Consider the following 72,089-nt stretch of genomic DNA (forward strand, 5'->3'; position numbering starts at 1 on the left):
TTGGTGCAACCCACACCCTTGGCCTGCAGGTCGAAGAGGCTGATCTTGAGGAAATTGCTGGGCACCAGTTCAAGTTCTATCACTGTTGTACTTGGCTCAGTTTCAAAGTCCATCCTTCAGTCATTTTGGTAATTCTTACAGTAATACCCTTGATATGGCACATAGACACTATAGATACAATGACATACATTGGCAGGTTATTTAGCAGTTAAATATCATACAGCTTAATTCACTGGCTATTCTCTCCCAAAATCAAATTTCCCTGAGGTACACATCGAACTTCCCCATCCTTCTGCATCACCCACCAGGTGTACCCAGGTCCCTGAGCAAAAACAACCCCTTGGATGTGTTTGTCTCTGCTTGAGTGGGGACTAACCCAGACTGTCTTTCTTAACATACTCCTCATGTGCACTACAGGGACTTTATCCCCTTCTATAGTATGTGGAAGTCTTGGTTGGGCGGGGCCAGCCCAATTGGCAGATCCTCTAGTATTAACTAACCAGGTGGCTTTTGTTAAATGTGTATCCCAATGTTTGAAAGTTCCACCCCCCATTGCTCTCAATGTAGTTTTCAGCACTCCATTGTATCGTTCGATTTTTCCGGAGGCTGGTGCGTGATAAGGGATGTGATATACCCACTCAATGCCATGTTCTTTGGCCCAGGTGTCTATGAGGTTGTTTCGGAAGTGAGTCCCGTTGTCCGACTCGATTCTTTCTGGGGTGCCGTGTCGCCATAAAACTTTCTCTTCAAGGCCCAGGATAGTGTTCTGGGCAGTGGCGTGGGACACAGGATACATTTCCAGCCATCCAGTGGTTGCTTCCACTATTGTAAGCACATGGCAGTTGCCTTGGAGGGTTCGTGGGAGTGTGATATAGTCAATCTGCCAGGCCTCCCACTGTTTATATTTCAGCCATCGCCCTCCATGCGACAGGGGTTTTAGCCGCTTGGCTTGCTTAATTGCAGCACATGTTTCACATTCATGGATAACCTGTGCGATAGTGTCCATGGTCAAGTCCACCCCTCGATCAAGAGCCCATCTATATGTTGCATCTCCTCCCTGATGGCCCGATGTATCATGGGCCCACTGAGCCATAACTAGCTCACCCCTACATTGCCAGTCCAGGTCCACCTGAGACACTTCAGTCTTGGCGGCCTGATCTGCCTGCTGGTTGTTTTGATGTTCTTCAGTGGCCCGACTCTTCGGTACATGAGCATCTACGTGACGTCCTTTTACCCCTAGCTTCTCTATCCGAACAGCAATATCTTGCCACAGTGCGGCCGCCCAGATGGGTTTACCTCTGCGCTGCCAGTTGCTCTTCTTCCATTGCTGTAGCCACCCCCATAGGGCATTTGCCACCATCCATGAGTCAGTATAGATAGAGCACTGGCCACTTCTCTCTTTCAGCAATGTCTAACGCTAGCTGGATGGCTTTCACTTCTGCAAACTGACTCAATTCACCTTCTCCTTCAGCAGTTTCTGCGACTAGTCGTGTAGTACTCCATACAGCAGCCTTCCACCTCCGATGTTTTCCCACAATGCGACAGGACCCATCAGTGAACAGGGCATATTGCCTCTCATTTTCTGGCAGTTTATTATACAGCGGGGCCTCTTCAGCACGTGTCACCTCCTCCTCTGGCGACATTCCAAAATCTTTGCCTTCTGGCCAGACTGTGATCACTTCCACAATTCCTGGGCGACTGGGGTTTCCTGTGTGAGCTCGTTGTGTGATCAGTGTGGCCCACTTACTCCACGTGGCATCAGTTGCATGATGTGTAGAGGAGACTTTCCCTTTGAACATCCAGCCCAGCACTGGCAGTCGGGGTGCTAAGAGGAGCTCTGTTTCAGTACCAACCACTTCTGAGGTGGCTCGAACTCCTTCATATGCTGCCAATATCTCTTTTTCAGTTGGAGTATAGCGAGCCTCGGATCCTCTGTATCCCCGACTCCAAAACCCCAGGGGTCGGTCTCGGGTCTCCCCAGGTGCTTTCTGCCAGAGGTTCCAGGTAGAGCCATTCTCCCCAGCTGCAGTATAGAGCACATTTTTAACATCTTGTCCTGCCCGGACTGGCCCAAGAGCTACTGCATGAACAATCTCCTGCTTAATTTGTTCAAAGGCTTGTCGTTGCTCAGGCCCCCATTTAAAATCATTCTTCTTCCGGGTAACTTGGTAGAGAGGACTTACAATTTGACTGTAATTCGGAATATGCATTCTCCAAAAGCCCACAACACCTAAGAAAGCCTGTGTTTCCTTTTTATTAGTTGGTGGGGACATAGCTGCTATTTCGTTGATCACATCCACAGGGATCTGATGACGCCTGTCTTGCCATTTTACTCCTAAGAACTGGATCTCCTGTGCAGGTCCCTTGACCTTACTTTCTTTTATGGCAAAACCAGCCTTCAAAAGGATTTGGATTATTTTCTTCCCTTTCTCAAAAACTTCTTCTGCCGTGTTGCCCCATATGATGATGTCATCAATGTATTGCAGGTGCTCTGGAGCTTCACCTTTTTCCAGTGCAGCCTGGATCAGTCCATGGCAAACAGTGGGGCTGTGTTTCCACCCCTGGGGCAGTCGATTCCAGGTGTACTGGACGCCCCTCCAAGTGAAAGCAAACTGTGGCCTGCACTCCACTGCCAAAGGAATGGAGAAAAATGCATTAGCAATGCCAATTGTGGCATACCACTTAGCTGCCTTTGATTCCAGTTCATATTGAAACTCTAACATATCTGGCACAGCAGTGCTCAGCAGCGGCGTGACTTCATTCAGCCCACGATAATCTACTGTTAGTCTCCATTCCCCATTAGATTTCCACACGGGCCATATGGGACTATTAAAGGGTGAGTGAGTCTTGCTGATCACTCCTTGGCTCTCCAATTGGCAAATCAGCTTATGGATGGGGATCAGGGAGTCTCAGCTGGTGCGATATTGCCACCGGTGCACCGTCGTGGTAGCAATTGGCACCTGTTGTTCTTCAACCTTCAGCAACCCCACAACCGAAGGGTCTTGAGAGAGACCAGGCAGGGTAGACAGCTGTTCAATCTCCTCCGTCTCCAATGCAGCTATACCAAAAGCCCAACGGTACCCTTTTGGGCCCTTGAAATACCCCCTCCTGAGATAATCTATACCAAGGATGCACGGGGCCTCTGGGCCAGTTGCAATAGGGTGTTTATGCCACTCACTCCCGGTTAGACTCATTTCAGCTTCCAATACGGTTAGCTCTTGGGATCCCCCTGTCACACCAGAGATACAGATGGGTTCTGCCCCTTTATAACTTGATGGCATTAGGGTGCCTTGTGCACCAGTGTCTACTAGAGCCTTATATTCCTGTGGGTCTGATGTGCCAGGCCATCGAATCCACACTGTCCAGTAGACTCGGTTGTCCCTCTCCTCCACCTGGCTGGAGGCAGGGCCCCTCTAATCCTGGTTAGAATATCCGTTACTCACTTCTCGCACACGTGAATCAGAAGTCCCTTGAAGAGGATCAGAAATGCGATCAGCCCATCTACTGCGTCTGGGGGACTGCTCACGGGAAACTGGAGCAGCAGCTTTCCAAGAAGAATCCTCTTTTCTGGTTGCTTTTTCTTGCAACTCCTGTACCCGTGCATCCAGGACTGAGGTAGGTTTTTCCACCCCACTTCCTCATGTCCTCTTCATGGTCACACAGGTAAAACCACAGGTTAGCCCGTCGTGTGTACTTTCTCTCTCCTCTCTCTTGGGCAGAGGAGTGCTTACTCCCAGTAGCTGCGATGCGGGCCTGTACAGGTGGGGAGGAGGACATATCCACTTTGAATTGCTGGAACTCTCGGGACAATTCCTCTACAGCCGAGACACAGGCCCATAGGGAGGAAGAGAGACTTCCTTCGTATTGCCGGAGTTGGACAGCCAATTCATCCACCGTTTGTCCATAGCCTTCTTTCCAGGACATTACTGCCAATGAGTTGGCATAGGCTGGTGGTGCACTTCGTAGAAACTTCTGCCACATGGGTTGTGTGCATTGGACTTCATCTGGATCTGTGGGTGACTGCGCATTTTCTGGATCATTATAAATCACCTCCAGCACGGCTAATTCCCTCAGGTACTGGATAACTCTCTCCATGGTGGTCCACTTGCCTTGGTGACATGTAACTTCATCCTTGAAGGGGTATCTTTCCTTTACACCTAACAGAAGTTGCCTCCAGAGGCTGAGGACTTGTGTTTTTCTCCAAATCGCCTTGTCGATGCCCCCTTCCCTAGACAGATCCCAACTGCTTGGCTTCCTTACCCTCTAATTCCACACTAGCCCCATTATCCCTGCATCGGAGCAGCCAGGTAACAATGTGCTCACCTGGGTGGCGGCTAAAATCTTTTCGCATGTCATGCAACTCACTCAGGGATAGAGATCGGGTAATTATTTCAGGTTCTGCCTCTTCCTCCTGTTCTCGCGATGACCCTGGTTCATCTTCATCTCTCACTAAGCAAACTGACTTCTTTGTGTGTTTCTTTTTCTGTACAGGGGCAACTGATACTGGCACAGGTTGGTTCTCTGGTTTAGCTGCAGTATCTGTCACCGGGGTTGGGGTAGCCATACTGCCTGTTGCCAGGGTAGGGGTAGCCACACTGCCTGGTGCCGGGGTAGGGGTAGCCATGGTGCCTGTTGTCAGGGCTGGGGTAGTCACGGTGCCTGTTGTCCTGTTTTCCATCTTTTCCCCCTTTTCCCCCTGAGGGTGCTGCCTAATATCAAGCAGTGTTTGGTAGATACTGGCCAGGGCCCAGCACAGTGCAGCGAGTTGTACGTCTTTGGAATAGCCACAGCATTTTTCTTTCAAATATTCTACCACTTCATGAGGGTTCTGTAGTTGTTCGGGAGTGAACTTCCAAGCCACTGGAGGTGAGAAGTTCTCTAGATACCTGCCCATATCCTCCCACATGCCGTGCCACCCATGAATATCCAGCTTTGGGGCAGATCTCTGGGTGGTACTTTTAAAGAGCCTTTTTGTAGCCCTAAACAAGACCTGAAACATATTCAGGAGGCATAGCACTAACAGCACACTGGCTTGCGCATCCCAAGGATATTCAAAATTCTCAAAAGCTGTTGTAATTAGTCGGAAGGAGAGAAGGGAGGCGAACAGACGGGGGGAAGTATCCCCCCCAACTTCCCCATGGATTGAGTGTAATTACCAATAAAATCCGATAGAAGGTGCCCGAAGTATAGAAATGATATCACTACCTCATACAGATACCAGCTTAACCTCATGACCAGTGATGTAATCATTTCACAAGTCGACATCGCCCAGTACAGCAAAATGATAATCCCAGTCACTCTCCCAGAGGTGAGAAACATAACTACAGGCAATACATAGAGCATATAAGAACTTACAAAATGCCACCATGTAAACAAATGAATCAACATTGTGACTAACATCTATTTATCTAAGATAAGATATGCGTATGACAAATTTGTTTCAACACCCTCTGGCCAGATCTGTTGTTATCTCAACCCTTCGTGCCCCACGTTGGGCGCCAAAAAAGACTGTTGTGGTTTCAGCCCAGCCGGTAACAAAGGACTACACAGCCGCTTGCTCACTCCTCCCGCCCCCCTCCGGTGGGATAGGGAGGGAGGGGAGAAAAGAAAAAAACCTGGAACCTCGAGGGTTGAGATAAGGGCAGTTTACTGGGACAACACAAAAAAAGGTTACAACAACAACAACGGTACTAATGAAAGAATATACAAAAAAAGTGATGCACAGTGCAACTGCTCACCACCCGGAACCCGACGCTCCACCACCGAAAGTCGAGAGCCCTCCCCCCGGCCCGCTCCCCATTTATATACTGAGCATGATGTCACATGGTATGGAATAGCTCCTTGGCTAGTTCAGGTCGGCTGCCCCGGCTATGCCCCCCCACCTCCCAGGTTACTGTAGAAATTAACTCTATCCCAGCTGAACCCAGGACAGCCTCAGACACTTTCCCTCCCTGACCTCCGCCGGTAACCTTGTCATCCTCTGACAAGGGCATCGTCTCTGCAGTAATGGAGCATGCCATTTGGGATTTTTGGCAGAACCACCACATGGAGTCTATCCTCTGCTCTCATGTCAGTCAAGCCTGTCAATGCCTTGTCTTTATACCTCCAAAGCCTCGATGACCTCTGTGACACTGTCACAGCATCCTTATATCTCTTCAACATTTACTGTCACCTGTAGACTCCAAAGGTAGTCCTTCAATGACTGATTGATTTGCCCTGGAACTAGATACTGCTCTTTTGTCAGATGTGGTAAGCTTTTCATCCCTTTGTGCTTTTACTGTCCATCTTTCTCTTGTTTATTGTCTGGATTTCTAGATTTTTCTCTTAACGGGTTCATATTCACACAAAAAGGTGTATCTTATTCAACAAAACCGTAAGGATTTCAGTCCACAAACTAGTAAGCTCTACCAGGTTAGGTCAGTGCTACACCTGCCCTAGTACTCTGTTTCCAACAGTAGCGGAAGGGGAAGCTGTTTAGGCAGAGCATGTGACCCTGCCCACTTTCTACAGTCCATTATCCTTTCATTGCCCAGGACCCATAACTGTTCAATTGGGAAAGAAGAAATACATGCTTGCCAAGCCTTTCTGTGTCTGTTTATAGACCTGTTGCCTGTGAATTTGCCTAATCCCTTTTGGATCAGCTGCTACTCCCTGCCTTCACAGCTTCCTGGGAAAACAGCTTCCAGAAGATTGATACCACTGTGCAAAGTAGCATTTTCCCTTTATTTGTTTCAAACTGATCTCCTGGTGGTTTCATCGGGCTCCACCCCTACTTCTCAAATTGCACTGAGTGGTGGAGTTTGACGGTTACCATCCACAGCCCTTTCCCCCTTCCTTGAGAAGGAGAACAAGAATACCTGAATGTGGCATTTATTTGGCCTGTCTTGCCTGCTCCATAGTTAAAATTAATTGTATGTTAGTTCCTCTTAGAGAACAGCCCTAATGGTGCATTCAACTCCTGCGTCCTGATCATTGATAAAAATATTGAACAGAACCAGCCCTAGAATTGAAAGATGATTGAAGATGCTTCTCCCATTGATGTAGATGAGAAGCATTGGGAAGAGAAATTATGGGCTGTCAACTCATGAGATTTTAATGGACAGACCCATGTGACCAGCTTACACAGCACCCTTCACTCTTATGCAGTCAAACTTAAAGCTAACAGATAATGCTCTTCTAAAATATTGCCAGGTGTTAACAAAATCCTGAAGGACTTTCCACAGGCAGCGGAAAGAAGTTGACCAGAGCTCGCCACAGAAGTCTGCCGCTTCTGGAAACCACGAGACTGGGTCTACGTTAAGGTATACCGGTGAAAACAGGCCCTTCAGCTGCACTGCAAGGCACCTGATCAGGTCCTGGTAATTACCAACGCTGCAGTCATGCACAAGGGCTGCTCAACTGGATCCACGCTTCCCAGTGGAAAAAGGTCATACCACCTTCAGACACAGCGCAGAACCTATCACCTATCACAGCAGAGCTAGGGGATCTGGATGAACTTCCTTTGATCAAATGTCAACAAAAGCATAAGCTACAGCCCAGCAAATAGACTTCGATGACCCCATTATTATCATCTGACTTAGAGGCTGCTCTGGTAAGTCACTTTGATGACCCTGTAATTATCATCTGAACGTGTTGACTGTTTTCAGGAATTGTAGCTTAGTTTGCTCTGGGATTTTGCACTTGGGTTTATATTATCGTTGGCCATATACCAATCCCTAAGAGCTGTTCTATATAAGACCTTAAGGAATGAAGGATTTTGAGGGGTTGACTTTCTGTTGTAGCCAGTTGGTACATGAAAGAGTAGAACAAGGTGTAACGCAAGAAGAGGCCGGAACAACAATGCCAAATATGTTCGAGGATAAGGAAGAAGAAAAGGAAGAGTGTGTGGATTAATGACTGTAAATGATTATATAAAAGCTAGAGGCCCACCAGTGCAACAGCTGGCCAGGAGTACAGAAGTATGGCAAACTTGGTAAGCGGAGAGGGACCCGGCACTGTGGGCGAGTGCCAGCGGGAGCGGATGGGGCTGGAGGAAAATGTCCCTTCAGGCTTCTCCCTTGCCATCGGCGGGCACGACCCAGCAGGCTGGGAGACTGGCCCAGTGCTGGCCACTCACCACCCCGGTCCTCCCTGAAAATCCCGGCATTGCACAGGGAAAGGCAGCCAGCTGGGGCAGGCGTCACCCAGCCACGGGCAGTCCACGCCAGCTGGTCCCAACACGCTCCCCCTCGCAGGAGACCTCTGCAAGGCGTCAGGAGCGGGGGCGAGACACACAGTCACGGGCGCATGTTGCAGGTGACCAAGCGAGAGCAACACGGAAATGTAGAAGATGAAAACAAGAAACGCTATTTTGTTTTTTCTCCTAATGCCGTGTGCCTGTGGGGGCAGATGGCCTGCTGTGACATCACCGAGTGGTGAAGGCTGAAGTTACCGAGCAGTGGACTGTGACGTCAGCGAGCGATGGACTGTGACCTCGCGTCCCTCGCTGCTTATCTTCGGGCGCCGGCAGAGCCTGGGCCAGTCTGGCTCGTGCCTGGACTCCTGCCGAGCGTGCCTGCAAGGTCTGGAGGGTCGAGCGAGGCTTCTCCTGGTGCTGGGTGGTGGCTGCCCGTCCCGGAGCCATCCCCTGTGCTTCCCCGGCCCTGCCAGGTTCAGGCGGCCGGGCACCGCGGGGCAAGCTCGCAGCAGCGGAGGTGAGCTGTGCGGGGAAGCGTCCCCCCGGGGTGGCCGTGGGGCGGGCGATGGGGCTCGGGGAGCCGGGAGGGTGTCCTTCTCGAGGGGCCTGGGCATTCCTTCCTCCCCTCCATTCCCCTCCCCGGGACAGCGAGCGACCATGGCCTCTCTCCCTTTTGCAGCGCGCAACACCCTTTGGCAGTGCCGGTGCCAGCAAGGGGGAGCAGCTCCTCATCCTCAGCTCTCCCCAGCCTGCTGCGGAGCGCAAACATGGCCACGGAGATGGAGTGGAGCTGCCCCATCTGCTGCGATGCTCGAAATGACGTCTCTTACGCGATGCCCTGTCGCCACCAGTTCTGCCTGGGCTGCATCCTGCGTTGGACAGAGGTGAAACCAGAGTGCCCACTCTGCAGAAGACCAGTAGAGAATGTCAGGTTTTCTGTGCTGGGAGAAGACGACTATCTACACTGTGACATCCGGCACCGCGAAGAGTGGCCAGATGCCAGCAGCCAGGCAGGCAGCGCTCCCGGCCCCCTGCCCGAAAACAGCCCCCACCACCCTGCGGCGTCCCCTCCATCGTCTCCGCAGTGGATACCGTCCCCAGCTGAGCCGTGGGCTGCAGAGCCGGAGGACGTGGGTGGCCTCCTGCCTGTGGTCTGGGCGTGTCTTTTCCAAAGACGACAGCATCTCCTCGATCCCGTGCTGCCCTGGCTGCGCCAGGAGCTGGAGGCAATATATGGGGGCCAGTGGTGGGAGGCAAAGACTGCAGAGAGCAGCATCCTGCACGCCCTGTGCGTCCACGGTCCGGATGAAGAGGTCATGCTCCAGATGCTGGAGCCTCTCCTTGGGCACTATACAACATTAGTGGTCTATGGCATCATGGGTATCATTGAGTGTCAGTGCAGCGAGGAGGCCTGGAGGCTGCTGTGCCCCCATGCTGCTGGGGAGGAAGGCAACAGCCCTGCGGCCAGCTCCGGCTCCTCCAGCTCCGGCTCCTCCAGCTCCAGCTCCTCCAGCCCCAGCTGCACCGGCTCCCAGGAGGGGACTCCCACCCCTCACCCGAGCTCCTCCAGCAGCCCGTCAGGGGCAGAGCAGGAGCAGCCCCAGGAGCAGCCGGGGCAGGAGGCGGCGGCAGGTCCCTCTGCCCAGGGCTGCAGCCGCAGCCCCTCCGCTCCCGGCCGGGGCAGGGACCGCTCGCCCGGGGGGCCCCGGCGCCCCGCAAAGAGGAGGGCCCCCAGCCCCCAGGACTCTCCCCGGCCCTGCAAGAGGCCGCCTCGCCGGCGGCACTAGCAGGGCCCCAGCAAGAGTTTCTTCACAGAAAAGGAAATAAATGCCTATTTCCCTGGCACTCGGGGTCTCTGGGTGCTGCTTTCTGCCCCTTCTCCTGCTGCCTCTTCCCTTCCCCCCCCCGCGCCCCACCGTGGGTGGCACCAGCCTGCTGGCGGGCACGGCCATGTGCCCCCGGAGCCCCGGGGCCACGAAACCCCAGCAAATCCTGCTGCAGCTGCAGCGCAGCAGATGCCGAGGGCAGAGCGGGCGGGAGGGGAAGCTGGTTTCGTCGCAGGCCTGACGGGGACCGGACTGGGCGTCAGCCCTGGTCTCTGTTGGCAGCCCCCGGTGTCCCCGCCCGGTCCCAGTGCTGTGAGGGGCATCCCGAGCTCTGCGCGGCTGGAAGGAGCATCCTCGGAGCCCTGGACCGCGCTGCGGGCTGTCGGTGTGGGGACAGCCAGGAGGGGTCCCCCCACCCCGGGTGTGCCTGAGGGGCCGGGCAGGGGCTTCCTCTCCCAGCGGGGCGCAGCCTGGCTGGAGCACTCCCACCGCGGGCAGGAGGGCTGTGCAGACGCGGGGGGGGGGGGGGCTGACAGAGCTCTTCTCCGGGGGCAGCTTGCCAGCATGAAGCCAGAATTCTTGTGGGGAAGAAGATCCTTGTGTCTCGTTTTGCAAGCTGAGCTTCCTATCCCCTTTCGAATCCATTCAGTCCGGCCCCTTGTCAACCTCTCTTTCCCGTGATGGGAATTCATCCGCCCTTTCAAAGCAGCTTTGCTTGAGAGAGAAGAGGTCTGGCTTGCGGCGCGTTGTTGCGCTGCAGTCCTTAGGAAATCACTTGCTGCGGTCCTTACCCACCTTCCTGTCAGACAATTGCAGGTGAAAGACCAAAACTTTGGCAGCTGTGAAGGTGGCCCGACGAGAAGGCAGTTAGGGGCAAAATAATGGAAATTATTACTGTGTTGGCAGGCCTGGTACCAGGTGGGCGAAACAAGGACCCTAAAACATCTGACAATAGCTCAGCTGGCAATCAGGGAGGGCAAAGTGCAATAAAGGAAGAGGTAGAAACATCAAAGGAAGGAAAGGACTACCTACAGACGCTGAAAGTAGCACAGAAAAGAGTAAACGGATAAAACAATGAAAAAATAAGTGTAGGCTGATATTTAAAACAAAAAAATCTCCCGAGCTTGCGTTCCGTTATTGTCAATAAAAGGAGTTGGGATGAGCTATGACCTTGCCACCTCCAGCGCTCCTCTCGGCACCCCACAGAGTGTGACAAAGCAGGACCCTCTCCAAGGTGGGTAGAGGTTTGTCCTGCTGGCAGTGGCTGTGCCTGTGCCCGGGGGTTCGTGTACGTGCGTGCAGAGCTCAGTTTCGGTCGTCTTTGGAAGCAGTGAAGAAGCCAGGTGTGGAAGGGAGTGACCGGCCAAGGAACAGGCTGAATAATCCCCTGAGTTCCCCCGTTTCGAAGGCTTCTCGTGTTCAACAGCCGCTGACAGCACCGCTTCTTCAGCGCTCCCATCTGGCGTGCTGGTGTCTTGGAGGAGCAAGCGTCGGAGCCATGTTCCCGGCCGCAGACGGCCTGTGGGTTTGTGACGGTGTAATTGTGGAGAGCTGTCACAAGAGGGTGCAGAGAGCTGGTCTTCCTACTGCTGGCTTCAGCAGCTGCCTGTTACAGGGCACTAGCAATGACAGCAGCGTGCTCCTTTGTCTGATGGCTTCTCTGCCCGAAAACAGCGTTCTGAACACTGCTTTATAACACGGATTCCTTCCTCCTCGGGCTGTGCCTTGGCAGTCAGAGGAGCCCAGCTACTTTCACAGGAGGCGTGAGAACACAGACCCGTAGGCAGAATGTGCCTGTCCGTAGACCTGGTCCCAGCACGGGCGGTGCAGAGCAGCAGTTCCCGGGGTGAGCGGGTGTTTACCCCCTGCGACATGCTTTGTCAGCTTTCTGCCTGTGTCTCTGAGACACTTTGGTTTAGGAGAGGGGCGACCTGAAACCAAGAGGCAGGGATTGGTTCTGACAGAGGAAAGACTTTCTTAACGTCACCCTCTAGTTACACATGAACCCATCCTCGCCCTCCCGCGGGGCCCTGAACTGCGTGGGAAACAACTTCTTGCTGTGTTTTCGGGAATGCAGGAACGACTGGTCTCAGCATAGGCGAGACCTGAGAGTCAGAGCTTCTTCCATAGCTCTCTTGATTCTGCGTTGCCAGCTGAGGACCGGATGGATGCTCCGGCTTCAACGTCCCTGTTTTGCACCCCAAAATTACAGACCAAACAGGGGATCTCGAAACACCCTGCTGCTGAGGACACTCCTTCAGTTTCCCCCATCTTGGCCACAACCAGCGTCTCCCCTCTAGAGCAGCACTCACAACAGGGGCACAAACTCAGAAAGCACTGGCATCACCAGGCGGCGGCATCAATCATCCCCCATTTCCAGGCTGCAGGGCGGCGGCACTGTGTCCGTACTCTAAGTCCTTGCCAAGACTCCTCCAGCTCACGGCGGGTGCCTTTGCCAAACCATCGCTGCCTCAGTGGCCATCAGCTGCATAGCGGAAAAAACAAGAATGGGAACCACCGTGCTGCATCCCGCAGCTCTGGTTTCCCAGAAAAACATCAAAGCTTGCTGGAAAAACAGCGAGCGAAGACTCTTCCAGGATAAAATGCAAAATTATGCATTTCATAAGCACCGTATTTCGGGTAAGAGGGGAGTGGGAGAAGCAGAAAAGTTCCGGCAACAGCAAAATATTCCAAAGAATATTAGCTGTGAACACTATTTAATTCTACAAAGTCAGAATTAATTTTTTTTGTCAGTATGAAATGAGGAGTGAGAACATGTTCACCAAAAAGACTGTGGTGGGTTAACCCTGGCCAGGTGCCCACCAAAGCCGTTCTATCGCTCCCCCCCCCCGCCTCAGCTGGACAGGGGAGAGAAAATGTAACTAAGGGCTCGTGGGTCGAGATAAGGACAGGGAGAGATCACTCAACCAATTACCGCCACGGGCAGAACAGACTCAACCTGGGGAAAATTAACTTCATTTATTGCCAGTCATCAACCAGAGCAGGGCAAGGAGGAATAAAACCGAATCTCAAAACACCTTCCCCCACCCCTCCCTCCTTCCCAGGCACAGCTTCACTCCCAGATTCTCTACCTACACCCGCCCAGCGGCGCAGGGGGATGGGGAATGGGGGTTACGGTCAGTTCATCACACGTTGTCTCTGCCACTTCATCTTCTTCAGGGGCAGGACTCCTCACACTCTTCCCCTGCTCCAGCACGGGGTCCCTCCCACGGGAGACAGTTCACGAATTTCTCTGGCGTGGGTCCTTCCCATGGGCTGCAGTTCTTCACAGACTGCTGCGGCGTGGGTCCCTTCCATGGGCTGCAGGCCCTCAGGCACAGACTGCTCCAGCGTGGGTCCCCCGCGGGGTCACGAGTCCTGCCAGCAAACCTGCTCCAGCGTGGGCTCCTCTCTCCACGGGTCCGCAGGTCCTGCCAGGAGCCTGCTCCAGCGTGGGCTTCCCACGGGGTCACAGCCTCCCTCTGGCATCCCCCTGCTCCGGCGTGGGGTCCTCCCCGGGCTGCAGGTGGATATCTGCTCCACTGTGGACCTCCGTGGGCTGCAGGGGGACAGCCTGCCTCACCATGGTCTTCCCCACGGGCTGCAGGGGAATCTCTGCTTGGGTGCCTGGAGCACCTCCTCCCCCTCCTTCTTCACTGACCTGGGGGTCTGCAGGGTTGTTTCTCTCACATGTTCTCACTCCTCTCTCCGGCTGCCGTTTCTGTGCCCCCTGCAACTTTTTTCCCCTTCTTAAATGTGTTATCACAGAGGCGCTACCACTATCGCTGATGGGCTCGGCCTTGGCCAGCGGCGGGTCCGTCTTAGAGCCGGCTGGCCTTGGCTCTGTCGGACATAGGGGAAGCTTCTAGCAGCTTCTCACAGAAGCCACCCCTGTAACCCCCCTGCTACCAAAACCTTGCCACACCAACCCAATACACTCATCCATCTAAAATGGATCTTTTCATAAGATTTGTCTTATAGACAGTGGTGATGCTAGGGCAGTACGCTCCAGCTAGGCCCACACTAACATTTCAGAAGATCAGGATCTCGGGAAACGGTTTCCGCACGCCCGTGCCTTTCTCTCGGTTGCACAGCAGAGGGAAGCACGAGGCCCACGGCGCAATGAACATGCCCTTCCCTCGTCCTTCGGAAACAACAGAAAAGAGATCCGTTTATTAAGGACAGAACATTCTTCCACCGTACCACGTAGAGCCCATGAAAAGGGGCGGCAAAATCACTATGTGAGGCAGAACATCTGTGTCCTTAAGGTATGGCAAATTTGAATCACTGGCAGTTAGTAAGGTTCTTGGGGTTTGGTTTGGTTTTTTGGTTTTTTTTTTGTCCCTGTAGCACTGTGTCTTAGGTGAGAGTTTAACTGCATGTCGCATGACTGATCTGACGCTGAGAGAGAATAGCCGGGAAAGGAGTTTTGGTCTGCAGTAATTTCTTCCTTCACTCCCATGCTGTTAGGATTTCCTCACGTCTCACTGCTGAGGAAACCGGTAATTACAAGCTTGCCCGAATTCATCTGTACAAAGCCACTGAATGCAGTCTTTTATACATAGGAAACTAGTAGATAAACTCCGCTATCTGCAGATGTCGCTAACGTGACAGTAATCCTTGGAGTATTCCAAGAGGAATAATTCCCACAGGAGTAATCCTCGGGCAGTTTTCCATTCCTCATACTGGAAGAAAAGTTTATGCTTGGAGTATTGTCACAGTGCAAAAACTATATAAAAGTTCAGGAAGATGATTTCTTGTACCAAAATGGAAGCTCCTTCTTCTTAGCATGATATATTAGTCACGACATCAGCTGAGACATGTACAGTGAGGTAATACTTATTTCAAAGAACAAAGTTGAAACTAGTAAGACCAGTCAGGAGAAAAATAGAACAAACATGATGGGAGTAGGACAAAAATGAGCCAGCAGTGTGCCTGTTACATTTTAAAAGAAATCAAATCTGATTACAGCTAAAATCTTAGGAATATAAAGTTATAATGTGTGACTATAGTAGATAAAGAACTTAAAGAATGTGCAGTACTGTACTTTTAGCTGATTATCGTTGGCTTATATTTTCTTTTAAGAAGCCAAGAAGATTTGCTTCTTGGAAACTCCCTACCTTTCCCATCTTGATAACTGAAAGACCAATCATTGAAAAGGTTGGATTTCAAAAGAGAACATAGTATACATTTTAATGCAAACTAATATAGATAGTGATGAGAATCATACTGCGCAGAATCAGCTAAAAGAGGTCAAGAAGCGGACAAGTGAGGAAGACTATGGAAGACCACCAGAGGGCTTCTGAAGACCACCAGAGACCTTTGCTGCGCCTGCGTGAAGAGACATATACATATGCTAATGATTTACTGGAAAGTTGATGATTATGTATAACATTTCCCAGAAATTTAATGAATATGTATAACAGGTGTGTATTTAACTGTATTGTTAGACAAGACAGGTGCACACGATAGGTGGACCGATCCCCCGTGTGCCCAGGAGTGCCTGCTTCTTAACTTCTCATTGCTGTTAGAGGAGTTTTTATTCCGGATTTCGGCAACAGTTTGGGTGACCCAGATGGGACCTTGCGAGTGAGACTGGACGAGATCGAGTGGTGATCGAACTCCAGCCGGCACTGAGGGATTCTCGGGGAGGAACCATCACTCTTGACTCACAAAGTTCCTCGCAACGTTCCCTGGAGAAAGGGTAAGACACTTCTTCTCTGGAATCTGTTCGGATAGCCTGCCCGTAAGGCGCAGCGAAAGCTTCGCAGGGTTGGGGCTCAGAGGGTACCCATCTGTGTAGAAGCCTAGGCGTCTGCCCGTAAGTCATAAGCGAAAACTATTGCTGGGTTGGACATCTGTGTATCTGGGACAAGTCTGCCCGTAAGTCAGAAGCGAAAGCTATTGCTGGGTTGGACATCTGTGTATCTGGGACAATTGTCATTTGCATTTGTTTGGTATTTGGTATTTGATATTCGATATTTGATATTTGATATTTGGTATTTGATATTTGGTTATTAATATTTGGAACTTCGATAATTGATATTTGATGCATTTGATATTTGATATATAAGTATAATGGCATTAGCCAAATTATTTAAGAGTAAGAGTATGGGAAGTATAACCACTGATGAAAAGATACCGAAAACATCACCATTGGGATGTTTATTGGCACATTGGAGTGAATTACATGATGATTTACATAAAAGTCAAATGATTGAATATTGTAATCATTGGTGACCTTTGTATGTTTTGGAAGATCAGGAAAAGTGACCAACAAATAGAACTTTAAGTTATAATACTATATTACAGTTAATGTTATTTTGTAGGAGAGAGGGTAAATAGAGTGAAGTACCATATGTGGATCTGTTCTTTTATTTGAGGCAGAGAACGGATTGGCAAAAAGAATGCAAGTTAATTAGTCGAGACAATTTGGTCGAGACAATTTACTTCAGAGAACAAGAAAGCTAAGAGTTGTTGTTCAGCTTGTGATATTAGAAGGAGGTGCATTAGATGTACGGTACCAAAACTGGATGAAATGGAACTAGAATTAGAAATAGCCCCACCAAGGGAGGAGCAGGATCTCTCTCCCTCACATCCACGGGAAAGGAGTATTGAGTCAGAGAGAATAATAAAACTGGATAGTACTAGAATGAGGGAAGAAGCTGATGAGACACCAGAAGTAGTAGTTCATACCCCAGTGTCTTGGAGAACTCGTCAGCAATCTCAATTGTTGGCTCCCTTGAGACAGGGAGTGGGACAGCATGGGCCAGTATATGTCAAGGTGCCGTTTTCTATTATGGATTTGATGGCATGGAAACAGGCAACAGGGGTTTATAGAGAAGATCCAGAGAGAGTAGGAAGAGTTGTAGAAACAATTATTAGAACTCAGGATCCCAATTGGAATGATTTACAAGTAATATTGGATAATTTATTGGATAGTACTGAAAAACAAATGGTATTAAAAACTGGAAAAGCACAAGCAGAAGCAGCACACATGAATGACACTATTTCTGGAACTTTGGAACAGAATTTTCCTTCGGGAGATCCCCAATGGGATCCGAATGACCCTGTACACAGGAGAAGGTTAACTCGATATCAAAAATGGGTATTGTATGGAGTAAAGCATGCAATGCCGAAAGCTTTGAATTGGTCTAAATTATATGAGATAAAGCAAGACAAAAATGAATCTCCCTCTGTGTTTTTGGAAAGATTGAAGGAAACCGCTAGAAAATATACTGATTTGAAATTGGAAACAGAAGCAGAACAACAACAATTGGCTTTGATTTTTATGGGACAGTCAGCACCTGATATAAGACGGAAACTCCAAAAATTGGAGAGAGAGGATTCAAGAAATTTAAATAAAATGTTAGAAGCAGCATGGAAAGTCTATAATAATCGAGAGAAAGAAGAAGAGCAAAGAAAAGAAAAGAAAGAAAAGATCAGAGACAGTAGGTTAATAGCTGTCTTAACAGGGAATGCAACAAGAGGAAGAGGACGAGCTCGGGGAAGAGGAAGTTTTAGAAACTTTGGTAACCGGGAACCTAATGCACCCCTTGGAATGAATCAGTGTGCATATTGTAAGGAAGATGGACATTGGAAAAAGGATTGCCCCAAAAAGCAAATAAATCAGCAAGAGGCTACAAAAATGATGACTTTAAATGAATGAAGGGGACCGGAGGGGAACCCAGCTGAACCTCTGGTTACAATTAAGCTGGGAAATGATAAAGTTAAATTTTTAGTTGATACGGGAGCAATATATTCTGTTTTGAATACTTATAAAAGGAAATTGGGAAATAAAACAGCGAACATAATTGGAGCGACTGGGAAACAGGAAAATAGACCATTCTTTCAACCCCTTGATTTAAAATTTGGAAATAAAACAATTACACATGAATTTTTATATGTGCCAGAATGTCCGATACCCTTGTTGGGTCGAGATTTGTTATCCAAATTAAATGCACAGATAGCTTTTGAGAGAGGAGAAATTCTTTTAAAAATACCAGCATCAAAGACAGGAGAAATATTGATGATACAGGAGAAGGTTAAAATTCAGGAGATGCCACAAGAAGTTGATGATGCTGTGATCCCTACAGTTTGGAACACAGAGATACCTGGAAAATCTAAAATGGCACAGCCTGTAAAAGTAGAACTGAAGGAAAATGTGAAACCAGTGAGATTAAAGCAGTATCCAGTTAAACCTGAGGCTAGATTGGGAATCAAGAAATTAATTGATAAATTTTTGGAATATGGAATCTTAGAGGAGTGTGAATCTGAGTATAATACTCCAATTTTACCAGTGAAAAAACCATCAGGAGAATATAGATTAGTACAGGATCTGAGGGCGATAAATCAGATAGTGAAAGACATACATCCTGTAGTAGCCAATCCATATACACTTTTAACAGCTCTAGGGGAGAATCACCAGTGGTTTACAGTGCTTGATTTGAAGGATGCTTTCTTTTGTATACCCCTGGAAGAAGGAAGTCGAAAATTATTTGCTTTCGAGTAGGAAAATCCAAAAACAGGACGAAAACCACAATTGACATGGACAAGATTGCCGCAAGGATTCAAGAACAGTCCAACAATTTTTGGGAGCCAATTAGCAAAAGAACTTGAGATGTGGAAATGAGATGGTCCCAAACCTGGACATTTGCTCCTACAGTATGTAGACGACATATTGATAGCGACAGAAGAGAGACCAGCGTGTATAAAGGTAACAATTGATCTTTTAAACTTTTTGGGGTTAAACGGATACAAAGTCTCTAGAACTAAGGCCCAGATAGCAAAACAGACTGTGATATATCTGGGTTTTGAAATCTCACAAGGGCAAAGACAGTTGGGAACAGACCACAAAAAAGCAATTTGCAGCATCCCGGAGCCGAGAAATACCCACGAATTGAGAACCTTTTTGGGAATGACTGGGTGGTGTCGGCTATGGATAATGAACTATGGTCTGTTGGCTAAACCATTATATGAAGCTCTTGAAGGTCCACCATTTGAATGGGGTCCAGATCAGCAGCGAGCTTTCAAGAATCTAAAACAGGCCCTGATGACAGCACCAGCCCTGGGACTTCTGGATCTGACTAAAGACTTCCAGTTATTTGTACATGAGAAACAACACATTGCACTGGGAGTGCTGACTCAGAAGATGGGAAGTTGGAAGCGACCGGTTGGATACTTTTCCAAACAATTGGACTTTGTAAGTAAGGGCTGGCCTGCTTGTTTGAGAGCAGTAGCAGCCACTGTGATGATAATACAGGAGACCCGAAAATTGACTTTGGGAAGGATGATGGTGGTATATGTACCACATATGGTGATATCAGTGTTAGAGCAAAAGGGGGACCATTGGCTCTCCCCAAGCAGAATGATGAAATATCAGGTAATTTTGATGGAGCAAGATGATGTACTTTTGAAAACCACTAATTTGACTAATCCTACAGTCTTTTTGAGTTCTATACAGGAAGAAAGACAACTGGAACATGATTACCTGACTACCATTGAGTATGTATATTCCAGTCGAGAGGATCTGAAAGATGTACCTATGGACAATCCGGACTGGGAATTGTACACAGATGGTAACAGTTTTGTTGAAAATGGAATCCGCTACGCAGGATATGCGGTAACAACTGAAAAATAAGTTATAGAAGCCAATACTTTGCCAAGCACAGCTTCAGCTCAGAAGGCGGAATTAGTGGCTTTGACAAGGGCTCTAGAATTAAGTGAAGAAAAGAAAGTGAATATTTGGACTGATTCAAAATATGCATTTGGTGTGGTCCATGTCCATGAGATTTTATGGAAGGAAAGAGGATTATTATCCTCTCAGGGGTCCAACATTAAATATAAAGAGGAGATTTTACATTTATTACAAACAGTTCGGAAACCAACTGCAGTAGCAATCATGCACTGTAAAACACATCAGTCAGGGAATACAAAAGAGATTGTAGGGAACAGATTAGCAGATAAATCAGCTAGGGAAGCAGCCAAAAGGAATGCCCTACAAATGGCATTAATTCCTACAAAAACTATTACATTACCAAAGGAAAAACCTAAATATTCAGAGGAGGATGAGAAATTGGGGAGGCTATTAAATGCAAGGAAAAATTTGGAAGGATGGTGGGTGACATCAAAAGGACAAGTAGTAATTCCACCATTTGTAATGAGGGAAATAGTACAGACAAAACATAAAGAATGTCATTAGGGAGCAGAAGCATTAGTAACTCTTTTGAAAAGACAAGTAGTATCAGTAAAAATGCTAGAAATAGCTAAAATGACAACTGTGAAATGTGAGATATGTTTAAAGAATAATCCAGTTGTAAAAAGGAAGGTTCAAATGAGAATGTTGAAATCAGGAATGGAACCAGGGGATTATTGGCAAATAGATTTTTCGGAGTTACCTCGACAGAATGGGTATCGATACATTCTGGTGGGGATTGATACTTTTACAGGATGGCCGGAAGCCTTTCCCAGTCGAACTAATCAAGCAAAGGAAGTCATTAAATAGTTATTGCAAGAGATTATCCCGAGATTTGGGGTACCTATTAGAATCTCGTCTGACAGAGGTTCCCATTTTGTTGCAGAAGTGGTCCAGGGTGTTAGTAGAATTTTGGGAATTACATGAAACTTACACACACCTTGGAGACCACAATCTAGTGGGAAGGTGGAAAGAATGAATCAAACATTGAAAAGACAAATTAGTAAAATATGTCAGGAAACTAATTTGAAATGACCTCAAACCCTCCCACTGACCCTTTTACGAATTCGGGTTCAACCAAAGAGTGGGACATTGATCAGTCCCTATGAACTATTATATGGTAAAACTTATGAATCTCCTGAGCCAAATTTGAGCATACATTTAAAAGGAAAGCAAGATGTGTATAACTATCTGCTTTCTTTAGGAAAAACTCTAACTGCGCTTCGGAGTGCAATCATTTAGAACAGACCTCTGTCTTTGGAAAATCCAGTACATGATTTCCAGCCGGGTGATTATGTCTATGTGAAGACATGGACTTCTGAACCTCTTCAGGAATGCTGGAAAGGACCCTTCCAAATATTGTTGACTACCTTCACCGCTGTCAAGATTGCGGAGTCAGATGCATGGATTCATTATACTCGAATAAAGAAAACACTAACAGGGAACTGGAAGGCTAAAGAAACTGGTCCTTTGAAATTGAAAATTTATAAATAGTTGGCATACTGTTTACTGAACTATGAATCACTTAATTAGGCTGGTAACACTTTTTTGTATCTCACCCCTAATCTGTAACCAAAGAAATACAGAATAACCATGGTCCCAAGCTATTGTCCAGTATACTCAGAGTATGGGACGGTATCCCAAAGGCCATTTCCCAAACTTAACCACTGTAGTAATGCATGATTCTGAAGTATACCACCCACTTGAGTGAGGGGAATGGGACAGAAAAGACTGGATCCGTGTCCTGACTGGAACGGTTAGAGAACAAATCCAAGTGGGATGCAGAAAAGTGGAAGGATCTCTTTATGAGAAAGCCTCTTCAATTACCATCTCTGGAAATTTATTGGACCCTAGTTCCAACATCACTACGAAACTCTGTCCTACTACAGAATGGAGATGTAACAAACAGGATTCTCTCATTATGTGTTGCCGTCAAAAAAATGTTGGTAACTATTCCCTAGACCCAAATACCAACAATGTTGAAATCACCAAATCCTGTATTAAGGAACAAGGAGACTGTTGGTACAATTTCACTTTGACCAAACCAGTCTATGTGGTGTGCAATTGACGATCTAATCCACCGATAGGTGAACTATCAGGCCTAACATTTAAATTCAAAATGAATGCTGTAACTAGACCTCTAGTGATGCTTGTTGCAGTAGTCACGCACAATGACATAGATACCCTCTTCCCGCTAACTGACAAGGATGAAGTTATACCCCCTTTTACAGTGATACAAGGAGATAACGTCACAATAAGATGTAGACTGATCACTGAATCTCACATGGAATCCACAAATAGTTATGGGATTAGACCATATGGCCCTATTTTGTTGTATAAAAATCAAAATCTAGACTGTTGGTTAAATTTGACTGCTGTACAATATTCTTATAAAGTTATGTGTGGTAAAAGCAATACTAAATACTGGGGAGGATTTGAAATAGATGTTGTAATACCTACTACCCAACCAATTGTTGTACTTAACCCAAAAATCTTTGAAATTGGACCATATGTGATCAGAAATACGGACCTACAACAAATGTTGCTTAACCCGGCATGGTCTCTCAAACGAGTTGAATTGTCGATGCAGAATAATGTTTCAGACATTCAGCCAGCTTACTCACCTTTCCTAAAGACTTCTTACGAGGGACGGACAACCTGGCTGCAAAAACGAACTCTTCCCATGATAAGAACACCGAGAAACCTAACCGGTGTTTTGGGAACAGGATTGGGAGTTCTGAATAACATCGACTCAGAGGTAATAATGAACAAGTTGGCTACTTCAATTAGAGATTTGGCTAAATTACAACAGCCTTTACGATCTTCGTTATTGGCTTTGGGGACTAACCAGTGGCTGTTGTCCAATATATTACCAAAATGGGAAGAGGTAAATATAAGGGACCACGAACTGATTACTGATACACTTGGGGTGGTCCAAAATAACCTCTCTTTGGCTCTCAGTTGTATCCAGGCTCAAATATGGATGCAGTCGGTAGCCGCCTCAATTATAAGAGAAAGTGAAGAAGACATTCTCCCTACTGAAATTCGGAAAATAATTTGGGACAGTGCCACTGATTTTGAGAAGGAACTCCAATCCTGGTGGAACCTGATAAACTTTACTTATGATCCCGTTACAAACACAGCTACAACTTTTGTACTTACTATATATAATGCTACCATATACCCAATTTATCCCATTATTGCATTAGGGTTGAACCACAACGGAACTATACTCTATCCTTTTGAGCATAGAGTATGGGCCCGAAAAGAGAATGAAAAATGGCAAACTGTTAATTTGGAATCTTACATTGTACAGGAACAACAAGGATTTGTTTGTGAAGGTAATGCAATTGAGACACAAGATATTTGTTTAGATACTGAACAAAATATTTGCCATTTTGAGATTCATCCTAATGAAAACCCTGAAACAGTACTTATATATATCAGCAAAAGCTGTGTATGTTTGAAGACTGTTTGTGACTTTTTATCTGTAGACGAGGTAGTTGTAGAGACTAAAAATCATCCAAATTATTGTGTTTGCAATTTTACTAAGATTGTTAGATGTGACTTTTCCTATTCGACCCCGGTCACGTCTCACAAACTTTTACAATCTAACTACATGTTGATTCATGAATTACTACCTATACCCATCGGAATGAATCTCACTTTGGTAAAACAGTTACTACAACACAAGGATTTAGTTGAGATTTTGGAAAAAATTAGGGAAAATGGACAGAAAACCTTAATAACTGTTCATAACAATGTGAAAGAAATACACCGAGTTTTTGAAAGAGTGCAAGAAGATGCAGAACATAAATGGTGGGACACACTTTTCGGATGGTCACCTACTGCTACAGGCATCCTGAACAAGTTGTGTCACCCCATCGTGGTTCTTTTAATATTGGTTTTGATCAGTTTAACTCTGTCAGCAATATTATATATCCTAACCTGGAGAATGATGAATCGGTTAACACGTTTGACTCGTGAAACTTCTTTCAATCATATGATCGTCCAAGCTGTTGCAAGACAACAAAATGGACAAATAAACCCAGAGCCTCCTCCAACATATAGTAAATGACCAGTAAAATTATAGTGAAAGTATTGAAATGATTTTCAAAACTTTCAAAGGGGGGAAATGTTACATTTTAAAAGAAATCAAATCTGATTACAGCTAAAATCTTAGGAATATAAAGTTATAGTGTGTGACTATAGTAGATAAAGAACTTAAAGAATGTGCAGTACTGTACTTTTAGCTGATTATCGTTGGCTTATATTTTCTTTTAAGAAGCCAAGAAGATTTGCTTCTTGGAAACTCCCTACCTTTCCCATCTTGATAACTGAAAGACCAATCATTGAAAAGGTTGGATTTCAAAAGAGAACATAGTATACATTTTAATGCAAACTAATATAGATAGTGATGAGAATCATACTGCGCAGAATCAGCTAAAAGAGGTCAAGAAGCGGACAAGTGAGGAAGACTATGGAAGACCACCAGAGGGCTTCTGAAGACCACCAGAGACCTTTGCTGCGCCTGCGTGAAGAGACATATACATATGCTAATGATTTACTGGAAAGTTGATGATTATGTATAACATTTCCCAGAAATTTAATGAATATGTATAACAGGTGTGTATTTAACTGTATTGTTAGACAAGACAGGTGCACACGATAGGTGGACCGATCCCCCGTGTGCCCAGCGCTACAATAAAGGAGTGCCTGCTTCTTAACTTCTCATTGCTGTTAGAGGAGTTTTTATTCCGGATTTCGACAACATGCCCAGGTGGCCAGAAGGCCAACGGCATCCTGGCCTGTATCAGAAACAGTGTGGCTAGCAGGAGCAGGGAGGTGATTGTTCCTCTGTATTCGGCACTGGTGAGGCCGCACCTCGAGTACTGTGTTCCGTTTCGGGCCCCTCACCACAAGAAAGACATTGAGGTGCTGGAGCGTGTCCAGAGAAGAGCAACCAAGCTGGTGAAGGGTCTAGAGAACAAGTCTCATGAGGAGCAGCTGAGGGCACTGGGGTTGTTTAGCCTGGAGAAAAGGAGGCTGAGGGGAGACCTTATTGCTCCCTACAACTACCTGAAAGGGGGTTGTAGTGAGGAGGGTACTGGTCTCTTCCATCAAGTAATTAGTTATAGGATGAGAGGAAACGGCCTCAAGTTGTACCAGGGGATGTTTAGACTGGATATTAGGAAAAATTTTTCACCAAAAGGGTTGTCAAGCATTGGAACAGGCTGCCCAGGGAAGTGGTTGAATCACTATCCCTGGAGGTGTTTAAAAGACGTGTGGATGTGGCACTGAGGGACATGGTTTAGTGGTGGAATTGGCAGCATTAGGTTTACGGTTGGACTCCATGACCATAAGGGTCTTTTCAACCTAAAGGAATGTCTAAGTCTAGTCTCAGAGCTCTGTTCCACCGCGGGCCCCGGCGCCTCACCCCGGGGGCGCCATCTTGTGGGCAGGCGGCCATTAGCCGCGGGCGAGCTGGTCACGTCCCCCCTTCTGCTGGAGAGGGGTCCCGAGCACGTGGGCCAATCAGGGCGGCCGACGCTGCGGAGCAGGCGGGCCCCGGCCGGGTCGGCGCGGCGGCCGGTGCCGGGCTGCCGCCGGCCCCTCAGTCCCGGGCTGCCGCCGGCCCCTCAGTCCGCGGTGCCGGCTGCGTCCGCCGAGGGCCGCGGGAGTTGTGAGCTCAGCTAGCGAGTTGCCCGCCAAAACGCGGCTTTGGCGGCTGTAGGAACAGCTTTGTTGGGCCACTGCTGTGCTGAGGGTGCCCGAAGGGCCGCCTCTGCCCACAGCGCTGGGTGGCGGTCGTTCAGTCTGCTTTCAAATAGTGCACGGCCTCGAGGGGCGACAGATCCTCGGCCAGGGTCCGCCGCGTCCCACGTCTTGACACAGCGACTGCGAGAGTGCCGCGCGTCGAGGGATAACGTGGCGTGCTGTTCCTGTGAAGGTGTGCGTTGCAGCCCCTGCATCCTTCTCGCTGGAAGTGGTGCATGCCTGGCCGTGGGTAGCCGTCGGGCAGCCTGTTCTTCATCGCAGTGTGTGCTTCAGCGGGAGGCCTGGGTGAAGGCAAAGTCTGAGTAACGGGCAAGCTAATGACGTGCGGAAACAGACTCCACAATCAGTGCGATTGTAAAGTAGGTATGTTTATTCAGCGCTGGGCAGCACGGGGGGTAGTCCCACCAAAGTCGTGCGCACCTGACACGGCAACTGACTTCAAATTTAAACAGTCAAGTGTTACATATACATAAGATTTTCTAATACGCTTACAATATGCATGACCTATCCCCGCTTCATATTAAAATTAGTTCCAAGAAGTCATTTCCCTAAGTCCCTTCTAACTGAGCCTGCGCAATGCCTCCTTGTGGTGGTCGTAAAGATGAAGGCTATATGTCTTCCTCGCGATGAACTCTTTACCTCTTGCTCCTGCGCAGGCTCAGTCGCCCTTTGGCTTTTGTTCAGATCGCGTGGCCAATCTTGGCTGGTTCTTGGGGTCGACTCCTGCTTCTCATCAGGAACTATCCCTTGCTTCAGTTGGTTACAACAACATATACATTAATCATTGTCCCTTATCCCTTTGAACTATGTCTATTGCCATTAAAACTCTATTACAAGTTAGATAATCATTAAACCCGTACCTATATCTAAAATAAGTAACCATGCTGATATATTTCTCCTAAAATTTCTAGCCCCCCCCATTTCAGTCCCCCCTTTTTCTGAAAATTTAGTAAATTCTTTTACTGTTATGTTAATACATGGTTTCTCTGTCTAACATCCTCTCAAAATATTTGTTAGATTCTAGTTTACGCCTCAACTGATTCTTCTTCCATTCACTGCATGAGTCTCCCGTGCTTTTAAAGCACCATAGGCTACACCGCACCATTATGCAAAGGACCATTGACAAGAGAATAATTACTATTACGGTAACAAATAGCTGTTTCAACCATGCCAGGTTTGGTAACCAGGAGGTCAGTTTTTCTCATACTTCAGTAAATCCCCATGATGTATCATCCATGGTAACGAGATGTAATTCCTTGGAGACCTCCCAAATCTTTCTAATATCTGTTTCTACTTGTTGTCTTTCATCTAAATAAGTACAGCAGCTTTGATTTATAAGCACACATACCCCCCCCGCCTTGGCAGTGAACATATCTAATGCAAGGCGGTTTTGTATCGTCATCTTTGTCAAGGAATCAATTTCGGCTTGTAACTTCCCTAGAGCGTCAGCAGTGGTGTTGGCTAGAGTCTCGACCATTGCTGATATGGAGTATGAAGTTACCAATCTATACCCAAATAGCAGCTAATTTGTTGTACTATTTTGAAACAAAATGTGGTCCTCTGTCAGAGGATATGGTTATTGGAACCCCAAAACATGGTGTTATCTCTTGTACCAATATTTTGATTACCTCCTGAGCTTTAGCCGTTCTTGTTGGGAGTGTTTCTGGCCAACCTGAAAAGGTATCAGTTAGTACCAATAAATACCGATACCCTCTTTTTCTCGAAAGTTCTGTAAAATCAATTTGCCATTGTTGTCCAGGTCCATTGCCTTTTCCAATCTGACCCACTTCCAGCTTGGGGGTATTCTTAGGGTTAGTCTGGAGGCAAAGATCACACTGTTGTGTCACCTGTCTCACCGTGGTGTACAAATTTCTAGCTATGATTTCTTTTACCAAATGATTATACAGAGCTTTTGTTCCCCAACGTCTTTTGTTATGCCCGTCTCGTATCAAATGCCACAATAAGGAAGAAGGAATAATTAGTTTTCCCTGTGGGGTATGAGCCTATTCCTCTTCATTATGTGACCCTTCTAAATCTGTAATAAGCTTTTGATCTTCCTTGGTATATTCTGGCTTACCTTTCAGGGAGAGTTGTCTATCGGGAATGAAAGCTCCTTCTATTTTTACCTTTGTTTTGGCCACTTGTTTTGCCTCTCTGTCCGCCAGTTCATTCCCTTTCTCCAAATCAGAGCTCACTTTCTGGTGTGCCTTCATGTGCATAATTGCTACTTTCTTAGGGAGTTGGACAGCCTCCAGTAGCTTCAAAATCTCTTCTGCATGTTTGATGTTTTTCCCTTGGGAATTCAATAGTCCTCTCTCCTTCTAGATTGTTCCATGTGCATGTACAACTCCAAAGGCATATTTTGAGTCTGTATAAATGTTCACAACTTTGCCCTGGGCCAATTCCAGGGCGCGGGTTAGAGCAATTATTTCTGCCTTCTGTGCGGAGGTGTTCATAGGCAAAGCCCCTGATTCTATTACCTCTTGGCTGGTGGTGATGGCATATCCCGCATGTCAATTACCATTTAGGACGTAACTGCTTCCGTCTGTGAACCAAGTTTCCTCGTTTTCCATGGGGTTGTCTTTCAGGTCTGGGTGACTGGCGTACGTTGCTTCGATGGTTTCCAAGCAGTCATGATGTACCGGTTCTCCTGTGTTTCCGCTGAGAAAAGAAGCTGGGTTGATAATGTTAGTGACTACAATCTCCACATCATCCTGCTCTACCAATATAGCTTGATATCTCAGGAATCTTTGTGGAGAGAGTCAATGTCCACCCTTTGCTTCCAGTACTGCTGATACCGTATGAGACACTAAAACAGTCATTTTCTGGCCCAGAGTAAACTTTCGGGCTTCCTGTATGTTCAGTATCACAGCTGCAACCGCCCGCAGGCATCCAGGCCAACCTTTTGCAGTCGTGTCTAACTGCTTAGAGAGGTAGGCAACTGCCGGTTGATATGGACCCACGTTTTGTGCTAATATTCCCAGGGCAATGCCCTGCTTCTTGTGGGAGTAAAGAAGAAACGGCTTACTCACATCTGGGAGTCCTAAGGCCGGGGCTGACATCAAAGCCTTTTTCAGTAGCTCAAAGGCTCGTTCGGTCTCCTTGTTCCATTCAAGGTGTTTCTGCTCAGTGGCTGTCAGCGCATACAGTGGTTTAACAAGCGATCATAATTATAGATCCACAATCGGCACCACCCCGTCATTCCCAGAAAAGTTCGTAGCTCCTTTACTGTCCGAGGTCTCTGGGTTTGGCATATCGCCTCCTTACGGGCCTGTCCCAAAGTTCTTTGTCCTGCACTAATTTCATAGCCCAAATAATTCACTTTATGTTGCATTACTTGTGTCTTTTTCTTGGATACTCGGTACCCCTGGAGTCTCAGAAAGTTCAACAGACTCACCGTCCATGTCATACAACCTTTCTCTGTCTTGGTGGCGAGCAGGATATCATCCACATACTGCAACAATTTTCCCTCCTCAGACGGGGTTTCCCAGGATTCTAAGTCCTTTGCAAGCTGATTGCCGAAAATGGTGGGACTATTCTTAAATCCTTGTGGCAACACCGTCCAAGTGAGCTGGGTCTTTCGACTACTCTTGGGGTTTTCCCATTCAAATGTAAACAACTTTTGACTGGCTTCATGGAGAGGGAGGCAAAAGAAAGCATCCTTCAAATCTAAGACAGTAAACCAAGTTAATTCAGGTGTTAATACGGTCAACAGGGTATGTGGCTTTGCCACTACCGGATAAAGGTCTTCAGTTATCCTATTTACTGCACTTAAGTCTTGGACCACCCTATATGACCCATCGGGCTTCGGAACAGGTAATATAGGGGTATTGAATTCAGACTCACACTCTTTTAGTAGTCCCAGCTGCAAAAATTTTTCTATCACGGGCTGGATTCCTTCTCTGTCTTCCTTCTTTAGGGGATATTGTTTAATTCTTACCAGCTTTCAGCCTTCCTTGATCCTAACTTCAACAGGTGGAGCATTTCTTGCTCTTCCAGGTACATCGGTCGTCCATACCCCGGGTACACTTGGTTTAAGATGTCTTCATTAATGCTTCCTTCTAGGGGTAGACTGGTTAAGGTTAAGCTCAGTATTTGGATATACTGCTGATCTTTCACCTCCAGAGTAATTTCTCCCTTTTCAAATACAATTTTTGTTCCCAATTGTTCCAACAAGTCTCTTCCCAAAAGTGCCTTTGGGGAATTAGGCATATATAAAAATTTGTGAATGCCCCATTGTTTCTCTAATTTATATTCCAAAGATTTACAAAAATACGCCTTCTCACTTTGGCCAGTTGCTCCCTTTACCATAACATAATCATTTCCCAGGGGCATCAAGGCTTGGTTTAAAACTGAGTGTGTTGCTCCCGTATCTACCAAAAATTCTACTTCTTGTTGTGTTTTCCCTCGCTTAACTATAACCAGTGGATCCGCTAGGGTAGATTCCCCGGGTTCCCGTCAATCTTCCTTCACATGGGCTACCGTTCTTCCTGTTTGAGCCCTCTGATTTTCTTTCTTATTCTGTGGGCATTCCTTTTTCCAATGACCAAATTTCTTACACAAAGCACATTGGTCCTTGTCCAGTCGGGGTATATCTCGTCTAGGCCCTCTTCCTCTTTCTTCCTGGATAACAGCCATTAATTTTCTTTGCCCCTGCCTATACCCTTCTTCTCTGTTGCTAAATACTCTCCATGCCTCATCTAACAATATTTCCAAATTCCAGCCCTCAGTGGGGCGTAACTTCTGAAGTTTATGCCTGATATCTCCTGTTGATTGCCCTAAAAACAGGGAAACTAATTGTTGTATTCCTACCTCTGACCCAGGGTCCAGCGGCGTGCTACGGTGCATCACATCCCTCAGTCGATCCAGGAATTCGGATGGAGACTCGGAAGGACTCTTGTTTGACTGCATATAAAGCTGACCAATTTATAGTTTTGGGGATTGCCCTCTCCATTCCTTTTGTAATCTAATCCTGATACCCCTGCAATCTTTCCATATGTGTAGATTTATTAACGTCCCACTTTGGGTCTTGGAGAGGGAAATATTCCTTAATGTCCCCTCCTGTAATCTTATAATGATCTTCAGCTAGGTTCCCTGCTGTTTTTAAAATCAGCTGTTTCTCTGTCTCAGTCATGTATTCTAATAATAGCTGTATATCCTTCCAATCAGAATTATGCTGTTTTATAATAAATTGGAAATGCTTAGTTACACTTACCGGATCACTCCTATAATCTTTTGCAACCTTTTTCCATTCCCCTAGGTCAGCAGTAGAAAAAGGTACTTTGATTAACATTGTCCCACCATCCGGCCCCACCGCCTCTTGGAGAGGTGCTTGTAAAGCTGTTGAGGTAGTTTTCTTCCTAGTACGGGAAGATACAGGACTGTCCGGAGGGGTTGGAGTTCTATCCGAGTCTGCACCCTGTTCCTGTGGTTGAGGGGGAGGCTTAAACAAATCAGTTAGATCTTGCTCTGGTACCCGATGAATTTTATTGGTCTTTGTATATCTTTGTCCAATACTACATGCCGAACAGCACCACCTCAGTTTACCTCTAAGCTCCTTGCCATTCTCTCGCTCAAGTGCAAGCACCATAGGGTCCTGTGGGGGTATCGTTCCACAGTCCCTTTGCTACTCCGGGTGGTTTCGGAGGGTGAAAAACATGTCTGCATACGAAACTTCATCCCATTTTCCTTCTCTCCTTAAAAACAGCATTAGTTGTAATAGAGTATTATAATCTATTGACCCTTTAAGTGGCCACTTAGCATCACCTTCTAGCTTATACAACAGCCACCATTGATTGCAATATTTAATAAGAGTCTTTTTATTCTCTGTGCCCCCCGTTCCAACAATATCCTTCCAGTGTGCAAGCACACAGCCCAGAGGACTCTTCCTCAATATTCCCCCTTGATTGTTTCCCATTTTATAACTTCTCCTTTTAATAAGCTTCCATGCAAATTGTTTCTTACACCTCTTTATAGTCTTCTCCCAGTTGTCCTCCCACACGTCCCGAATTTCCGGGATTAAATTTTCGTTTCCACACACCAATTTCACTATTCCGGCTACCTTTCCAACCACAAACAATCTCAACTGTATACGTAGTCTTTCCCCTCTTATCCCAGGGAGTCCAAACCCGACACTCAGGGCATTCAATATCCCCTCCACAATCTATTTGCAACCTCTGTTTACACCACACACATTCTAGGACATATGAGGGCATACACTCATTTCCTGAATGTAAAAGACACCACTCAAATACCCACATTTATGCAATGCACCATACAGGGACTTTCTTATATCAACACCACAAAATGATTAAGATAATCAAACTCAAACTTACAATTACAATGCTAACATATAAATTCAAATTCTAAATCATCAGGGAGTCACACTTCGTTCGTCTCCGGCCGAACCCCTTGTGGAGTTACGAAACTGCGGATCAGAACTCTACACACGCTCTGCAGCTGAGCTGCATCTCTTTTACTCAAACATTCAATTCACAGTTTTAGACATTTACACATTAACAAACATATATACACATATAAATCTCAACATCACACAAAATCTTTAACATTAAATTTCCAAACATTCACATCATACAATCATCGCTCCAGTTGACAACCTTTCAGCAGCTGCAAAAATGTACCAAACGCAATTGCGAGGGGGTCCACTTACCCCAAAAATGCACCAAGCGCAATTGCGAGGGGTGCGCTTACCCTTCTCCTGCCTCTTATATACCAGTCATCAACAGATCCGTCCTGGCTCCCAATACCGGGATGCAGCGGTCACCCCGGATTTGCTCGATCTACCCCCAAGACTGCTGGTGGCTGCTCTATCAGTCAGCAAATCCCCCCTTACCATACAGGGTACCCTTCTCCCATACGGGGACTACGCTGCACGCCAGGCGTCTCTGCGCGATTTACCAGCTGCCCCGGCCTGTATTTCTACAGGCTACCTTTGTAAACATACCGTTTAGTCCGTGGCTTCAGGAGGTTGTTGTCTGCTCCCGCGGTGAGCGGCTGGCAGCGGAGGCTCCTCCGAGGAAAGTGCTCAGGGCGCGCCTAGGGGCATCCGCTTCGCAGTCGGTCCCGCAGCCGAGCAGAGAGTCTCCTGCCTGGCTCGCCAAAACTGACGTGCGGAAACAGACTCCACAATCAGTGCAATTGTAAAGTAGGTGTGTTTATTCAGCGCTGGGCAGCACGGGGGGTAGTCCCACCAAAGTCGTGCGCACCTGACACGGCAACTGACTTCAAATTTAAACAGTCAAGTGTTACATATACATAAGATTTTCTAATATGCTTATACATATGCATGACCTATCCCTGCTTCATATTAAAATTAGTTCCAAGAAGTCATTTCCCTAAGTCCCTCCTAACTGAGCCTGCGCAATGCCTCCTTGTGGTGGTCGTAAAGATGAAGGCTGTATGTCTTCCTCGCGATGAACTCTTTACCTCTTGCTCCTGCGCAGGCTCAGTCGCCCTTTGGCTTTTGTTCAGATCGCGTGGCCAATCTTGGCTGGTTCTTGGGGTCGACTCCTGCTTCTCATCAGGAACTATCCCTTGCTTCAGTTGGTTACAACAACATATACATTAATCATTGTCCCTTATCCCTTTGAACTATGTCTATTGCCATTAAAACTCTATTACAAGTTAGATAATCATTAAACCCGTACCTATATCTAAAATAAGTAACCATGCTGATATATTTCTCCTAAAATTTCTAGCCCCCCATCTCACTAAAATGTAAGCACCTAACAGCATGTCACCACGGGCAGACATGCAGCTGCGCGTCAGTGGCCAAGAGTGTAGTGATGCAACAATGCCTTTGAAATCCGCTACGTCTCTGTTGATACGAGTTTCATGTGGTTTTTTTTAACAAGTAATTTAATCTCTCTGTTTCTCTCCTTTAGTCTTTAAATATGGACTGAACACCTCTGTACTGCATGAGTGTTAATGAGGCACAGCTTGGCACACTTGCAAAGCAAATGTGGAAGACGTCCGCGAGCGTGGGAGCGAAAGAGATGAGACTTGAGGGAGAGAAGTCTGTGGGACGGGGACTTTGCTGCTCTGCCGCAGATGGAGAGGTGAGGGCAGGGAAGAGCTGCTGCTGTAGGGTGGGGGAACCTTCAGACGCCAGCGTTTGTGGATGCTCTGACTGTCTCTCGGTAGCAACGTGACAGCTGGGTTTCTGGCACGCTGGCACAGGCAGAGGAAGCGGTAGGGTTGTGACCTTTTGCAGCCTCTTGAGGGTGGAGGTACCATCTCAGAGCAGTGACCCGAGGAGGCAGCCGACTTCTGTGAAAGACTCCATTCTCTATTGACCAAAGGCATTGCTCAGCCTGGTTAGATTTTTTTCTCCCCTCTTTCTTTTTCCTTCCCTCCTTCCCCCCAGTCAGATGATTAAGTGATTCAGACGGAAGTAATAGCAGCGATCATTAGCAAGAGTCAGACAGGAAATTGCAGTGCAAAACAAACAAACTTTCGGCAGTAGTCCATTTTTAAGGTACTCTGCAGCACGTTTAATGATGTAATTCTCCAGTGCATCTGAATGTTTAAATATACCTGCGAAGGAGAAGAGTCCCTGGCTCATGCAAAATTGCCCTGAAGTATATAATTAATTTTGATACATTGAAAATTCAGCAGGCCTGCACTGAGTTATGATGTTGGGCTTTTTGCGGGTAGTTCAATGCGTTTCTTCCGTGCGTGCAGATTTTATCAAAGGTGGCGGCTCTTGGTCTAGTCAATATAAACTTCTTGTCTTTTGGAGCATATATGCATTTCTGACATTATGTCCAGAATAGCAAAAGATTTTATTACCACTGTGTGAGGTCCCAGGAGAAGCCTAAACATGGAAAAAATACAGATTTTAAAAGAAATTGCTCATTTCCTTGTCTGTGAGTAAAATGTGAGTTTGCCGGACCTGGGCAGATGGCTTTTGCATTTTCAGAACCTGTCAGGTTTTTGCTTGGAAAGTGAAGAGTTTGGGATTTTTTCTTGAGTCACGCTTGTGAGGCACCCCCCATATTATGAGGAAATACTAATTTCTGTTTCACAAGCTACTTTGTGCCTTTCACACAATATTGAGCTGTGTCCGGTCAAAGATCCACTGCCTGTGCAACTTTACAGTAAGCATTTTTCCTCTGAGTAACTTACACAGCTGCAAGAATTTTTAGTTGGTGCTCTTTGCAATCAGCTATATAAGTGTCAGTACACCAAAATACAGAAACTACGTGGAGACAGCACAGGGTTATGTTACAGTTGGGATGTGGGCATAGTTCACGCAGGCATGGCCGGAATGGCCTAAAGCCGGCTAAGCCATCTTCTTGTAACAGCGTAACTGGGAAATCTCAAATCCAGGCAAGCAGCTTGGATTGTATGTGGAATATTCACCTCTGCTGCTGTCTTCCTGTTGCATCTGTGTTGCAATGGGTATCTGAATTAGCAAATTTTGAGGTAGCTCAGGCATATCTTGGAGACGACACGCTTGGTCTTTGTCAGAAACTTGCAGAAGTGCAGCTCGGGTTTCCAGGCTGTGGTATACGTGGCAGCAGTGCTACGGGGACTGGTGGCAGGCAGCTTGCTGCTGGTGTAGAGCTGGGTGTAGAGCCCAGCTGCAGGAGGTGGCCCAGCTTCCCCAATTTCTTGGCAGGCTGACTAAACCTTGCTGGTGTCTTTAATGGTATTGGCATGCCCAGCCTTCTCTTCTGACCATGTGACCTTTTAACAGCTTCAATCCAGTGGCACAGTTTATCACATTTTCTCTTAAGGCACCATCTCCCAGGGCTTTGGAGAGCATAGTCTGTGGTGGGCTCGCACCACAGCGAGGAAGCAGTGGCAACACCTGTCTCCTGTGCTGGGAACACCATGGCTGAGATGAAGAGGATCAATTCAAGCATTCCCTCCAGTGGTGTTTCCTCTGTTGAGCAACTCTGCCTGCCCCAGCCATTTCTCTCCCTCTCCTTACTCTGGAGGGAGAGTGAGGTGAACCAGCCCGCTGCCCTGCACTGTGTCTCCATCCCCATGAAGCCCATGGTATTTCTCTCAAGTCTGGGAGGACTCGGTTGCTCCCATCAGGCCAGAACTGAGATTGTGTTATAAGAACTCTGTGAAAACCAAGCGATGTTAGGTGAGGACTACAAGCTGCTGCTGCTGCAAGACCGAGTTCGCAATTTGCCGTTGCTCTCTGCTTTTGTGGTATTTGTACCGCTGCAGATGAGGCAGGAGAGCTTCACTCTGCTTATTCTGTGGTGGGTGTGAGCAGCCGTGCAAGCTGCAAGGCAGTGGCAGCGCAGCTCTCCATTCACAAAGCCCGACTTCATTGCAGAGAGGCCTACTAAAGAAAAATGGGCTGACTAAATTAGACTCTTCCAGTGTGGACTGGGAGAAGTGGGAGTATATTTTAATGTCAAAGAAGAATGAAATCTTTTTGTGTGAAATTGCTGTGTGCAGAGAAAGAGAGTGATGATTAGGGCTCTAGGTGAATCAACAGTGGTAGTAATACTACAGTGCAGTGAAATGTGGCAATACGTCGTTACTGGGCAGTAACGTTTCTGTTAATGTCAGCAGCATAGAACATTAGCAAGAACTGAAAAACTGATTAGTAGAAAACAACTTTTTTTCCAAGGCAACGTACCTGATCTCCAGTGCAAGACAATCTACTGGGAGATAATAGCTAGAAGCTGTGTACTATAGGCAGATGAAAAAAGGGCAGTGCACCATGATAGAGGGAAAATTGCCTTTCCACCTGGAGTTATTAATTGGAGGAACTCTTTTGAAGCAACCACATTTTAAGCAAATACACAGTAAGGCACCTAGAAGTAAAAGTGGATTTCAATTTTTTTTTTTTACCTTCTCAGCCAATGTGTTTCTGGCAGAGCCTGCAGAAGTTACTGCCATTGGTGGAATTAATACAGCTGGGGTCCTCATCTGTGTGTGTATATATGAGGCTTCTTTCATGCGAAACCGGTGTTTTTCTGTAAAATCCTGTGCTTTAAGGCATGACCACTGTCCTCCCATCTGGGAAGCATATGAGAAAACTTTTTGTTGAAATCCCTTTGCTGATGTCAGCAAAATGCCAAGCTTCTGCTAACAGTGGAAATGAAGCAGTAAACCAGGGTGACCCATGGGATGTGCTTTTGGAACTGGCAGGCCCTGAACACGTAAATCCTCTTTGGACCTGTAGTGGACTGATGAAGAAGCCGTGAGAAAACCAAGAACAGGTGTCTCTTTCATGCCCTACCTCCTGGGGAAATTATCTGCATGTCCCTCAGAGGCTTTCCTCATTTACAGAATGGAGATTGGATTCCCTCCACCTCAAAGCTCTTTCATCAGCCCAGGGATGCGCTAGGTGAAACACAATACATCTAGGGAATGCCCAAGGTGATTTTCCTCAGGATGTCAGCATGGACTGTATCAGAGTCTGAAGGTTTGAAACTGGGACTGAGCAAAAGTTTGGATTTTACGCTGCTGTCCAAAAATTTGCTGTGCCTACAGCTGATCTTGATGCTGTATAGTAACCTTGCTGTCCATAGGAAGTGTTCCTAAATAGCTACTAGATGCCATTTTCTCCACCCAGAAGTTTGTGGAAGTATTGATGGTTGGTTTGCAGCAACTAAAAACATAATGCTGTCAAAGGATGTGAACGTTCTTGATTTTTAATTTCACAATCTAAAGCAATTACAGTGTCATTCCAAACCCTGTTTGACAGCAGCTTTTCCTTTGTGGGCTGCCTATCTGTCTATCACTATACAGTGAAAGGCTCGCATTACTTTTGTCGCGGGCTGTTAATGAGTCAAAGGAGACAAAAGAATCCAAGTCAAGATTAGAAGCAGAGCGGTTCCTTTGGGAGGCCATACCAGAGGAGTGGGAATGCCTGTGTCCTGCCAAAACTACTCCCGAACCACACCGTTGAACCACGCAAATTGCATCCTGCATGACAAAAGAGACTGTGTGTACAGAAGACCTCCAAAGCTGATGAACAGAGATGGGTTGCTGGTTGCTAGCAGCCTGCCCCCAGACCGTCAGGTCAGGGAACATGTCTCTCAGTCTTGGGAGAGCGAGGATGGACGGAGACAGTAATGGAAGCAAACTCTTCTCGTAGGTCACACAGCAAATGGGTGGTAGAGCTGTGACCTGAAGGCCAGGCTAAGGGAGCAGCACGCTTCTGAGAAGGGAGAGTTGGTGTACAAGTACCATCAAAGACTTTGCGTACAGCAGATTCTGGTGATTCAGGATTTATATGGGTTCTAGCTATCAGTCCAAAAATGTTCTCATGGAAGATGGATAGAAGGTGTTTTTTAAGACAAATGGATGTCTTGGCCTATGTTGGACTGTTTTGGAGAGTCAGAATAACATGACAGCAGATTATGCATTCTCAAGAACTGAGGACATGGTTTTGTGTAGTCCTAGCATTTTATTTGCAGAAATGCGTGCTTGGTGATACTAACATCACAGTCCAGGAAAAGAAATGTATTAATGATTTTAGTGGCCTGTGTAAAACGGAGTAGCCCAAAGCTCCTGTTTGCACAAGAATAAGCAGGGAGTTTGGTTTTGGCTTACTCAGGTAGAGGAACAGTGTTGTTGAAGTGGGAGAATAATAGATGCGGGCGATAGAATAGTTTAGCAGCACTAAATTATTCAGCAATGTTGATTCTGTTCTAGCAGCTTGTTAGCTGAAGGTGTTTGAAAAAGTTACCATTCCCTCACAAAATCTGCCAGCATAGCATTTACCTGAGCAGAGATCTTTGAAAAGATCGTTGTTATTTTGTGGACCTGTTGAAGGTGGTTCCTGGTGGACTAGTTCTTTCTGTGTAGCAAGACAGCAGGGGAGGAGGAACACACCCTTCCGACGGGAGCTATTTATTTATTTGTATCCTTTATTGAAGGATCCTGGCGTTTCACTGAATGTTGCCAAGTCAAAATTCCTGTGCTTAAAGCTGAATGTTATGATAAAAAAGCAATGATAGAATTATACTCCATTGCAGCCTGATGGATGCATGAATTAATTGACTGTAAGAGGTAGAACTGATTGAGCAATTCAGGTTGGAGAGGACCTCTGGAGGCCTCTGGACTAATCCCCCTCTCAGAGCAGGGCCATCTGGTTCAGGTTGCCTGGGGCCGTGGGCAGCTGAGTGCAAATACCTGCAAGGCTGAAAACTGCACAGCCTCTCTGGGCCCCCCCGTTCAGGTGTTTGACCACCTTTGTGGTGACCAGAGATCTGCTTTTCTCCAGCTGGCATGAGTCTGGCTCTGCCTTCTCCATACCTCCCCTAGAGGTAGTTGGGGAAAGTTCAGAGTCACCCAAATGACTGTCCCGATTAGTAGGTCTTCTGCATTTTTGATTCATCTATGTTTGCACTGAATACCTTTGCTTCACTAACTGTGGATTTGTATCTTTGCTTATATCTGAAGGGGGGAAAACCCCAATTTTCTGAGAATTTGGTCTGAAGATTCTGATCTTGTGAAACCACTGGTAAAAAATTCAAAGTCATCATCTTTAGGTGCATTTTTTTTTCTACAGTCTGCCAAATTGTGTTAGCTAAAGCATGGCCAAAATGTCACACTACGCATGAGAAAAGACAGTGGAGTAACCTTTGCCAGCTGCTGTGTAGGACACTGACCTTTGTACAGCTTGGAGAAAAAATGGAATATCAACTCCCTGGGGAAAAAAAGGAACATTTGATGGGTTAGGTGAGAGAGAGGCTGTGAACAATCTCTCACTTCAGTTAAAAATTGTTTGTAATCCTGGTTTACTCATTGGAGATACCCCAGTCTCACTAGCAACTCTTCTCTGTGATTGCTGTCCCTTAATGTTGCCCTTAGCTTTGGTATCATCGTGGCAACTGATAACTGAACTACTTTAAAATTGGAGTGACTGTTCATCTCCGCTGTGACACAGAGCAGCCTGTGGTTTTCTCTGCAGCAAGGAGCCGCTGCGTGGACAAGGGGGAATTGCTGAAACTGCTTTTCTTCAGTTTCTGCTGGCAAGCAGGGATGTCTTTTTAAAAAATAGTGTAAAAAGTATTGCTACAATAGCTGGGGAAGACAACACTGCAGTTCACGATTTTGCTGGCTGTGGGTGCCTCGCAAGCTATCTCCACAACATCAGCACAGTGGTTGCCTTAGGATGGAAATGGCACTGGTTAGTGGGAAGCTGTTTGGTCTTTTGTGCTTGTAGCAGTACTGCTAAAGAGAGAGGTCAATTTAGTTCTTTCATTAGCTTTGTCTGGGTCTTGTAGTTTCATCACTTTAAAATGAATCGTGTTTGATCCAGAAGGAAACAGGCTTCTGTCTTTGAAGGCTTGGCTGGTTGCTTTTCAGGACCTACACAAGGTCCTTGGTAGAGCTCACGCCTTGGGGCTCTTAGACGAAATGTAGCGTTTCACTTCCTCTGGCTGAGCAGGACACGGTTTACCATTTTTGAGAAATGACAGTTCATCTTCTCGTTCCGACAGTACTACAGAGCTGGCTGTACTGGCATTAATCCACCTAAGTCCAGCAGCATCAAAGAAAAAAATGTCTGTGAGAGAGAGACTGCCCAGATCAGCAGTGACACCAAAGACGTTAGTGCATGACCACAGCCAAGAAGTACCAAGTTTCTTCAAATCCACACGCAGGAGCCCCGCCTCCTTTCTGTTTGGTCCCTGAACTAACTGATTTAAAAAAACCAGTTCTGTCTGTCTTTGAGCAATCCAGTCCTTGCCTCGTTTGTCCTTCATACATTCTTGAAACCGAGTTTTCAGAAGCTGTGAAAAACAAGTTCTAATTGAAATGAAAGCATTTTTAATTTCTTCTGAAGTCAGGGCTTTCTTCTCCCAAAATGGCATTTTCTGTTGGAAATCATTTGTCAAGAGTCAAACAAATCCTCTTCAAACAATTACAAACTTGCTTTCTTTTTCTTAGGAAGGACTGATGTTGTCATCAAGGTCTGGTAATTGCCATTAGCACATGAATGCCACAGCTTGAGTGTGAAATACAGATACTGTATCATTTTTACATTTCACAGCTCTAAACGCACTTGTGTGTTTGGGTTTTTATTCATTCCCCGAGCAACATGCTGTGTGTTGCCTCTAGCTCACGCCTCTCTGTAATGTGGTTTTACTGGTTATTAGATTTCTAAGACCCTGTCAGAAATTTAACCTTTCTTTTTTTTTATTTTTACTTTTCTAAATAGTGAACAGTGTGCCATAATATTTGGCTGTGTAACTGTTCGGACGGAATTTCAGGTAGCTGGTAGCTAGTGAGTGGGAATAAAGCGGGTTTGTTTGACCTGAGAGAGTCAGTGAAGAAAAACAGATTCTAAGAGAAATGAGTGTTGTCTTTTTGAGAAACATTATTTTGTTTTGTTAGTAGACCTGCTGAATAAACGGTCAAAACTCTTTCAAGCCTTACCATGTGGTTCCCAGAATAAGTAATTCTTTTAGAGGAGGAAGTATTCATGCACAGTTCTGGCATTTCAGAAGGCTAGCGTTGTTTCTTGGGCTTCAGTGAAAATCTCTGAAATACCCTCGTCTGGGTGACCCCTGCCGATTTTCAGCAGACAGCTTGAAAACGGCAAGTTTGCAAACCTTTTCTTCTGTGATTGGATGCAAAGTATCTCCTGGTGTCTTCCTCACTGATCCTGCCTCAGGACAGGTATTTCATTATGTCAGGAGCGTGTGCCAGGGAAAAGAGGTTACTAGCAGAATGCCGCTTTACCAGGACGGTTTGTGCAGGCACCCAGGCTGCTAGGGAGGAAAGGAGATGGTTGCTGTGTTGAGATTTGAAATGGCTGTAGCGCAACGCTGCCGACGTGGCCCACAAGCGGGTGTGTGTTCCCCATCCACGTCGAGGTGCAGAAGGCAGTTTCATTTTTTGTTCTGATGTTCTTCTTAGGAGCCACCAGAAGGAGCCACCACAATGGAAGGCACTGACAATGGCACAGACAGAGAGAAGAGGAAAACCTCCATCTTGGAAATCGTAGCAGCGTACGAAAGTGAACGGAATGAAAAATTGGTGGATGTTCAGTGCTGTGCAGATATCCCACCATGTTTTATCCCGCTGCTGTCCACTCAAGTGCTAGCTTCTGGGATGCAGATTTACCCACGAGGAGCAATCATCCTTTCACCAGCTATTGCAGGTGAAATGCAATTAATGGCATCTCCTACTAATCATCTCCAAAACTGGAGAAAGTTATCCCACTTTAGTCTGGGAGGGGGAGAAAATTTGGAACTAGTGTAAAATAGTGAAGTTCAAAGCAGTATGTGTCATTCTTGTGTTCTTGAACTGCCCATACCACAACGTGCAAACCAACCTGCATTCAAGAGGCCAGTTCCTTTAAAATTTGGCACTTTTCTGGATTTGCGGTATCGAAAGCGGGTGGACGGCGTATTTCCTGAATGTCATCTCTCTTGCTTCCTGCTGTTTCTGCATAGAGCCATGAGGTCTGTTTTGGTTTCTGCACGCAGATGTCTTGCACTGCAGGTTTAAATGACAGGTTCATCCTCTCCTGGCAAATCTTAACGGAGAGGTTCTGAAAATACTTTTGTATCTTAGAGTAACTAGAATCCAATTAAGTAAGTGAGAAAAAGAAAAAGTTATTTACCATCCTGCCAGCATAAATGAATTTTTTGGAGAGGTTGTGTGTCTGAGCAACACAACATTTGACACTAGCCCGTCAGTTACATACAAACTGCTCGGCACAGTGGTAGCCAGCATAAGCTCTGCTTGGGCAAAACTTTACCTGACCTCCACAGGCAGTTAAATAACATTCCCTGGGACCTGTTCTGTTGCTTCGTTCAAAATGGGAGGATTCCTCCAGTTCCTGCTGGCTTGGCAAAACAAAGCTCCTGCCTCAACATGCCACCAGACAGAGAATAATCCTTTCTCTTAAAAATGAGTTGTCAGTGGTATAGATTCACTGTGCCATGTACAGAAGGAGTGTTCTTCAGAAAACAGGGTCACCAGTCACTTTTCATCCAGTGCTGAGTCACTCATGAGGTTTAGAGAATTGAGGCGATGCTTTAGCTGCTTTATGTCATTTGTGCAAACCTCTCTCCAAGGGCAGATATCTCAGTGGAGACCAGTGTCCTCTGGGATACTGACGGACTGGCTGGTGTAGCAGGGCTGTAACTCACACTGCGCAGGTCCAGGACGGCCACAGGCTTTGACATGGCATCTAAGTAGGTTAGCCAAGTAAGGGGGTTCAAAGGCAGCCAAAGCTGAACTTGAATAATGGAGAGCATTGTGGTGTAGTCCAGTTACTCACCCTGGCTTAAATTCGGCAACATCATGAATAACTGCCGGGGTTTGATTCTCCAGTCAGTTTGCCAATTTGCCAATTCCCAGGACATGCAGGACATGCTGGGGGAGTTTTCCTAGGAAAGCTTTAGTTTCTTTGCCTATCATCAACCTCATTTTTTTCTTTCCTGCTCAAAACTGCATTAGGAATCTACCCTGTGTGGTATTTAAATGAGTAGCATGAGAGTCAAGTTGTGAGTGAAGTGCAGTCACTGAACAGTGACCAGAAAAAACAGCATGTTAAGCTGTAAGCAGTACCTGTCAACTTTCACCCAGAGAAGCGTACCATGTGAGCATATTATTTGTTTGCAGCCACAAGGGATGCGGAGAGTATATCGGTAATTTTCAGCTTGCAAGGAGGACGCACAGCCGGCTTCTGTTTTGACACATCGGACCGCCAAATTTAACAAATGGGCAATGAGGTGGTTTTTATCTAAGATTTCTGCAGTAAATTAATTAGCAATTATGTTACACTGGGCCAGAGGAGTCTGTGTATTCTGAAGGAGCTACACATGCATCCTGCTGTCGTGAGATGTGTTTTGGACTACATCTACCAGTGAAGTGCGCCTGTGCAAAACCTGCTTTGATTAGATGCATCCTTTGGGCAAAGCACAAGGTTTGAAGGTTCAAGTCTCTTGCCTTTGGCTAATAGGCTCCATCAGGGAATGTTACATTCTCTCTGTGGAGGAAAATGTTCTGTCACCTTGGCCTTCTTGAATAGGACTAAACACATTTTTAAAAAGCTTCAAAATGTGTATTTAGACCACATGTAAAACAGCCTTTTCAAATGCAAGAAATTGAAAGTTCTTGCACTGCCTTGTTTTACAGATGTGGTCCAAACGTGTCTAAAATGTAAGTTTCTGTTTATAACGGTACCATAAATAGCTATCAGAAGAATTAGGTATTTGGTTTGGATAAATACACAGAGACAGCAAAGTATGAAATCTTAAGATAATCACAAAGTTTGGACTCGCACATTTAAAGTTCTGATGCGTTCTGCCAAGCTAGTGACCAAGCTCCACTGCTGTCTACAGGAGTGAATCTGACTGTGTGCCGCTCTCAATTCTTGTAAGAAAGTGGAGATTCCTGTTCTGTAATTAAGGCCAGAATTGTGTCCTGGAGTGATGCTGTAGTGGGGGTCCAAATGGTCATAGCATATAGTGAGGTGTAATACTGACGTTGGAAGGCGTTATGGATTTTTGTTGGCACGTTGTATCAGATGCCCCAGCTAAATACTGAATTAATTCTTCAAAGATGTCTATTATAGTGCTCATATAACTAATTATCAGTCATACAGTCTGTTGGATGTAGAGTTTCATGGTTTTTCTCCTATATGAAGCTACGACAAAGAGATTTTACATCTAGCACCAAGAGAGGCTACTTTGGGATACTTGATGCTGGTAGAGGAAGGAAAACAGATAGCCAACTATATATATAACCTTTTCTGTAAGACCGTGAACCTTTTGTGGGGTAGATTGTGTTTATAACGTAAGCTGTGATTTAGCTTAGGAGTGTGGTCATAAGTAATGCTGGCTCACTGGCAGCTGGGGAGGTAGGGTGCAGCACTCTTAATGCCCAGTAAATGCTCAGCTTGAACTGTATTTGCCTGAGCCCATTCTGCTTCACAGCAGTATGAGACAGACCAGGAAATGCACCTCCGGGTAATCAGGATACCTTCTGGGTGATTAAAGTGACTCTGCTTTTGACCTTTGGCCTTTCATGTTATCACACCATCCACGGTGTGCTAATAATCTCACAAAAATTCATGGCTTAAGCAAGGTATGCCACACCATGCATTATAAGGCTTTTATTTTGTTCTGTGCTGTGCAGTTGTAAACCCTGAAAGCTAAGCCCCAAGACTAATGATAGCAAAGGAGCCCCAAGAGAGAATTTCCCGTAGACAGATAACGTTCTTTTCTCCAAGTGAGGGCAAAGCTGTCCAGTTCTGGTTCCGTGCACACCCCTGTCCCTCCTGCAGGTCTTCCAAGACCACTTTTGACATTGCAGGTGGCTTTGAACAGGAGTTAGTTGTATCTGCTTACTTCTGGATTTTTTGTTGGTTTTTTTTTTTTTTATTTATTTTGTAAGAAAGCTAATTAAAGCACTGGAATAGTTGTATAAACCAATCACAGGCTACATTTCTTCCCCAGACTTACTTGTTTTTCCCCCAAAACACTGCTCTTTCAGTGCTCATCTGTCCTGTTGACAGAGATGGGTTCAAGCACAGAAAACAACAGGTCCAGGGGTCTTTAGAAAAGGCCAGATTCTGAGGATAATATCTCAGCAGCCAGAGAGGTAGGAGAGAAAACATGACCTGAAAAATCCAGAGGCAGGAATTCCCACTGACCCCTGGAGGTGCCTTACATCTGAAAGCCTTACTGGGTGGCCCAGTAAAATTCATTAGAGCACAGAATAAGCCTTTCTGAGGTGGTTCACCTGGATTTCATTCCCGTAGGATCTGGCTGGTGCCATGGCAATGCATGGTAGGGATTCTGCATTTTCTGGATGTTGTGGGTTGAGCCTGTCCAGCAGCTAAGCACCCACACAGCCACTCGCTCACTCAGCCCTCTCCCACGGGACAGGGAGAAAATAGAAGGAAGGTAAAAAGACTCATGCATTGTGATAAAGGCAGTTTAATAGGCGAAGCAAAAGCTGCGTGCACCAGGAAAGCAAGGAAGGGCTTTATTCACTGCTTCCCATCGGCAGGCAGATGTTTAGCCACTTGCTGGAAAGCAGGGTCTCAGCACATGATACAGCTGATTGGCAAGTGGAAGACAAAGGCCATAACCATGAGTGTTGCTGCTTCCTCCTCCCTTCCTTGAGCTTTTATTGCAGATCTTGACATTATATGGTTGTTACGGATGCACGACTAACCAAATCCAACAGGTGTTAAAACTCAGATTTATTCTTCAGCAAAAGTTAGTTAGAAGTCCGGTAACATTTTATAAAACCACAGGCTCAATGATGTAAAGAGAATTAATACTACACGGCCGACTTAAGAATCCCCAAGATTTAAAGTGATGGCTCAAAACGCGCGTATCACTCACCTGAAAGCTGAGGGCTCTCTCCCTCGAGGAGTTACCTCGGGTGGTGCCCTGGCCCGAGGGGGAGTCCCCGACTGCAGACCCGCTGCTCCGAGGAGGACTGCCAACGTGTCCTCCGGCGGGACCCCATTTCTACCCCTGTCGAATCTGACCTGTGGTCATTTAATTCTATTGGCCAGGAGGGTCACCTCGGTGTACCTGGCGCATCTCGATTGGCCAGTTCAAATTTCAACCTGCAGCCTCCAGGGTTTCCTTCCCCTTCTCCCTTCCTGGAGAAGTTTCGTTTCCTGCTGGCAGGATGGGAGGGGGGCGGGATGTACTGCCACAATCCACCCCGTGACCACAGTCATGATTCGACTGGTTTCTTTGGAGTGGTGGTACAGTCACCTCTTGCCTCCAAAGTTAAAAGGGGGTGCAGTTTGGCGAGTTTGACGCTCATTGTGGGTCATCGTTCCCTTCTGGTCTAGAACTAAAGTGGAATATCGAACACAGGAATATCCAGTGTGTGGACAGTTTAAAGGAGTATACTTAACCGTTAGTACAGGCTTCACTACTAAGCATTTGATAGAACTTATTGCAATATAGATTACAGTAATCATAACTACAAGCATTATTAAAGATTAGAGAAGGCTGGTCGCCCACCCCGTGAAAGAAAATCTGAACATATCAAAACTTTTCCCAACCAGTTGGTCCCCGGTGCAGAAGCAATTGCCTCTGAGTCTCTTGCCGTATTCTCTCGTTGATTTAGTCTTGAAGCCACATTGACACATTTGGAGTGAACACAGCAGTTGTCCATTGACATGTTCAAAACTTTACATATACCCTTCTCTTTCTTTGGCATCTAATCCAATACAGCCCAATTTTTGATAGTCATTTTACCAATATGTTTTAACCGATTGTTTGAGTCCCCGAATTGTTAGATGTAGCGTTGGCTAAGGTTGATAGCTGTAAACTCAGTTCTAGGGTGCTCTATTGATGTTCCTTGAGTACCATACACAGTTGCCCCCACGGAATTTCAGGGCATAGCGTAGTACCATTCCAACTCCACCCTGTGATCCCATGGGTTAGTTGGAGGATATAGTCACATCTGGTGTTTCATACTGAACTAGTATTTACTGCACTTGGTGACCAACTATAAACAACATGAGTATAACCTCCTCCCCCATCCAATCTGAACCTCCAACTATAATTGTTACATTGCTCTCATGCGAGGTCAAGGACTCGCGATATATTAATGTCCATCATTTTGCCACGACATTATCATCCAGATCTTCACCATCCACGCCTGTCACCGTCATCACTGTCAGCAAAAGGACTGGAATGACTTGTTCCTTCATGGTCCTGTAAAAAAGCACAAACTAGGCCTCGGTCTTAAAACCGGGTCACAGGGTTAGAAGTCCGGGATTATCCACCGGGCACTGATGTGGTGAGTCTTTCCACTCCCATGAGATGGTCTCAGAAGACCAATGTAATCAACCTGCCACGTGCTCCAAAGAGCCTTGCCTTGTCTGATATGCTGGGCCGGAGCTTGGTTTGGGTGGTTAGCTTTAAGCCTTATTCGGCATTGTGGGCAAGCTGTAAGAATTGCTTCACAGGTTTTCATAGACACTGGCCAACCCTGAGATTGGCGTTCATAATAGAGATCTGCTTTCCCTAAGTGGCTTCGTTTGATATGCAACCATTCTTGACTAACAGATTCCAGATGGCCTCAGCCACTTGTCCTACCTGTTCCTTGTTGTCCCCACCAACTAGGATATCATCTATATATTGATATATGTGGACACCTGGGGGTACCTCCACAGCATCAAGGAGCTCGGCTAAAGCATTGTGAGCGATAGTAGCGGAGTGCTTGTATCCCTGGGGAAGTCGATTAAAGGTGTATTGGGTCCCTTCCCAAGTGAAGGCAAACTGGGGTTTGTCCTCTTCCCTTAGGGGAACCATAAAAAACCCATATCTTTGACATCTAAAGCAGCCATCCATGGGTGGGCTGCAGCCTGTATTGCTGTTATCACTGAGGTGATACTTGGGACGGCAGAAATTAATGGTGGGGTATTACTATTCAATCTTCTATAATCAATTGTTAGTCGCCACCTTCCATCTGATTTACGGACTGGTCAAACAGGAGAATTATAAGGAGAATGTGTGCAACTGATGATCTCTCTTTTCTCCAGATCATTAATTACTTCCGAAATGCCCCGTTTGGCCACGGCTGGAAGTGGGTATTGAGGGACACGGGTTACCTTAGATTGCGGTAGTGCAGGAGCAACCTGCAATGTTCTCACATGAATAGCCTCTGCCTCCCTGCCCCCCATGCTCCACACCCTACCATTGGGTAGGTCCCATTATCTGCCTGCCAGCACATCAAATCCCAGTGTATTTCCCTCATAGGGGCTTAAAGCCACCTCCACAGCTGTCATTCTTTTCCCCCCCCGGTAGCCAAAGTTGGGTTCGAGCTATGGGGCATTTTTCTGTCGCCCCTGTTACTCCTCTAATGTTTATAGCCTTTCTTGATGGCCTAATTCCCAGCTCACTAGCTTGTTGCTCATTTAAAACACTAATTTGGGCTCCTGTATCAATTAAGAATTCCAAACTTATCCGTTTTGGGCCTACAGGAATGTGTATATAAGGCTCCTTATCAGCAGACCATTGGCAGGTATTCCCCATGCGGATTGGGCGGCCTGAACCCCAAACCGCAGCTCCTAGTTTTTAGCCCTTCCAGTTCCTCTCGCAGTGCCGCGAAAGGGTCCCGTTTCTCTTCCCGAGGGGGCGGGGTTGCTGGCGCTTCCCTTTGGTCTCCAGCTTTCCCCTCCAGCGACTCCACCAGCTTCCGCATGCCGCCGGCAGACTGCCCGTGCAGCACGGCTCGGGCTGCCCCCAGTGCCGGTGCCTTCCGCCAGAGACCGTCCCTTCCGGGATCGTAGTTCCGACCCGGCGGCCCCCGAGTTCGAGACCGCTCGGGGCGGGGTTTACAACCGGCTGGGCGGACCTTCCTGCTGCCCTCCGTTAACTCCAACAGTCCCTTTTCCCGGATAGTAACAGGTTCTCCTGCCTCCTTGGGGTCCACACCCCCAGCCCAGTAAGCTACTCGGGACGTTATCGACTGATCACCCACCGGTCCAGCACTCAGAAACACTCCCGGTCCCCAGTAACCTCTCGCTTCATCATCACTCAACAGTATCCGATCCTCCCCCGTTAGAGAAACTCTCCACAAATACTCAGGTTCGGTTTCGCCCGGCTTGCGCGAAAACTTAGCTTGCAACTCGCCGAGTTCGGGTCCCAACCAAGGGACCGTGTGGACCCGCGTGCCCTTCTGTTTCAATAAGGGGCCGCACGTCCCTTTCCTCCAAGTCCACCTTCAGACAATCTATTTCCCCTTGCCTTTTCGCAGAATCACTCTTTCGGTTCTGTGCTTGAATCAAGCAGGCGCCCAGGAGGACAGACACACTGCCTTTGCCATCTCGACAAGTTCCGCGGCATAGTTCTACTCTCTCCACGACCGCTGCCGGGTCGGACCACTTCTCCTTCGCCCAGTCCAGACCTGGGGGAGAAGGGCTGCAGCTGCGCCTCCGTAATAATTCCTCTATTAACACCATCCTGCCGACTACGCCAAAATGTTGCGGATGCACGACTAACCAAATCCCACAGGTGTTAAAACTCAGATTTATTCTTCAGCAAAAGTTAGTTAGAAGTCTGGCAACACCTAATAAAACCACAGGCTCAATGATGTAAAGAGAATTAATACTACACGGCCGACTTAAGAATTCCCAAGATTTAAAGTGATGGCTCAAAATGTGCCTATCACTCACCTGAAAGCTGAGGGCTCTCTCCCTCGAGGAGTTACCTCGGGCGGTGCCCCGACCCGAGGGGGAGTCCCCGACTGCAGACCCGCTGCTCCGAGGAGGACTGCCAGCGTGTCCTCCGGCGGGACCCCGTTTCTACCCCTGTCGAATCTGACCTGTGGTCATTTAATTCTATTGGCCAGGAGGGTCGCCTCGGTGTACCTGGCGCATCTCGATTGGCCAGTTCAAATTTCAACCTGCAGCCTCCAGGGTTTCCTTCCCCTTCTCCCTTCCTGGAGAAGTTTCGTTTCCTGCTGGCAGGATGGGGGGGGGGGGGGGGGGGGGGGGATGTACTGCCACAATGGTATGGAATACCTCTGTGGTAAATTCATGTCAGCTGTCCCAGCTGTATCCACTGCCAGCTTCTTGTCCACAAGAGGACAAGGTGGCAGCGTGAGGAGCAGAGAAAGCCTTGACACTGTGCAAGCGCTGCTCGGCAATAGTCAAAACACTAGCGTGCTGTCAAGGCTGGTTTAGTAACAAATCCAAAACACAGCACCTTACGGACTACTGTGAAGAGTAGGTAGAAAGAGGACTGGTCAAGCCACGATTGAAACTGTGGCAGGTGCCGCAAACTGCTACTTAGTGGTTGAAGTCTTCTGTCTTCACAGGATAGAATACTTCCACAATGGGGAAAGGAGTGTGTTTCTGGATGCAGGAATGGTCTTGGACTGGTCTTGCATTTTCATGAATAAAGGACAACTTGGTATATGCACCCCTACAGAAATAAATGATCCAAAATGTCACATATATATTTTGTATGAAGTTAAGCTAAATAAGTGGATACTGAAAACATTATAATGTTACAGTGCCCTAAGGTTGTTAAATTACAGTAATATCAGTGATAGCTATATGAACTGATTGTTCAAGAATTCCTATTCTCGGCTTCAGAATCATAGCAAAAAAATCAATATGTGGCTTGTGCACAATAAAAGAAAAAAGAAATATTCAAAGGCACCAAACAGGAAATGAATTTACTCTAGGATTTTTGTTTTCAATTTTATTCTTAATGAGTTAAAAAGAATCTTTGATAACTATATAGTTTAAAGAAAGTGTAATCTGGAGTTGTTAGAACGGTAAGGAGCGTCAAGGTACACAGCTAAGTGCTGTTAATTAGTCCTTCTGCTAATTTCAGTTATTAAACAAGAAGAAGAGTTTTTACCTTCTTTTATCTACAGAGTTTCCGAGTATGTAAGAATGAAATTTCCCAAAGGCAGAGATGATTTGACTGATTCAGTCACTGACTAAAGTACATTATGAGTGTACAGCTAGGTTTGCAGATACTGCACACAAACCTTCACCCTTAATTAGATTATAGCAGAAGTAGATAATGGTTTTACAGTCTGCTTCTCATCATCTTATTAAGTGTAACACCATATGAACTGGAAACAAGGTGGTTTCGTATAATCCTATGTGGGGTCATATGGTTTGAAGCAGTCTGTGAATCCGTCTTCAGAGGAACACATTCAGGAAGTTTGTGCCGATCCTTTGATCTGTTCTGAAATGTTCCTATTTTCAGTAGCTTTTGAAACGGGATAGTGCCACCCAAGCTACCCAGCTGCGAATGAGAGCCACATAGAGTCCAGCTGTTCTTGCCTTCCAGTTGTCTTAATGAGGATGAAGAGTGTGGAGGACTGTTGTCATGAATTGCAGTTGTACCCACGATTGCATTAGGTTTTATGACACAGACATTTATCAGCATTTGAAGAAAATAATTGCTTTTCTTTTTTAAGTTCAATGAAGAGATTGGGACTGAAGGAGCATAGTAACTTAGTTCCAGTATTGCAGCTCTCTTGGTTGTTGGTATAAATAGCTTTGGGAATATGGAGTGACCGGGAAGACAACAGAAAGAAACAAGTCAACCGGCTCCACTAGCCTCTTTCTTGGAACAGACTGTCAACACCGATAAACAAAATGCATGATCATTGCTACCAGACCAGTTTTGGTCTCTTCCTAAAACGCTGATGCAGTGTTAGGTCTTGTGATCTCTGTTCTACTGATTTATGAGGAGAGAGGATGCGTTTTTATTCCAAGAGGATTTCTGTTCAAGGTGTGATGAGCTCAGAGCATTTGCTAAGTGTTTCAGGCTCTGGAGGTGGGGAAGACAGGTCTTCAGTGCTTTCCTAATGTGGAGACAAACCTGAACGTGACCCATACAGCAAACCGAGATGCCAACACTTAGCTTTTGTAGTTGCTCTTGCAAATGGAAAGAACTTCATGATTTTTCTAGGAACCAACTCTTCCTTGAGCCTGAGTCTCAAAACTCACATGCAACGGCCTAGCTTTATAAAAGTGAGCATGCCTTTTCCAAAACTGCTTCTGAGTGGGGCTTGAGCCTGCAAGCTTCATACCACGAGTTCTTTGAACTGAGATTCACTGAACACAGGGACAGATCATTTTCTGCTGTCTGATGAACGTCGTCTGCATACTGGGTGCATATGAATTTGTGAAGAATATGGCTCTAGTAAAGCTGCTACACAAGCTAATCTTGAAGCAAACCACAGTTATAATTACCTTTATGTTTCCGCTGTTGTTGTTAAGGTCAACATGTTTTGTTGTGAGTACACTGGCACTCTTTAGAAGTGTCATGTAATGATTTGATCTTGTATTTTAACTAAGCAAATGACAATATTCCCATTTGTTTTCTGGATGCAGGATCAGACCTTATTCTTCCCCTCTCTTGTCTCTGCAAAATTCCCCGACCTACAGGTATTTTTAAATACGGTGCTGCCCATGAGCTGAGTATCTCCAGTCCTACCTTTTAAACTTTTGTTAGTCTATTAATCAAATTCAGAAAAGGTTGGGAGAGAGTGACTCCCTGGTTTAAAAACCGAAAGTGTAGCTGTGAAATTATAACTCTCTGATGAAGAGGAAGAAGTTGACATTTTTAGCCTTTTCACGTCAAGATTTTGGCACAGGGCCTCATGTTCACTGTATCATTTTATTAAAGCTGCCCTACTTATGTCAAGAGCTGTGCAAGATTTGCATTCAAGTTTTGTTCCCCAAATACATTTCTAAACCTCATGCAAAATGAAAGACGGTTCTCTAATCGTGTATTGGGGATTTTTTTTCTCAGATCCGAGAATTGGCTGTGCACAAGGATGATAAGTGCGAAGCTCTTTTTGGTTGACAGGAAGGCTCTTTAGACAAGCTTTTCACATGGCATTGGTGTGACTATTGTGTGTGATCTTATACACAGAAAAGACTTGTATGCCATTTTCTGACATTCTTCTATAATTGACCTGGAATACGTAAGACTATCCCTCTTGTATAAATCATATTACGTTTATGAGTAAATATTAGTATAGAAGCGCACGCGCCTACAGAGTATAAATGCCCCCCCCTGCCTTGTTTTGACTGTAAAAGAAATGGGAGAGAAGTATAGAGGAGTATTCTAAAAACAATGCATAAATTAAAGCAGTAATTTATTAAAAACTACAAAATGTTTATGTTGCAGGCAAAAATTAATAGCCAATGTGGAATTCTCCCGAGGAAGATAAAAGAAACTCAGAGGAGGATATATAGAAATCTTATTCTTTTCTTTTGGTGGAAGCGGGTAAATTCTTTGGGGATTTTGGAACAAATGTCATCAGAAGTGTCACTATGTATAACAGTGTATTACTTTAATGACTGTGTTGTTGTAGCTCCACTCATGAAGGCTGGCTATTTTTATTCTTCCCTGAAGTTTTGATTTGCAAAATAAATACACTTCAGGCAACAGGATTCTTGAACTGTAGTAACGTACACTAGAAGTATGTAGGTTCCTCTGGCAAGAAAATTGAAGCTCCTCTACCTACAACAGATAAAATTACTACTCTTGAGTAAGCCATCCTGCCGTTTCTGAAACTTGCCAGACAAAAATTTAAACCTTACTTACTTTATGCCGTGGTTAAATTCACCATCCAACTTTCAGTAGCTGATTGATGCTGTCTGTTGCATTTTTTTCAAGTCCTAGTGGTAAAAGCTAGGCATTTCTGTTTCCTAATCTTCTAAAGACCATGATAAAACCTATTCTGTGTACTTCAACATTTCTCTGAAGTCAATGATAAGATGAATTTTAATGTGAGATGTGCAGAATTCTAATGTAGCTCAGTCCAGTTATGGGTTTTTTAACATTTTATAGAAGATGAAGATACCTTTTGCAACACAGATACGTGTATGATGTGGAAACAACTTATTAATGAGTCAGTAACAGAGCTGAGAGTGAAACACGAACATCCCTGCTCTAATTGCTAAATGAAAGCTCCTCCCTGCCATGGAAAATGGACAGATGGAGAGGGAACTGTGGTAGTATCTCTCTGTATGGCAAGCAAAAGGCACCAGAGATGCACATGCTTTGGGTCAAACCATATCGTTAGCTTTCTTTCAGTGTGCTTTTTGAGACTCAGACATATTCCACGTAGGGAAGAAAGGCCAGCCTCGGCCTTAGACTACCTATTTTTAAAGCCCTACCTTTTTTCAGGCCCATAATCAAAAGGCGAAATTGCGTAACACTCAGCGAGCCCACTCCACTTAATTCATTCTTCAGAATAAATCAAGTGGGATTGTCTTTAAAGAAAAAAATGCTTACCGTGGCTTCTGAAAACCCTCAATAGTTTTCAGCAGTTCTTGAGTCCAGCTGCCATAGCAACAGTATAAATAGTCAGCGATAAACAAAATGTCTCAGCTGTTTTTCCAGTGGGTGTTTTAAGAACTGTCAAATTCATGTGCACGTTGTTAATGTCTTCCTCAAGCCCTTCTTCAGTTTCTCTAATGGTTTCCCCTCCATTTCCTTCTGTCTTTTGGCAATGAGATGCAATTCAGGACTTAAAAAAACAGTTAAAGGTCACTAGACACCAAGTCAATTAAAAAAGAGCCTTAGCATCCAAATGCCACTGTATTAATGACATTCTAATTAAATATTACACAGTGTTTTGTACTGTATAGATGAAAACAGTGTAGGAATAAGAAAGAGATTAGCTATGAACAGGCACCTGCGTGGTCTCTGGAGGATGAGAGCCTTGCTGAGCCTCCACAGCTCCAAGGACTGGCAAGCTTGGCCGGGAACCTCATGTTGTAAATCGTACCAACCCTGGCAAAAATCATGCATTCATTTTGGGGTAGCTGTTCTGGCATGCTGTCCTTGGCAGCTATGTCGTCTTGGAAGGATGACTTGAATACCCTTTTAAAATCAGACTTTTCGTGTAGATTACACCCCAACTTGCTGGAAAACATTGAGCCGGAGGTTTTTTGATCAAAATCTCAACAAAAGTTCCATGAGCCCTTGCTAAATCCAAGGTGAGATTACAGCTAACCATGATTTTCCTCAAGAAGATTTGGAATATAAAGTGAAGGAGGAACAAATACTTTCTAGAATCTGAAAATGCAGCTTGCAAACTGAAGGAAGCATTTATCCTTCTGTGGTTCCCGTGCGTGAGATTTCTGGTGCTAAATTACAGCCAGCATTAAATAAGTGATAGTGATAGTAAGCTGGGGAAAGTCAAGACCATAAGAAGCTATACTTAATTTATCTCCTCTTTTGCCACTGTAGTAAATGGGAGCAGGGCCAATGAATGACCTACCCCGGATTCCAGCTTTTTCACTAGATTGCAGTTTCCTTTCCCTTTGTTTAGCAACAAGAAAAGGCGTGTAAAGAATTTGTTTGGTTACTGGCTTAATGGAAGTTTACTGGCAAAAACAGTGGATAAGCTGTCTCGGATCCTATTGCCCAAGCCAATATAAAACATAGCAACACTGTTATGTAAAGTAACTGGTTAGAAAATACCTAGAAGTTTTCCTCAAGTTTGAGAGCAGAAATTTTAAAGATACTGCTGGAGATAAGTCTCCCAAGTCAAGGCAGACTGTCACAGAATCATGGAATAGTTTGGGTTGGAAGGGACCTTTAAAGGTCATCTCGTCTAACCCCCCTGCAATGAGCAGGGACACCTTCCACCAGACCAGGTTGCTCAGAACCCTGTCCAGCCTGACCTTGAATGTTGCCAGGGATGGGGCAACTACCACCTCCCTGGGCAACCTGTTCCAGTGTTTCACCACCCTCATTGTAAAGAATTTCTTCCTTGTGCTCAATCTAAATCTACCTTCTTTTAGTTTAAAACCATTACCCCTTGTCCTGTTGCTACAGGCGCTACTAAAAAGTTTGTTCCCATCTTTCTTATAAGCCCCCTTTCAGTACTGAAAGGCCGCAAGAAGGTCTCTCCAGAGCCTTCTCTTCTCCAGGCTGAACAACCCCAACTCTCTCAGCCTTTTTTCATAGGAGAGGTGTTCCATCCCTCTGAGCATTTTTGTGGCCCTCTTCTGGACCTACTCCAGCAGGTCCATGTCTTTCTTGTGCTGAGGACTCCAGAGCTGGATGCAGGACTCCAGGCGGGGTCTCACCAGGGCAGAGTAAAGGGGCAGAATCACCTGCCTCAACCCACTGGCCATGCTTCTTTTGATGCAGCCCAGGATACGGTTTGCTTTCTGGGCTGCGAGCACACATTGCTGTCACATGTCCAGCTTTTCATCCACCAGTACCCCCAAGGCCTTCTCCGCAGGGCTGCTCTCAATCCCTTCATCCCCCAGCCTGTGTTGGTGCTGGGGGTTGCCCCGACCCGTGTGCAGGACCTTGCCCTTGGCCTTGTTGAACCTCATGAGGTTCACGTGGGCCCACTTCTCGATCTTGTCCAGGTTCCTCTGGATGGCCTCCTGTCCCTCAGGCGTGTCAACTGCATCGCTCAGCTTGGTGTCATCTGCCAACTTGCTGAGGGTGCGCTAGATCCCACTAAGTCATTGATGAAGATATTAAACAGTACTGGTCCCAGTACGGACCCCTGAGGGACACCACTCCTCACCCATCTCCATCTGGACATTGAGCTGTTGACCACTACCCATCCAACCAATTCCTCATCCACTCAACAGTCCATCCATCATATCTGTATCTCTGCAATTTAGAGAGAAGGATGTTGTGGGCGACCATGTCAAAGGCCTTACAGAAGTCGAGATAGATGACAGTCAAGGCATGTAGAGTTACTAGCTGAGCTAGTGACTCCAAAAATAAAAGTTATTTATTTTAACTGGGCAACATTAATGTTGCCAGAAAAGAATGTGCTACTGGACTGTTAGTTCCTGTTGTTGTCGCTGCTTAAGCCTGCCATGTACTTGTAACTCAAGCATGGCTGCCAAGTGCTTCATCTGACAGTTTCTTGCCTTGCAGTTAGTAGATGTTCTGAACTGCCTCTATACTTTCTTTGGGACATAAGCACCATGCAAACTTAGCCTACAACTTACTCACACCTAAAAATACCCTGCTTGCTATGTTCCACGGAGGTGAGGAGATTCAGTGGTTCCTGAGGTAACAGAAGCTTTTGATGACATGGATTTCACAGTGCATGATAAAATGAAATATTTGGCCTGTTTGTCTTCATTTCAAAGAATGGATATTTCTGCTGTCATTTACACAAGAATTACAGAGGAGTTAATTGATTAAATGTTAACAGACTTACTGTTTTATAAACAAAACAGTATTGGTTTATGAACTTACTGTTGTTATAGAAACACCAAACCAGAGAAGAGTTTAATCCACAGTTTTTTGGTAAAGCTCAGGTCTCTTAAAAAGCCTTGGATTACAAGAATTACCGTATGAATTTGCAAAACTGGTAATAGCATCTTTTATGCAAATCCAAGGAGGTCAGATCTTTTTTTGGTCTTGTGCTTCCTTTTGATTTTTCTAGCTGGAGTTCCATATCTAAAGTTAGGGCTTTTCTTCAGCTTTCACTTAAGCTCATTGCTACTGATGTCCCTTCTTCCCCACTAGAGGAGGGCTGAAGTTGACCAGGTTATATCTCTGTCAATTTATATCTGTATCCAGCCAGCAGGAAGGATATTGGACCTTCTTAACCATTCAGCTTTTCTGAAGAGAGTCAGTGCTACACATCTCCCAGGGCGTTGGGAATGCCAGCTCTGAACCAGCGTACTCGTTTCTAGCTAAGGTGACTTTGTTCTCTTTTAAGTTTCTGACTGTGCCAGAAGTCAGACTGACCCTTTGTTTAAAATGTAAAAGAATTCTGTGCAGCAAGACTCCTGTCTGGACTTCAAGTTGGTTGAGACCTGGGCTTCTGGATGCAATTGCTGGTTTCGTTTCTAGCTGGTGTATCCACCATGCATGCAGATCCAGCAGAAGATATGGCAGTTCAACAGCTACTCCTGTTGGTGGTGACTTTTCCCATGAAATGACTGAGGCAGAAAGTGACAGCTGAGACAAAGAGTGTTAGAGAAACCTGTACTTTTCCAACAGCCCCATACAAGCAACCGTGCTTTTGCTGAAATGCAGATTTTGTAATGTTCGGTGGTAGGGAGCTAGTTGGCCTCATATTTTGTATTACCATGAACAAATGTTCTACTCCATATCTGTGCAAGGGGCCCAAATGGGATTTCAGAAGATGTTTCTCTTGTAAAGGTTCTCTTCTAGCATAAACACTTGCATACTGGAACACATTGGCCCTTCCCCTAATGGCTGCCTTTCTTGTCAGCCACAGGCCTTTCATTTCCTAGCCATGAATGCAGAACAGTCACTCAGGCTTAGATGAGTCTGATGAAGGTAACAAATTGCACACGTTTGGCCTATTTCTGGCCTATTAGTTATGACCACACTAGAGCTGTTCAGCTGCAGAAACCTGAGGTTTACCCACCCCTTTTGCCTTTACTTTCAACACACACTCATTTGCAAATGTGTTCCCATGTTTATTTACAAATGCCATGCACAGACAGAACAGGCAGTATGCAACAGATACGCGATGCACTTGCAAGTGTTTCCTAACCTAAAGAGGTTATGTTGCACCTGCACCGCAGTTTATTTCTGTGGAGCAACTGAGGTCCCATTCCACAGTCACACAGGCTTCACTCTGGAGAAAGGAGAGGTGGGTTTCCTTCCCCCCTGAATCAGCATTGGTCCTGATGCACAGGCAGGAGGCTTTGCAACCCAAAATAGTTTGAAATGGTGAGACTTACACCCACACCCAGGAACTGGGCTGCACTTCTGGATTCACCAGTTTAGATATAGCCTGCCCCTGCCGTTGTTTTATTTTTATTACTTTGCGTTATTCATCATTTTTGTTCAGTAGAGGGCCCGTGCAGGAGCTGACAGCTATTCTTTGATATGTCACATGTCATTATTTTGGGGTAGTTATGTCCCAGCCTACAAAATTAAAATAGAAAGGGGAAGGCTTCAGGAGCTTTAAAATATTTTCTGCATTTATTGTTGGAGTTATCCAGTTATCACTGGAGGCTTTGGACGGAAAAGCCAGTGTGAGGAAACTACTAAAATAGGACAAACCACAATTTTAGGTCTAAAGCATCCCCAAGCTTGATAGATAAGACTTTTTTTTTTTTTTTTTTACCAGAGTTGTGTAGTAGAAAGAATGAAGACTTTGGGCAGGAGTACCCTCTGGTTTCTGACAGTTACGGGCACAAATCTGGATTTCAGTAAGGGGTTGCCTCTAACACAAGAAATGTTCAAAGTTAAGGCAGCTCTTCTTACCTGTTGCACTGTGTGATGTGTCGGAGTTACTGTGCACCTGTGGTGTGTCCATGCCTTCTGTATGTCCTGCAGGTACAGAGTGTAACAAGCACCTTCTGGGTGATGAGGAGACCCAGCCTTTGACTGATTCATTTCCTTTTCAACTGGATTAATCTTGATTGTATTCACTTCACTTTCTGCCACCAAGATAAGATAAGGATAGGTTTCCTTGAGGCATTTTTGTGTCTTGCATGTTAGGCAACACTGAAATGTGACTAGCAGTGACTGAATTCCACTGAAACGGCAGTCTGCTCCAGCACCCACACGTGGAAGTTGCTCTGGCACTTGATTGTTCACAGTTCAACCCAAGTTTTGTATGTGTACGTGAACAATTTTCTTTTGCTAGATATTCTTCTGCATCTTCTATTTGTTCTGCAGGCAAAGATTGTTGGTAATAGAGATTCATCTCCAATATCAAAAGCATAGAAGAGGTCTAATTAAATGATTTTTTTTTTCATTCTTCATCTAGATAACTTTCTTAACCTCTCTGCATCATCTAGCAACTAGGATATAGCATCTCTGTTCCTTCCCCGTCCAATTGTCCTTATAATTTTTATTATGTTTGTTATTATTATGCTATTTATTACTTTTTAAAGAGTGATGCTTTATAACTATTTGTTAAAAAAAAAACATATGGGAGGAGAGGCATCACCAGTCTTTAGAAGGGTATTTCCTCACTGTGTATCCCAAGGGAGTTGTCTCCTAGGAGAAGACAGTGGGGGAGAGTCAGAAATAAAGGTTGTCTTGTTAAACTCTCTGGCTTGAGCAAGCTAACGTCCTCTGTGTGCAGGGTGCAGAGCGCCATAGGCAACTGTGGACTCTGCTAGAAGAATTCAGTTTTGCACTGCCTAACTCTGTGTTGAATCATGTGGGATTAAGTTGGTTCTTAGCTGGTACCGAACTGCTTTGCCAAGTCAGGAGAGAGTGCCGAACCAGGGCTCAGAGAAGGTGCCGCAAGGCTGGAAGTGAGGCTTCCCATGCAGCTGTGGTCAGAGGGTTTCCCCAGTGCCTTCCTGTCCCTGGTTTGCTCGCTCAGTCTTCTTTGCAGGCTTTGGCACTCTCATCTTGATACAAATGGTTGCACTCAGGTTAAACTGGCTGTGGCTTATGGTGCATAGAAATGATTTAAAAAAAAACAACAGTAGAAACTTGGCTCCTGTTGAAAAGCTATCATGATTTATCCACCTGTTTAGACACTTTGTTCTGTTGTGAATCTGTCTGCCTTAGCAGTACCTATCTGCATTTAGCCCTACTGCTTCAGAAGAGGAGTTGCAGCCTGTATGCTCTCTTGTTGGTACAAGGCTCAATTTGACTGACCAGATGCAGCCATCTGAAGTGTGTTAAGTCGAAATTCAGTCTGACAAAAAGTTAGTTTCCATGCCTATAAACATCTAAGTACTTGAGTTCACAGCACCTGAGCGTTGCCTTACAGACTCTCAGGAAGAAGCTGTTCCCAGCCTCAGGCTTTACAAAACTCACTTGGCAGTGTGCTGTCAGAGACGGAAAACCATGAATAATGTCCACATGGCTGCCGTTTCTCTCCATAGGGCTCTCTCATGGCCAGAGTCACGTAGCATTAGTAGTTGCAGCATGAGCGTAGGCATGTATCAAGTGGTACGTTCTTTGCTTCAGGCCCGGCTTGGCTGGTGTATGGATTCCCTGAGTGAGGACTTTAATGCCTTTGGGCAAATGAGGGCATTTGCGCTCATTTCAGTCTCTGCCAAAGCCTTTGAAATTCCTATGAGGCTGTGGGATAGCGGTGATCCTTATGCAAATTAAAACGAGAAGATGTTAAAACTCAGCAGAGCAGCGCTTCTTAAATACACAAGTCTTGCAGAGTAGCAAGAAACTATTCTCACTTAGACAGCAGGCAAGGGTAAGGGTTTGCTTCATAGTTCATCACTCGACTACTGTCTTTCATTGACGTAATACCAGTGTTACTCAGTCAACCTGCCCCTTCAGTGCAAGTCAGTCTAAACAATCTCTTGAGACATGCCAAGGGTGAAGTTGGTGGCCATTAAGTTTGTAGAAATAAAATCATCTATTTTCTGAGAAATGCCATGGAAGTAAATCAAGAGGGAACATTTGCAATTTATAAGATTTAGGAGCTAGGTCAGGGCAGGCAGGGATTTAATTTAATTCTTCCGCTGTAAGTCTTAGATCAAAAAAGATGCTTCACTTGGTCCAAGATTAAAGATCTCATCTTCTAAGTAAGATTGAGGGTTTGCCAGTGGTAAGTGAGAGGGAGATCAACAATGGGAGCTGTGGGAAGATGGGTGGAGACATACCCATGTGTTTTTTCAGAAACGTGCCTGGCAGAATGAGAAAGAGTGACACAGATTTTCAGGTGTGGATTGGCAGGTCAAACTGACTTAAATGCAGCACTGTGATCTGCTTTCCTTCTCCGTTTCCTCTGCTGACTCTGTCACACACTCAACGTGCAGCTTGGTGTACTTGCCTTACGTCCACTTGTTCTGGAAAGCTGAATTTCAGCACTCTGCAAGTGAAAAGCAGAGCATGTGTTTCCACAGTGCTCCATTTAACTGACTCCATGTTTCCTGTAGAAAGAATCCCTTCCTACTAAGGCAATGCCTACAGCAGTAGTGGCACCAACAGAAACTAGTGCCCATTGAACGTGTAATGGCATGATGTGGACACTGATTTAGTATGTCAGGTTCTCCCTTGTCTCTTACTGTAGCCCAGTGTACTTTCTTCCTATAACTGTTCTGGTAGGTTGCTGGGACAGTTCCATTAAACATTCACCTTTAAGAGTCTATATAACAATTTTGTGGTCATTTCCTCACTCCTGCCAGCCCTTACAGCAAATTTCTGTAAGAAGATTTGACACTCATAATGACATACAGCAATATGTATAACTGTAACTTTAGTTGCATACACACTCTCTTATATGCATATGTATACACATATTTATACATGCATGTATATGTACATTTGTGTGCGTATACACACACACACCCCCCCACACACCCCCAGGTGTGTGTAAAACTAGCCTGGGGACTCCCATTTATGAACACAAACCCACACATTTATGGGCTGCTGGCTTTTCTTGGTGCATTTTTTTTGACATTGAGCTTCACAGATAGGAAGTGTGCAGACTCAGCAGGAGGATCCTAGATGACTGGGAGTAAAAATGTGATGGTCTTATTTTGGAGGGGCCTTCATCTGTTCTCAGTCTGCAGATTTTTATGGTTTTCAATTAAGAACTTGTTATACCAAAGGCTTTGGTAAATACCTTCTGTAACAGTTGCTGTTATTTGGTAAATAGTGACCTTCTTAATAGGGTTTCCCACCTTTTTGTCAGCAGTGCCAAGTGTATTTTTGCATAGAAAAGGGGGAAAAAAGAAACATGCAAACCCTACTAATAGCAAAGTAATTTTGCATGAAATATCTCGGCACAGGGGTCTGTTCACCTCTTTCTCACTCAAAAGGAGAAAAAGTTCAGGTGCATTTTTTTTACATAATGCAAGAGTTTCTATTACCGTACACATCATTGAAACAGTAGCAGAAATGCATCCGGTTTAACTTGCCTGTGTGAAGGCATTCATTACCCAGAAATTTTGTGCAAGTTCAGAGAGACTGAGAAAAACTGCGCCTTATTAGCTCTTCCTCTTTCAGGCTTTGTTCCTTTATTTATACCCAGATGCACTGGGTTCTGCTTCCTCATACCCTGTATGAAACTAAAGCTATCGCAAATCATGCCAGAATGTCCTTTTCCGGCCCACTATAGTTTTTTAGTGGTTTGAGGAGCTCTCTGAATAGTTAGGGATAATCATGTTATCATTGACTCTCCCCCCACTGAAGTAATTCTGAAATATTTCACCTACATGCTAAGGTAAAAAAGATCTGTAAAAGAAATACAACTAATTTCTGTTTCTAAATGCTGGGGCTGAGTTCAGATAATATGTGATGGGACGACACAAGTTCTTAAATAAACAGATAAAACTGCATCTGGTTAAATCTCACTGGAAGAGATTTTTCTTGTTATAATTACATTATCTTAAAAGCACTGATAAAAGATCTGCAGTGGAACATGCTGGGATGAATTAGTGCAGTAACTCTTTCTTTTTCATTAGGATGATTTAAACCTTTGACAAATGTCATGGCATTAACATTTTATGCAGAGCCATGAAGAAATGGCTGCTGGAAGAATCAACAGCCTTTCTAAAAGTCAGCACTTTTTGCCTGTCTTTATGAGACCACTGGTCACTCTGCAATATTAAGTGACAGCGTTGCTGTAAGAATTATGTCCCTGTGTGATGTTTCGCTTGGGCATCTGGCCATCGCAGGAATGAAACTGCCGACGAATGCGATAGCAATCTCCATCACTGCGCTTGGGTATGGTTCAACCGTCCGTTTCCATTTGGCAAATATTTCTAATAAGTCTCCCTCAGGGCAAGTAACCTTTAAAAAATAATATTTTCCCTGTGAATTTGCTACAGAGATAGCTGCTCTAATATGTTGTTTGCGCGGTAGTATGTACTGATTGGCGATTCCTTCTTGCTTTCCACCATGCCTCTCCTCAGTCCCTCTCTGACAAAGTTGCAAAGGCAGCGTCTTCCCCTCCTCCACTCAGCTCAGATCTGGCCCCTTTTTGAAACCAGTCTGGACTTACTGGGAGCATGCTTGCACTGTCAACAAATCCCCCTGCCCATAGTGCTAAAAATCACTTCCTCTTCTACCAGTTTGTACCACCCATTTTTAGTAGATTTTCATCATTAATCTTTACTTCCGAGGAACAATGAAAATGGAAAGAGTCGATTCGCTCAGAGTTTACCAAAAAAGCATTGCTAATTTTAAACCCATAGTAAAAGGCTACCAAGCTGTATTTATCAGCCACATCGCAAGCATAAATGGCAAACTACAGACCAGAAATGAGGAAGTTTTACAGCTGCAAGGGATTATGAACACGGAAACAAAGGTTTAAATCATTGCAGACAAACTCTTTTCTTATTAAACAAATTAACTCAATCCATTTCTCTTCTATGCCTTCCATTTATATAGAGGACAACGTATCGTATGGTTGCTCTGGATATTTAATCAAAAGTTTAGCAAAAAACTCTAATGCACCCCTGCCCAAGTACCCTCTTTTTTTGCAACTTCTCTTACACCTTCCTTTCACTTGTTTGCAGTGTGACTGTGCTGCCAAGCGGCTCATCTTCCTCTGCATGCGTGACAGTGATAGCTTCATTTGGAAGAAGCAGCCCTATAACTGCGTGCAACAAAATCAGAAGGAAATTGTTTTCCTTATCATTATTGTTGTTGTTACTGTTCTTCCTTTATCTCTGATGTCCAAGTCAAACCGCCAGGGCTTTTTAAAGAGAATTTTGTGCTACAAGACCAGAAAACTGCCACGGGCAGCGAGAGAACATGTCTGGGCATCATCTTGCTCAGATGGTTTAACCAGAGCAGAAGTTGCTCCTGTTGAGTTCCCTGCAGGAACAAGAAGCATGCTGATGCGGCGGCAAACGCACACGTAGCGCCGTGGTCATGAATAAGGCAGCAAGCAAAGGAAGACAGACATTTTTAATTCTACTGCTGAGGTAACGAAGGCAATTATTCAAATGGGAAGCTATGTTACAAAACATAAACCAAACCACTTCAGTCTACTCCTTTAAACAAGTATAGTCTCAAGGACTGGTCTCATAAGAGATTGCCAGATGTCTTAGCTGGAGTTGCGGGCCTCCACCCTTAAGGGTACATGTAACGAGGCTGCTAAGGGGTGCCAGCTGGCAAGGTGGCTGGGAGGTTGAAGGTTCTGTGCTTGGAGGGTGCTACAGCTGGGAAAGGGGAGGTGCCTGTGCTTCAGTGATCCCATCTTCCATTTGCAGGAGCAGGAGGACACCTCCCGCTGGCCGGGGACTGATGTCTTGAGCAGCCCTCCTGGCCCCCTTTGAGGGAGAAGCTCTCTGGCGTGGGTGCAAGCGGGGGGCACAGCTGTGCAGACACTGTCTGACTCTATGCAAGTCACCTGGCTTCCCCAAGCTTTTTATTCTGTGCCTGTGCAATGGGGACCAAAGCACTTCCAGGCCCTCACAGGCCACTGAGAAGGCCTGCGTGCTAAACCAAATGGGACCTGTTCCTACCCAAAATACGTTAAGGCCTCCTAGCAGTGCCGAAGTGTAGAGCTGGGAGAAAAAGATGAACTTAATGAAGTTTGTTGTGTTTGTGGTGTGTACTTTTTCTGCATTTTATTACTCACTCCTGTTTGGACAAACGCTTGTTATGTCAGGCAGTAGTACTGCTTGTTCTGCTTAACTGAGGTGAATATTTACAGCAGGAAGACTCTAAACCCCATCATTCTTTTAAATCAAAATGCCATGGGAAACATGGGAAAGTGCTTTCAGTAAAAGCTTCCACTGATGGAGCATCTTCCAACCCTAATGGGTTAGAAATTCCCTGGTCATTTTTAAGTTAAATTGCTGTTCATTTATCCATGCCTCTCTCACATAACCAATGAAGTAGCTATCTAGATGTCTGCTCAGAGACCTGAGCTGTTATCTAAAGCAATAATGGAGCCTGCTTTTTCACTGCATATTCACTGCATAACCGTACCTGTTTAAAAATCTCACTTCAGCTGATCACTTCTAGTTCAGTTGTTTCAAGATTGCCAATCCCAAGTTATTAACGTGAACTAGGTACTCAAAATCGTGACTTGAAAAAACAATCTTTCTGTTCCTGCATGCCTCCAGGGTTTCAAGCTGGCGTTGTTGAGAATACTGAGTTTTACCTAGAGTTGTGAAGGCTAGACCCTTATCACTTCTCTGGGGAAAAGCTGAGAGTGTAAAACAGTGCCAGCTGCTGCAGTGTTGAGAAAAAAATATGTAATATTAATTAGATATAAGAATTGGAAACACGTGACTTTAATAGTGGACTACTGTTTGAAATGCAAAAATAGAAAACAATGTTTCTAATTGAAAGGGAAAAGTTGAAAACAATGTTTCTACTTGAAAGGGAAAAGAAAATACTGGCATTGGAGTACATAGAGTCAGTTCTGTGCACAGAACTCTTTTTCTCAGAGAGCTGTCTCCGTGTAAGAGCCTTGCCAGCTTCAAATGAGAAATATTTTGTGCGTAAACCATATTTTTTTCCATTGTCACTATTCTAGAACCCCTTTGCGTCTGAACAGGAACCTGGGGGGGCGGGGGGGCAGGGAGAGGGGAGGGAAGGCAGTTTTTAGGAAACCTTCCAAGGCAAAAGTTCTTGCTCTTTTTTTTTTTTTTTTTTTTCCCTTCAGAAGGTTGTATTTAGGTTTAAGTGGAAAATAATTGGAAAAGGAAATTAGGGAATTCCATCATGAAAAGTCCTGCAAGGCACTGATATAGTCTTGACTCCTTCTGAGTGGTCACCCTCCCTTTTCCCTACATTGCTTTCATACCTCTTTGTTGCATGTTACTCCCCATATGCTGCATAGGCTGACCACGTTGGCCTCTTAGCTCTGCTGGTGTTTTCGTCCAGGAAAACACTGGCAAAGGCTAAGTTTAGGAGATTCAGACTACAGTTAGTTTGAATTCATGAATCCATCTTTTGAGCTATAAAAGTGCTTTTGTGGTTGAGGGAAAAATTCCTGAGGTCTTCATTGCTCTCCTAGAGTAGTATTGCATTATGTATACCTCTGCATGCATGAATGAGCACTGTGGTAGAGTAAGATAGGATTAAAATTGTCCATCAGTTTTGGAGGGAAAAAGGAGACTTGGTCTGTACGAAAAATCTGTAGACAGATAGTTTCTCTGGAAAACATTTTAAAAATCCCAGTTTACATTAATAATAGAACTACTTTCATTTCGCACTGCTCTGCAATAACCTGTGCACTGCTTCTTGAAGTAGCCACCAGCTTCACTGGTGCCTGTTTCCAAGTGACTGACATTGGATAGTGCGTGACTGGAATCATGCAGGGCATCAACAGGATTTTGAATCAAAGAAGCATTTATGTACTCTCCAGCTTTTCCTTTTTCTTTCTAAAGAGCTGGTGAATTTCAAAAAGGTAATTCCGATGGGCAGTGATACGTTTTCCTGTCTCTGAATGGAGCTCTGTGACTTCTACCCTTGGGAATCCATTGCTGTGTTTTCCTAGTCATTCCTAGGGAGATTTAAAAAAAAAGAAAAAGTAAAACTTCTTTCTAATGACTTCTCGAAGAACTTTTGAGAGATGAGATTAAACGTGTCCTCTTTAGCTTCAGTGCACTAATTTGATTTGTGTTAGTTCTGTGCACAGAACTCTTTTCTCAGAGAGCTGTCTCTGCCTAAGTGTCTGCTGAGGTTGAAATGATAAATATTTTGTGCATAAAAGACAACTTTTTCCAAGTGGCATCGTTCCAACTCTGTTTCAGTGTAAGGGCTCCAAACCAGTTAAATCCTGCATCTGTGGGCTGCAGTATTCAGCTGTGTTATCTGTGGAGAAAAAAGCACAGTTATTCAGTAGAGTGACTATTAAATCATCTAGACTGTAAGAGGATTATATATTCACACAAGCTTAAATGTAACTGAGTGCCTTAGCATTTACATATACAGCTCCTAATTGAATTTTGTCACTAAACATTACAAACACAAACTCAGGAGCCATTTGACTCTCATTTATTGCAAAGTGCATCCTCTGCAACAAAAGCATTTTGAGAAAATAGGCTTTTCTTTCAAACAGAAAGTTAAACAGTATTCCAGAAAGAGATCTGGAAGTGGTAAAGAGCTATTCACAACTTTTGTGTGCTGGAAACCCCCTGTGGTCAGCTACAGCCTGTATCTGGACTGCCTGCATTTCAGCCACGCATGCTGCCAAGAGCCTTCAAAAGTTCCTCACGAAAAAGCATTTGGGTTTTTTTTTCAGAGCATTGTATAGTATAATGCCGAGGAGCATTTTTTAAAGATGGGAAGCCAACACGTGCATCTTTGGTGTTCACAATACTAGATATCCCGTGCTGAACAGGACAAGAGCTGTTCAGAATTACCAGATGGGTTTAAAAATGGAAAAAAGCATAGCTCTGTGCCTGACTTGATCTACCATTAAAAGTGGCACCGGGCTTCTGCGGTTATAGTGCTGCTGGGCGCTGGTGTTTCTAGTGCAGCACTGCATGGTACCTTTGTGCCTTGAGCCCCCTGGCAGTCTCCAGCCTACTCATCCTTCGGACCACTGCCCAATGTAAGACAGTGATGACATTCCCCTTTTTGAAGCGCTGGAACTGACACACAGAGACTTGTCCCAGGGAAAAGTCGGGGACCAAATACAGGTCCTGGAGGTCTTAAAGTGGCATCTTAACAGGGTTTTTTCAAGCTACATTTGAATCTGAAAGGGCAGAAGTACAAATAGCTTGGGTGGGGTGCATTTCTCCTCTAAAACATGGAAAGATAAAACAAGTTTCAGTGGAAGATTTGTAAAAAACCTCATCAGTTGAAAGCTACAGCCACTTTTAAGATTTTGAGCTTTGACAGAAGGGATGTTTTTCTGTCCTATTAAACTCAACCCAGGGGTCTTTATCTCAACCCAGGGGTTTTACTTTTTTTTCGATTCTCTCCCCCATCCCACTGGGCGGGGGGAGTGAGCGAGCAGCTGCGTGGTGCTTACTTGCCGGCTGGGGCGAAACCATGACAGTAGTTTTTGGCTTGCGTTGGGCTGTACAGGTCTCGTGCATGGGTAGAGGAGGAGTCTGATGGAGCAGTCACTTGAATTACTGCACATCACCCGGTGTGCTCCTGCATTGCCTCTACATTCAGTCTTTCTGCTCCAGATAGACGGAGAGCAAAGACGACCTAAGCCCTAAGCTCTGTTGCTGCCTGGAAAAGTTCATGGGTCCTGAAACCGAGTAAACTGTGTTCGCATGACAGACAAAATGGAGGGGCAAAGGAGGACCTGTGTCTGAACCCTTCTACCTTAAGCAAGTTTAGGTGGAAACCTGAGAGATCGGCCAGGCTTAGAGACTTAGTTTTTTCAGATAGGTTTGGAATGCCTTGCAAAAGAAAGGTGTTTGTCACTCCATGTGCCAGCTCAGATGAAGAAGTGAGGAGCACAGCAAAGAAGGGTTGCATTATTTTTCACTTGAAATGATAGTTGGTCTGGATTTTTTTTTTTTATGTTTTTGAGTAAGGCTCTGTGTAGCTGTTTCGTTTAGCCCTCAGCTCAGTCAGACAGCGACAGATTTCACTGTGTTTGTTCCTCTGTGATAGGAATGAAGTATGCACGATTACAAAAGTTTGAAGATGTAGAGAGACACTAGGGTGGAAGAAATTTATGGGCAATGCCGGAGAGAAGGTTCTTTGGGAAACCAGAGATAAGCCGAATTATTTGTTCTTTAAGGCAAATTAATTGTCAGTCTTTGAAGTATTTAAGACCACGCTTTGCTGGCACAACCTTAGCCCTAAAAGTGTGTTTAGCTTCTTGATGCAGAAAAAATGGGAGTCATCAGCTCGACAGCTTTCCCTGTCACATGATAAATCACATGGCCTCAGAGTATCAAAGCTATCTAAATGACTGAGACACTTGCAGGAAATGCAAGTGTCTGTTACTGCTCTCTTAGGGTGTGTCGTTTCTACAAAATTATCAATATTGCTGCAGGGCCTGGTGACTGTCGGTATTGCTGCAACTCCGCGGAGCTCGACGCTGGGCAGAGCCGGGGTCTGGAGCCAGTCCTGCCACGGAGCCACGATGATCTCACTAGGCAGGAGAGAAGAGAGAGGTAAGGTGGGAAGCAAGGGTAAAGTGACACGTCCAGATGCTGGCTGTGGTTTCTAAACTTTTCAAATTGCCACCCTGCCACTGCAGCCTTTTTCTGACAAGGCCATAAAGGAAACCTGTTAGCTGGTGGTTGCGTGACTGTTTAGCTTCTGAACTCTCTCCCCGTGTTGTGTGTTACTTGGAAGGGTAGCGGAGGCTGGAGTAAGAAGTTCTGTCTGTCAGCATCTGCACTAGAGAGGTGTCTACCCACCTTGTTAGTGGGGAGATCAAGCCCAATTGCAAGACAGCGGTCTGCGATACTTTACCTCTTTGCGATACTATGAAGCCACGAGCAGCGTATGTGCGACTTAAAAATGAGTAAGGGGATGTTTCACACAGCCTACTTGGCTGGAGGAGGTGGGATGGCAGATGTGCTTCTCAGTGCCGGTCTTTTCCAGCTACTGGGTGATGCTGTGCCCAAGTGGTGCGTTTGGCCCTATGCAAGTTCGCTTGACAGTTGCTGCGAGGCTGTTCCTCGCGAACGTGCCTTATTTGAGAGGCTGTGAAGAAGAGCCATGAGAGGGGCAGGAGCAGCCTCCTAAGCTGCGCTCCTGCTCCTCTGCTCCCTGCCACCGTACACGAGTGTTGCCTTTTGCTGCACAGCCCCTATTGCTCTGAGTGGCATCCATGTTGATGCTGCACCGCCAGCTGCTCCAAGCCAGAAAGCTGTCCGTCCCACAGTAGTGAGGTGAAAATCCATACTGCCGAGTTATGCAGCAGAGGTCCTAGAGAGCAGAAAGCGAACCCTGTCCACCACAACCCTCCCTGTCCCATGCATCATCCCAGTCCCTGTTCTCTCTCACTTTTGCTGGATCTTACAATAGGCTGAGTCATGGGGGGAATGGCTGTGATTACATCAAGGGCGGGAGGGCCAAAAAAAAATAAACTACCTTGAAGGAGGAGGAGGGGAGAGGTGAAGGAGCTTAGAATCAGGCTGCTCTTGGATCTGGCACTTACAACAGACCTTCCTGCTCCTTCCAAAGGTAGGAAGGGTGGAAAAAGCCTGATGGTCCTCGTGTTCCTGGCAAGTTCCTGGAAAATGCTATGAGACAGACATGGCTCGGTGCTGCTGTGCAGTGGCAGCCAGCTGTTAGATGGGAGTGGGGAGCAGGGTAGAGGTTGTTCCCTGCTGCTGCAGACCTCTCAATGGGATGACTACATCAACACAGAAAGGCTGGTGGGAAAGCAACAGGAGTGAAAACTATTTAGTCCCTGGAAGATGACGAACCCCATGGTGTTGCAAAGAGAAAGTACTTTCTGGCTGCAGGCTTTGGTTTCGAGAAGCAAGCCAGAGAGACAAAACCCCAGCAGAGCTCTCCCCCAAAATATGCCCACAAAAGAGCTTGGAAAGGCTCAGGAGAGACAAGATGACAGCTGAGATGATGACATTGTGGTTTCTACAGCTGTGCACCCTGGGGTCAAAAAGCAGCTAAACCCAACCCAGGGCAAGGCAACCAAACCAAGCCATCGCTGTACTTTCTCTCTGAGCTAATGCTGATAGGATTCAGCTTAGATGATGACACTTCCCTATCAAAGCCCTCCTGGTACCGTAACTGTGGGATTTTAGGAGAACGTGAGGGTACAAGGTATGTGCAGAGAGGTGACATTTGAGCGCATGCCTCCTGTCAGCCTCTGCACCTTCCCAAGCTCATTCTCCTTATCCCTTCTCCTCTGGTGGTATTTCTACATTTCTTCTCTCACTCCACCTTTGTCCTGGAGTAGAGATGTACAAAATGTCTCTGCTGGCCAAATGAGAAGTGAAATGCCAGCCTGCATGAGGTGAAAGCTGAAGGACAGTTTTGGGTTTGTGTGTTGAGGTTTTGGTAGCGGGGGAGGGGCTGCAGGGGTGGCTCCTGTGAGAAGTTGCCAGAAGCTTCCCCGGCTCCAAGTCAGACCCACCACTGGTCAAGGCCGAGCCCGTCAGCGATGGTGGTAGCCCTCTGGGAGAACAGATTTAAGAAGGGGAACCTGCAGCGGGGGAGGAGAGCGGGATGTGAGAGAAACCCCTGTGCAGGCAGCAAGGTCAGTGAGGAAAGAGGGGAGGAGGTGCGCCGGAGGAGGTTGATGCCCCCGCAGCCCGTGGTGAGGCGGCAGGCTGTCCCCCCCCAGCCCATGGAGGGGAGCGGGGCAGCAGATGCCCACCTGCAGCCTGGGGAGAGAGGAGCCCACGCCAGAGCAGAAGAGTGAG

Source organism: Harpia harpyja, chromosome Z (genome assembly GCF_026419915.1).
Source record: "Harpia harpyja isolate bHarHar1 chromosome Z, bHarHar1 primary haplotype, whole genome shotgun sequence".
Classification (NCBI taxonomy): Eukaryota; Metazoa; Chordata; class Aves; order Accipitriformes; family Accipitridae; genus Harpia; species Harpia harpyja.